Here is a 72,089-nt window from a genome sequence, read left to right on the forward strand (position 1 = left end):
TTGTTTATTTTCAACTTCCCTTGCTTTGGCAATATTAACATATGTTTCCCATGCCAATAAAGCCCCTTAAATTGAGGGGGGTTGACATACATGTTCTTGCCAAGGCTTATCATATTAACAATATCAATGACATGCTCTGATATTCTTGATGGGGGCAGTCTGGCCTATTATTAATGTGTTTGTAACATTCCACTTCCAGGGGAAGGGACTGTGGGCTCAGGCTGTTGATGAAAGTACGCGTCAAACTTTGCTATGTGATCATACTGCGAAGATCTGAGGCTTACAGTTTCACCGCATGAAGAATGTCCTCATTCAGTAGCCAGCGGGGTTTTAATGCAGCCACATTCAGCTCACATCTGAATCATAGTACACATGTCTTCAAAATAGACCCAACTATACCAAGGTAGCTATGCCCAACCGGTTCTGTCTCGTCTCAAAACCTCAGCAGCACATTTTAACATTGATTGGACAGAATGATTTTTTATTTAACTGGGCAAGTCAGTTAAGAACAAGTTCAATTTACAATGGTGGCCTACGACAGACAAACCCAAACGACGCTGCACCGCCCTATGCAACTCCCAATCATGACATAGCCTGGAATCGAACCAGAGTCTGTAGTGACGCCTCTGGCACTCAGATGCAGTGCCTTAGACCACTACGCCACTCGGGAGCCAGAATGCCTTGTGGCCAGAAAAGCTCTTGAGTTTTAGTGGGAGTGTTTATATGAGGACCTCTAAGTGCTCCCCATTCCACCCTGAGGTGTTAAATGAATCAGCAGGTCAACCACGGGTAACTCCACAATGACTCACTCACCTTCATTAATATAGCATTTCCACTGGGAGGCTGATAGGCATTAGCCACATTAGCTAACACACAGTGCTCTCTTTATAGTATCTGACCTATACACATACATTATATAAATATGTATCTACAGCATAAATCAACACAGCCACTGGGGGTAACCCCTCTAGGCAAGCATAAAGCAATGCAAGACTGTTTATTTGTAGTTGTGCACGGCCTGTATACTAAAAATTATGATAATTGTGTTAACATTTTTCTTTTTATTATTGTTTTTAAACTCTGCATCGTTAGGAAGGGCTTGTAAGCATGTGATAAATATAATCAAATTTGATTTAATCCTAGCCATAGTAGGTCAGTCAATGGTTAAATATAAATGGGGACTATTATGTGGAAGCTAGGGCTGTACTAAAAGAGTAGTTGCCCAGCTCTATAGCCCCCGCCCTATCCCAAGCACCAGACACAGCTCCCCCCTCACTACCACTCAGGCGCTGAGCATGCATTGCTGTTCTGGCTCGGTGGGATTGTCAGAGTGGGGATGAGATATGGCTACGGCATTGTGGAAATGAGGAATCTGCCCATTATTAGGCCGTTATGGTTTACAGCACATTGGATGTCTGTCCCATGGGTCTCCTCTCCTCTCCTCCCCTTCCCTCCCCTGCCCTCTCCTCCCCTCCCCCCACCTGCCTGGTGAGAATATAACTGCGCTGCCTTACTGACTGATCAATACAGACAGAGGAGGAATGGAACTCTACGCTGCACACCGAGACACAAAAAGACAAACCCAACATGGGTGGACTTTATGGGATGTACACATACATTTACACGTGCATGCACTTTGCACAAACATACACCAAATTAATAGAATATTCATATATGCTGTACATGTATGTGAATACGTAAGCACATCCGGTCTGGTTTTACTGCCTATAACACCTGCATACTGACCCGTTTGAATTATTTAGGTGATTGATTTTGTGAGAGTCTTACATTTGATGGGCATCCATGCAATATAAAGAATGTGATGATCCTGTAGTATTGGGCAGTCAGTCTGATGGGCAGTCAGAGAACTGAACAAATAGCAGTACAAATCCAGAGGTTTGGATTTAATTGCAAAAATGACTGCTTATTTCCTTTAACAATGTACTTCCATAACACATTTCCTACATGGACACCCTCCACCCTGGAAGATCAGTCTGCAGAAAGACTGGAAAATAGGACACATGTGCATGCCTACGCATACACACATATGTGCACACACACAATGCCAAGCCAAGGCTCCAGCTGTGGTGCATAGGGGCAACTCATTAATCAGACACACAACAATAGACAACAGATGTCGGATCTTAATTTGATCAGTCTTTTGTTGCTGAGAATCTTCCTGACCGCAGGAAATGCAGATAAGCTTTATGATTTATATAAATTCACTGAAAATGCACAATAACACACGGTTATATTAACAGTATTGCACTTTTCATGTAGCCTACTTTTGGCCAGCTAATAGCCTAACCACCAATCAAGCAACATTATGGACTAAACGTTCAAATCCTGTTGCTGCATGATTATTTTTTCTGTGTCAATATAGGTCAAATGAAAATCCTACATCTGTACATTCCTCTGCTTGGTCTGCTGTCTAAACAGCCTCATACTGTTGGCCTTGGTCTGCTGTCTAAACATTCTCATACTGTTGGCCTTGGTCTGGTGTCTAAACAGCCTCATACTGTTGGCCTTGGTCTGCTGTCTAAGCAGCCTCATACTGTTGGCCTTGGTCTGGTGTCTAAACAGCCTCATACTGTTGGCCTTGGTCTGCTGTCTAAACATTCTCATACTGTTGGCCTTGGTCTGGTGTCTAAACAGCCTCATACTGTTGGCCTTGGTCTGCTGTCTAAGCAGCCTCATACTGTTGGCCTTGGTCTGGTGTCTAAGCAGCCTCATACTGTTGGCCTTGGTCTGCTGTCTAAACAGCCTCATACTGTTGGCCTTGGTCTGCTGTCTAAACATTCTCATACTGTTGGCCTTGGTCTGGTGTCTAAACAGCCTCATACTGTTGGCCTTGGTCTGCTGTCTAAACAGCCTCATACTGTTGGCCTTGGTCTGCTGTCTAAACAGCCTCATACTGTTGGCCTTGGTCTGCCTTGTTCGGGTCACTGGGAAACAAAACAATGATCAGTTAGCGTTAACCCTAACCCTAACCAAATGATCAGTTCGAGTTAACCCTAACCCTAACCAAATGATCAGTTAGAGTTAACCCTAACCCTAACCAAATGATCAGTTAGAGTTAACCCTAACCCTAACCCAATGATCAGTTAGAGTTAACCCTAACCCTAACCAAATGATCAGTTAGAGTTAGCCCTAACCCTAACCAAATGATCAGTTAGAGTTAACACTAACCCTAACCAAATGATCAGTTAGAGTTAACCCTAACCCTAACTAAATGATCAGTTAGAGTTAACCCTAACCCAATGATCAGTTAGAGTTAACCCTAACCCTAACCAAATGATCAGTTAGAGTTAACCCTAACCCTAACCCAATGATCAGTTAGAGTTAACCCTAACCCTAACCAAATGATCAGTTAGAGTTAACCCTAACCCTAACCTAATGATCAGTTAGAGTTAACCCTAACCCTAACCAAATGATTAGTTAGAGTTAACCCTAACCCTAACCCAATGATCAGTTAGAGTTAACCCTAACCCTAACCAAATGATCAGTTAGAGTTAACCCTAACCCTAACCCAATGATCAGTTAGAGTTAACCCTAACCCTAACCCAATGATCAGTTAAGAGTTAACCCTAACCCTAACCCAATGATCAGTTAAGAGTTAACCCTAACCCTAACCAAATGAGCCGTTAGGTAACACAGATGTGAGAGCAGAGGGTGCTCAAAGCGACACAAGGTGTGACACAAATGCCTGACTGACCTTTCTAACCGTATGTAAATGTCTGCTAGAGTGGTCTCCATGCTTGCGCTCCCGCAGTGCTGGAGCTGTACTGTAGTCTATGCTTTGTGTTGGGCTACTGCGGGTTGGTGTCATAAATATGGACTGAATGGATACAGTGAGTGTGCTGGCCATGCGAGCGACAGGGAATAGGTGATTAGATGCTGATTAGAAAATGAAATAATGTGTTTTGTTTTACGCGCTTCCGTTATTTTTACAGGTTCTGAAGGAGCATCTTGTTCATGTAAGAGAGACTGCAGAAAAGCCTTCAGGCATGGGAGAAATGATGCATGGGATTGTGAACACACCAGATGGGGTCCCGAGGCAGAGTACACTGAGGTTTAGGGTGTTAATGAGCTGGAAATGTAGGTAGCAATGTAGGTAGCACAGGGCTCATTTTAATGGATGACGCTGCAAGGTTACTCAGGTTGGAGCAGGCTGGCATCCCACATGACAGGTAGAAAACCTGCATGCAGAAAATATCCCATTTGTCAAATTTGGCTGGGGACACAAGCTCATTATAATGACAAGAAGTGCACCTCCTACAGAGCTGATTATTAATCACTGTCTCATGTGTACACTATCAAAGGAGCACTCCCATAATGACTCCACTCTGCCTTGGTGATAGACCATGCAGTCAGCCAAGCAGACACTATTAGTGGATTAAATGGTTTCCTTCTCCTGAATTATCAAGTAATAATCCATGGGTTTTCAATGGTGTAAATATAAAAAAGATATATAGGTATGCTTATACATATTGAGGCCTTTTCCAGACATGTGACAATGACGTTTACAATCGAGTGCATACCATGGAAGGGTCCCTATCTACTGTGTGGTATATGGCCCATACTGTATCTGGTATCTGGCCATAGGCTTCACCTAGTTATCTTAACTTAACCGACCCCTAAGAAAACCGAGATAACCAAGGAGCAGCCGAACTCAAGTTAACGTTTCACTTTCTTTCTTTTTTCGCTACCTATCCTGGCAGCAAGACATATTCTAAAACTGTTTTTAGAAAGTAAAACGCCAAGACTATTGCGGTAGTTACCGGTCTCGATCATTCTTCTGGAGCATGCTATTCTTCTTCCCTGGTACCTTCCCTGAACGAGAGGCGCGCCGAAGTGTTCATTATGGACTGGGCTACTCTAGCCTCCTATTACGTCTCGCTGAACTTTGTGGTCACTCCCACAAACGAATTCGTGTTTTCTTACTAACTTCCCAGCAGTTTTCATACCAAACGTTACACATCGTAGAAGTGGAAAATACAGTCAAATCTGATTGAAGAGTTCATAACTTTTTCAACCTGAGTCCTTGAACCATATCTTTCTGTGCGCTTGTCCTACATTCCAACTGCGAGTGAAAGTTACGCAAGGTAAGGCTATTTACCTATTTGTTCAAATGCTTTACACGTCATTTCAGTTGTATGTCAACTATTGTGGTTCATCATCTCTTTTAAAAGTCCACTCTGCGGGTCAACTTCGTATTACCATATCCAATGAAGCTGTACCATGTGGATCCCACATGTTTTGTTTTGCAACATTGCTTATTATAATGTTATAACTGGGCTGGTTCAATATAATTACACATTTTTATGAATATCATGTGAAATTAATCTGTTCAGCTTTCATTGTATTCCTGTTCAAAGTGTAAAAACCAAGTACCTGGCCTCATTTCACAATAGACTGCCTGATGTTAAATAGTAAATGGTCCTCTTTGGGCATTCATGAACTGAAGAACTTTGTCACCTCACTCTATTGACAAAGTTTAAGACACAAATCCCTGATTTTGGTATAGGAGAGATGACTGTGACTTGGTGCATTTAAAATAGCTGCTTTTGTGGACCACTCAATACTGATAAACAACCTGTCAGTCACAGACGACTGACACATCTCTAACAGTGAGCGCTTCATTAACTAACCTACCCCATGGCAACATCCCCTAAAATGGCTTCAATGCTTAAGGAGACAAATTGCTTAGAGATTCTCAGCCAGGACACAATAATGAAATTTAGTCTAATTGGAATGAAGTGCTACTATATTCCAGCCACACCGCAGCCTCCCAACACCACCACTCCAGCTCTGGCCTCTATGCTGCAGTACAGAGACAGTCCCTCATTCCTCTTGTGACGTCTTCTGCAACAGAGCTTAAACACATATCAGCATCAGGCTGAGGATCTTCATAGGAGATAACTAGTCTAGAATTGACACAGGCTCCACCTACCAAATATAGAGCTTGTTGTCAGGCAAAGTATCACCCATTACCATAATGATAGTCATGTGAATAAGGATATTCATGTGAATATGAATATCAAAGCAAAGTCTTGTAATGAACGAGTAAATGGGTAACGATCATAAAGAACATTAGCAGTGATTAGGGCTCTAATGTTCATATTGATTTCACATCATCAGAGGTAGTGTTGGTGCTAGGGTGGACGGAGTCTGAAGCCATCGCTCTGCACTCTGTAAGGGAGGGAAATATGCAGCGAATAGAGTATCTGCCAGTGTTATGAGCATCCAGATTGGGCCTGAGGCGGGTGAGACTCACTTAAAGACACCCACATGCTCCAGCAAAGTGCTTCATTAGGTAGAACACAGAGGGAGGAACACCGGGGGAGGGGGGAGGAGGGAGATGAAGGGATGGTTCTCGTGGCTCCATCTGGTCAGAATCTTGAACAACATTACGCTCCTGTGGAGTCAAGCCTTTACAGCCGGTTCGCCGCCTGACTTCTTGTCGATGTGTAAAATCTCAAGCACTAAGGTCAAAACAGCCAACTAAAATTCCCGTTGAAGAGATTATGAGAAACCATAAGATAGTGCCAAAAGGTTGTGCCCCCTTAAACATTCAGAGTATTGGTTGTTTGGTTGGAACTAATCTTTCGTGGACAGACTACATAAACATAACCAAATTCTGTGAGATTTTAGTTCTGGGTTAACCGAGATTAGGTTGGAACTAGGGCTTTGCACCTGTCCAGAGCCAACCATTTTCAGTGGTGGGGTGCGCTTGCGTTTGGAAAGGCAGGTGAATTTTGCTCTCTTGAATATTTGATGTTTCCCATCACGTCAGGTAAGAGACTTACTTCAGAAGCTCTTGGTACATGGCTAACTTATTGTCAATCATCTCAAAGAGAAGCAGTGCTGTTTCCTGAAAATATGGCTGAGTGGTTCAGGTTCTTCCGAGCCATTACAGTTAAATGTCAGAGCTTCAGTCACAGGGAGGAAAATGGATTCCAGAGAGAGGAACATTAACCATGCAGTTTGATACTGAATATCTGCTGCTCCGTAACCTCAGGCAGTTCTGGTCTTGATCAGAACTGAGAAATTAGCTTACTGTGCAAAATACTTTTGTACTGTGGTTTGTATGATTGTTACTGTAGATTGAATGGATGTGGAAATGTACAGTACTGTTCCTTAGATGAGGCCAAACTAAAATCCTGCCTGTGGATTTGGAAATCGAGTGTCAACTCAATTAATACATTTGAGCACTGCTCTCCGTGATATCTCCTTGGTGATATCAGCAGCACAGTCTCTCACACAATTAGATTGATGGAGAGCTTTGAGCTGTTTGCATTCAGCCATGCCCGCTCTTCTTCTCCCCACAAAATCTCCATCCTGTCATCAGCTTAATGTAGCCCGTGGATACACAAACTGACAGCTTGAGAAAACCCTGAGGATTCTGGGTTCCGGGAGGAGACAATGGGCTGTCATTCCAGAGTCGTGAATCAGCCTTACACCTTGATGAAAAGACACCATTAGACACAAAACCTCAACGGATTTGCCTGACAAAGCTGGGCCTACAAATGTGATTACAGACAAAGGATTATGGCCGCTGCGGCTAACACCGCCTTGCTTTCCCTTCTCTATTATTTATGGGGTTGCTCTGTCCTGTTCCACAGCCCCCATTACTTTCACATGTGACCCACTTTTAAAGAGGATGGATGCCACTGCAGGGGAAATGACTGGTAGGGGACCATAAATCAACATTTATTGGAACATTTACCATCCAACTCTGACATGACGTGGGCTGTCCTATGTTGGGTGGTTATCTGTTGAAAGGAACTTCCACGAAGCAATACTTCAGATTTTGAATACGTCTTTATACTGTACACAAATTCATTCAGTAGTACGCCCAAGGGATATGAGGTCAGATGTGTAGGATTTGGATTGACATTTGGAGGCTCATCAGACAATGGCTGTTCATTCTGCCTCAATCGAATCTATTTTTAGTTTTTATTTAACCTTTATTTAACTAGGCAAGTCAAATAAGAACAAATTGTTATTTACAATGGCAGCCTAACAAAAGGCAAAAGGCCTCCTGCGGGGACGGAGGCTGGGATATACTTTTTTTTAGGACAACACACACATCATGACAAGAGAAACAACACTACATAAAGAGAGGCCTAAGACAACAAAGGCATAGTAGCACGGCATGGTAGCAACACAACAACAACAAGGTAACAACATGGCAGCAGCACAACATGGTAGCAGCACAAAACATGGTACAAACATTGTTAGGCACAGACAACAGCACAAAGGGCAAGAAGGTAGAGACAACAATACATCACGCAAAGCAGCCACAAGTGTCAGTAACAGTGTCCATGATTGAATCTTTGAATGTAGAGAGGGAGATAACATGGATCTAATTACCCTTCAATAAGACTATAGTTGGGCCCATTTCCCTCTAGTGCTGCCTCATAAATAACTTACTATTCCAACAATGCGGTTAAAATATAAGCCTGGCAAGTGAGGCAAAGTGCTTGATGAATGCTCTTTCCCGTTATGGAGCCATGAACTCATTAGACTTGCACTGTACATTGACAAGGCCCATTTTATTTGTTAAAGTGCTTAAATTGTAACCTCTACCAAGAGACATTGAGCTATTTCAGGAAGCTGCATTTAGAATGCTCTGGAAACATCTAAAATTGGTTTGAAATGCTTTTGCTCCATTGCCGTTTTTATGCTGAATTTGAATCAGTGAAAGTACTTGTCAAGTGAGGTGTAGAAGAAAAATATATGAATTGTGCATTGAATACCCTTTTCCAAAGAGTAAATTGAGTGTAATGTACTTGTGACAGGCTGAATGCACTCTTTTCCAAAGCGTTTACACATTTGAATGGACAATCTGTCTTTCATAATCCAAGCTGAAGGAACCACGGTTGACATCACATGACAAAGCCATGCATACCTTAACGCTGAAGTCAACAACATGACCTCATCTGTAATCTGACTTGAAAAGACATCACCATACATATATTTCGCATATTCCACCCAAATGATGTAACCGTCCCTCCCTAACGTTACTGCAGAGGAGAGAGAGGCTGCAGGGTCGATGGCTAAAAACAATGTAGCTAGGGGACAACAACAGCTTATGTCTTCTGTTTGTTTTTCCAACTGGATCAGGGTGCTGTGGAGGAGCACACGGTGTGATGAACTGGACGCCATGATTTATCAGATGTGCGTGAGCCTTAGCCTACACAGAATAAACAAGGATTAAGTGGAATATGATGTGCATAGATAGCATGAGATACGATTTACAGACTGTTGGGGAGGACAGAATGAGGACATACTAGTGGTGCATAATGTATGTGTATATGTGGATCCTCATATGTGTATAGTTCTGCATTTGAGTTCTGGACTATGTGCATGACAGCAGGCCATGTCCTTATGTAGTTGTGTGCATGGTTGAGCGCATTTCTGCTATCATGTACAGGATGTCTGGGTTCGGGTCAGGTTCACATGTGTAAATGATTGCATGCATTTGTTTACATGTAGTGTTTAGGCTGGTCTATGTTCAGTTCATACACTATGTGCACAAAAGTATGTGGACACCCCTTCAAATTAGTGCATTCGGCTATTTCAGCCATGGCCGTTTACTGACAGGTGTATAATATTGAGCACATAGCTATGCAATCTCCATAGACAAACATTGGCAGAACTGGAGAGCTCAGTGACTTTCATTGTGGAACCGTCATAGGATGCCACTTTTCCAACAATTCGTCAATTTTCTGCCCTGCTAGAGTTGCCCCGGTCAACTATAAGTGCTGTTATTGTGAAGTGGAAACGTCTAGGAGCAGCAACGGCTCAGCCGCGAAGTGGTAGGCCACACAAGCTCACCGAATGGGACTGCTGAAGCGTGTAGCATGGAAAAATAATATATCCTATGTTGCAACACTCACTAACGAATTCCAAACTGCCAGGAGAACGCTACCTGCCCGAATGCTTAGTGTCAACTGTAAAGTTTGGTGGAGGATGAATAATGGTCTGGGGCTGTTTTTCATGGTTCGGGCTGTATGCTACAGCATACAATGACTTTCAAGACGATTTTGTGCTTCCAACTTTGTGGCAACAATTTGGGTAAGGCCCTTTCCTGTTTCAGCATGACAATGCCCCCATGCACAAAAGCAGGTCCATACAGAAATGGTTTGTCGAGATCGGTGTGGAAGAACTTGCCTGGCCTGCACAGAACCCTGACCTCAACTCCGTCGAACACCTTTGAGGTTAATTGGAATGCAGACTGCAAGCCAAGCCTAATCGCCCAACATCAGTGCCCGACCTCACTAATGTTCTTGTGGCTGAATGGAAGCAAGTCCCCGCAGCAATGTTCCAACATCTAGTGGAAAGCCTTCCCAGAATAGTGGAGGCTGTTATAGCAGCAAAGTGGGTACCAACTCCATATTAATGCCCATGATTTTGGAATGTTCAACGAGCAGCCTGTTTCTATGAAGGAGGTGGAAATCCTACAGAGAATGACAGCAAGACATCATGTGACTTTACTAGACTAGGAGATTACAGGACATTGCATTGTGTACACTGCTCTCTGCAGCCTTCTTACTGTCTCTGTGTGTACAGTAAATGTGATCTCATTGCCTGGAATGTGTGAAGACGAGACGTGAGCAGGCTTTTCAATGACCTTCGTCTTGAAAGTGTCAGAGTTCAGCGCTGCTTTCAGCTGAACGAAACTACCAGTCAGAACAGTGAACTATTAACTAGTGTTCGCGTACATAGGTGATCTGAGTGTCTATGGGACTGAATATCAACTTGTCTGCAAAAAGGCTCATATTTAGGATGATAATTATTTATCAAAAAATGTTTTAGATGAAATATCCTTGGAAAGGGCCTCCCAAGTGGTGCAGCAGTCTAAGGCACTGCAGTGCTAGAGGCATCACTACAGCCTGCTAGGCCTGCTAGCTACCTAGAGCTACTTGGAACCCTACTAACTCCATGACTGGTCTATCGACGTCACCGCACGAAGAGGCAAAAACAGACTTACCCATATCGCGACGCCCCCCAAAGGCTAACTTGCTAGCCCCGGTCTACTAACTGCTAGCTTGCCTGCCACGGTCTGCTAACTGCTAACTCCAGCTAACTGCTTGCTTGCTAACCCGGTCTGCTAACTGCTGGCTTATTTAGCCCCGGCCTACTAACTGTTAGCGTGTTAGCATCGGCCTGCTAACTGTCTGAATCGCCGTGTTCCCAGTCAGCCCAACCACTCACTGGACCCATATGTTCACATGGCTACGCATGCCTCTCTCTAATATCAATATGCCTCGTCCATCACTGTCCTGGTTAGTGATTACTGTCTTATTTCACTGTAGAGCCTCTAGCCCTGCTCAATATGCCTTAACCAACCATGTTGTTCCACCTCCTACATAGGCGATGACATCACCTGGTTTAAACGTCTCTAGAGACTATATCTCTCTCATCATTACTCAATGCCTAGGTTTACCTCCAATGTACTCACATCCTACCTTACCTTTGTCTGTACACTATGCCTTGAATCTATGCTATCGTGCCCAGAAACCTGCTCCTTTTACTCTCTGTTCCGAACATGCTTGACGGCCAGTTCGTATAGCATTTAGCCGTACCCTTATCCTAGTTCTCCTCTGTTCCTCTGGTGATGTAGAGGTTAATCCAGGTCCTGCAGTGCCTAGCTCCACTCCCCAGGTGCTCTCATTTGTTGACTTCTGTAACCATAAAAGCCTTGGTTTCATGCATGTTAACATTAGAAGCCTACTCCCTAAATTTGTTTTACTCACTGTTTTAGCACACTCTGCCAACCTCAGTCTTAGTCGTGTCTGAATCCTGGCTTAGGAAAACCACCAAAAACCTTGAAATCTCCATCACTAACTATAACATTTTCCGCCAAGATAGAACTGCCAAAGGGGGCGGTGTTGCAATCTACTGCAAAGATAGCCTGCAGAGTTCTGTATTGCTATCCAAGTCTGTACCCAAACAATTCTAAAAATTCACCTTTCCAGAAACAAGTCTCTCACTGTTGCCGCTTGCTATAGACCTCCCTCTGCCCCCAGCTGTGTCCTCGATACCATATGTGAATTGATTGCCCCCCATATATCTTCTGAGCTCGTGCTACTAGATGACCTAAACTGGGACATGCTTAACACCCCGGCCATCCTACAATCCAAGCTTGATGCCCTCAATCTCACACAAATTATCAATGAACCTACCAGGTACAACTCCAAATCTGTAAACATGGGCACCCTCATAGATGTCATCCTAACTAACTCACCCTTCAAATACACCTCTGCTGTTTTCAAACAAGATCTCAGCGATCACTGCCATATTGCTTGCATCCGTAATGGGTCTGCGACCAAACGACCACCCCTCATCACTGTCAAACACTCCCTAAAACACTTCTGTGAGCATTCCTTTCTTATTGACCGGTGTATCCTGGAATGACCTCATCCCGTCAGTAGATGATGCCTGGCTATTCTTTAAAAGTGCCTTCCTCACCACCTTAAACAAGCATGCACCATTCAATTTTTTTTTAACTAGGAATAGATACACTCGTTGGTTCACTCCAGACCTGTCTGCCCTTGACCAGTACAAAAACATCCTGTGGCGTTCTGCATTAGCATTGAATAGCCCCCGTGATATGCACATTTTCAGGGAAGTTAGGAACAAATATACACAGGCAGTTAGGAAAGCTAAGGCTAGCTTTTTCAAACAGAAATTTGCATCATGTAGTACTAACTCAAAAATGTATTTGACACTGTAAAGTCCATGGAGAATAAGAGTACCTCCTCCCAGCTGCCCACTGCTCTGAGGCTAGGAAACACGTTCACCACCAATAAATCCACTATAATTGAGAATTTCAATAAGCATTTCTCTACTGCTGGCCATGCTTTCCACTTGGCTACCCCTACCCCGGTCAACTGCCCGGCACCCTCCACAGCAATCCGCCAAAGCCCCCACAATTTCTCCTTTACCCAAATCCAGTCAGCTGATGTTCTGAAAGATCTGCAAAATCTGGACCCCTACAAATAAGCCGGGCTAGACAATCTGGACCCTCTCTTTCTAAAATGATCTACCGAAATTGTTGCAACCCCTATTACTAGCCTGTTCAACCTCTCTTTCGTATCGTCTGAGATTCCCAAAGATTGGAAAGCTGCCGCGGTCATCCCCCTCTTCAAAGGGGGTGACACTCTAGACCCAAACTGCTACGGACCTATATATATCCTACCCTGTCTTTCTAAGGTCTTCGAAAGCCAAGTTAACAAACAGATTACCAACCATTTAGAATCCCATCGTACCTTCTCTGCTATGCAATCTGGTTTCAGAGCTGGTCATGGGTGCACCTCAGCCACGCTCAAGGTCCTTAATTACATCTTAATCGCCATTCATAAGAGACATTACTGTGCAGCCGTATTCATCAACCTGGCCAATGATGTTGCTCTTGCTGCTGGTGATTCTCTGGTACACCTTTACGCAGACCACACCATTCTGTATACTTCTGGCCCCTCTTTGGACACTGTGTTAACTAACCTCCAGACGAGCTTCAATGCCATACAACTCTCCTTCCGTGGCCTCCAACTGCTCTTAAATGCAAGTAAAACTAAATGCATGCTATTCAACCGATCACTGCCCGCACCTGCTCGCCCGTCCAGCATCACTACTCTGGACGGCTCTGACTTAGAATACATGGACAAATAAAATTCCTAGGTGTCTGGTTAGACTGTAGACTCTCCTTCCAGACTCACATCAAGCATCTCCAATCCAAAATTACATCTAGAATTGGCTTCCTATATTGCAACAAAGCATCCTTCACTCATGCTGCCAAATATACCCTTGTAAAACTGACCATCCTACCGATCCTCGACTTCGGTGATGTCATCTTTAAAATAGCCTCCAACTCTACTCAACAAACTGGATGCAGTCTATCACAGTACCATCCGTTTTGTCACCAAAGCCCCATACACTACCCACCATTGCGACCTGTACGCTCTCGTTGGTTGGCCCTCGCTTCATACTCGTCGCCAAACCCACTGGCTACAGGTTATCTACAACCTATCTCTGCTAGGTAAAGCCCTGCCTTATCTCAGCTCATTGGTCACTATAGCAGCACCCACTCGTAGCAAACGCTCCAGCAGGTATATCTCACTGGTCACCCTCAAAGCCAATTCCTCCTTTGGTCGTCTTTCCTTCCAGTTCTCTGCTGCCAATGACTGGAACGAACTGCAAAAATCTCTGAAGCTGGAGACTCATATCTCCCTCACTAGCTTTAAGCACCAGCTGTCAGAGCAGCTCACAGATCACTGCACCTGTACATAGCCCATCTGTAAACAGCCAATTTATCTACCTACCTCATCCCCATACAGTATTTATTTATTTATCTTGCTCCTTTACACCCCAGTATCTCTACTTGCACATTCATCTTCTGCACATCTACCATTCCAGTGTTTAATTGCTATATTGTAATTACTTCGCCACCATGGCCTATTTATTGCCTTAACTCCCTTATCTTCCATAATTTGCACTCCCTGCATATAGACTTTTTTTTTTTTTTGTTCTACTGTTATTGACTGTATGTTTGTTTATTCCATGTGTAACTCTGTGTTGTTGTATGTGTCGAATTGCTATGCTTTTTCTTGGCCAGGTCGCAGTTGCAAATGATAACTTGTTCTCTACTAGCCTACCTGGTTAAATAAAGGTGAAATAAACAAAAATTAAAATGTAAAAAAGTGTTAAGAAGTGCGGTTTGGATTTTTCGGAGGAATCATGGCTCGACCAATGAGTCTGCAGCAATGAGTCTGTTTTTATGATGTTCGTTAACGTCAATGGAATAGTCTACCGACATCATAGAAACTGTCTTATTTAATTCTTATAACATTAAGGGAATGTCCTGTGCAACCTAACTTAAAAATGGTATGAATTTCATCACAACCATGCATATTTTGTGTTTTGGGAACCTATCTCTTGTAATGCACCCACACTGTTCCCAAAACCTAATTACATTTTCTGGGAACCTTTAAAGAACTTAGAAAGGCTGTTCTGTCAACATTCTTGCAACATTAAAGGAATGTTTTGTGCACCCGGATACAAACATTATCTGAATGTCAGCACAAATGGACAGTTTTTGTCTTTTAGGAACCTATTTCTTGTCATATCCCTACAATGTTCCCACAACCTAAAGAAATGTTTTAGGAACTTTTAAAGAAACAAAATAATTGTCCTGGGAATAATTATCACAAGTGGACAGTTTTTGTGTTTTGGGAACTCTTATAATCTCTTATAGTGTCCACACAATGTTCCCACAACATCATGAAACAGATTAAATGTGTACTAGGAACATCAGGTAAGTGTTTTATACAAACATTCTATAATCATCACAACTAGACAGTTTTTGTGTTAAGAGAAAATCTGCCACAACCTAACAAATGTGCTGGAAACCTTTACAGAACCAATTTTGGTTTGCTCCACACAAACCTAAACCTGAACCCACAACGCTGGCATTGCAAATGGCATGCTCTACCAACTGATCCACACAGGACCCCAGCCTCAGCTCAAAAGTGTGACTTAGCTGTCATTTCAGTGTGACCTAGCAGTAAATGAAAGGTCAGTAGTTATATTGCTCATTACTTATATTGCTAGAGTGTTTATTACTGAATGAGGATTAGGCCTTTTAAATTTGATGTTGCCGGCCAGACAGTAATTGCTGTAATGCCGTAATGTTGATTGGTCATTGTGGGTAGTTTCATTCTGATCATGGACGAAAACGTCTGAATCACTGAAAGTAACGTAAGGTTCACCAGCTTTAACTCATTGTGCTATGGCTTTTCTCTCCATAGTGATAACAACTCTGCTGTTAATGGAACTGTATAACGTGATGATAATGGTCAACAGTGTAAAGGATGAGGTGTTGTGTGTGTTGGGTAGAGGTAGAGAGAAGTCTATGTGAGCAGAGCAGGTTCTCAAAGTTAACCAGGCATGCTTATAGGCCACATTCTACAGACCAGAGCCATAGCTATTGAGTGCTAGGCAGCCCAGAAAAGCACGTTTCCACCTCCCTGAATGCATATTTTGTAGACCGCCGAACAAGTTGACCAATTCTTTTAAAAGCCCAGCTTTTTAACTATTTATGAGATTAGATTTTCCTGGGTCAACACTGTGTATTCTCGGCCCTCATTGTGCAGAATATTCCATTCACACAATGTGCTGTTGCAGACTACAGTAACACTTCATGCAATCTAGAGCACATTGTTTCTGCCTGCTTGTTTATGCAGCCAAGTGTCCATGTGTATCCATGTGTATGGACAGTATGTCAGTGGTGGATTGGGGTGGGGTGGAAGCGTTGGCTGCATCTGATCATTTTGTACACTGGTCTGTTCCCATTAACTATAGCTAGGCTCAGTCACCTCCTCGTGGCATTGCTTTGATTTGGCACAGTAGGTACCGCAGGGAAGAGGATGCAGCCTGACATACTGTACATACACAGCAGTTGGGACAGCGTTTCCTAAACTAGGGGTCGCCTGGTCTGAAAATGAGTTCGGGAGAGAAAGTTGGTTCATGGAACTGGGGTTATGCCAGTACCCTCCAGTAGCCACTAGATACAGTTGTAATTAACAGAGCGGTTTCAGTTTTCTTCCTACAAATGTGGCTCCATCGTTTGAACGGTTTAAGCTACAAAATATTATGACCCCATCACTGAAAGGTAACACTCTAAGAAACATGTATGTGTCTTCTGTTTCCTTCTACCATGCCCACAAGCCACGCAGGACTCATTAAAACAGAGTAGACAAGACCAGGCCCTGATCTTCTGAACTTCCCAATACCTTTCTGATGCATTTCATTTACAGACTGATTTGTAATAAACTGTCATAGCCCCAATAATAAAAAAGTATACAATGGCTGTTGATTGCATTACTTTTTTTACATGGTGGGGTCACAAAACATTTTTTACATCAAAATGGGGTCACGGGCCAAAAAGTTTTGGGAACACCTGAGTTTGGATCACGTATTAACTGAATACTTGAACAGTTTATGCTCAACACAACCACACTTTCACGTCTCATGGTCCCACCCTATTTTATCCATTGACAATAGGACAGGCATTTATACTGAACAAAAACATAAAAACAACATGCAACAATTTCAAAGATTTTATCGACTTACAGTTCATATAAGGAAATCAGTCAATTGAAATAAAATCATTAGGCCCTCATCTATGAATTTCACCTGACAGGGAATACAGATATGCATCTGTTGGTCACAAATACTTTTTAAAAAATTGGGTTGTGGATCAGAAAAAGTCAGTATTGGGTGTGATCACCATTTGCCTCATGCAGGGTGACACAGAGTTGATAGAGTTGATCAGGCTGTTGATTGTGGCTTGTGGAATGTTGTCCCACAACTCTAAAATGGCTGTGTGAAGTTACAAAATATTGACGGGAACTGGAACACGCTGTCGTACACGTCGATCCAGAGCATCCCACACATGCTCAATGGGTGACATGTCTGGTATGCAGGCCATGAAAGAACTGGGAAATGTTCAGCTTCCAGGAATTGTGTACAGATCCTTGCAACATGGGGCTGTGCATTACGCATTATCATGGTGAAACATGAGTTGATGGTGGAGGATGAATGGCATGACAATGGGCCTCGGGATCTTGTCACGGTATCTCTGTGCATTCAAATTGCCATCGATAAAATGCAATTGTGTTCGTTGTCAGTAGCTTATACCTGCCCATACCATAACCCCACCGCCAATGGAGCACTCTGTTCGCAAAGTCGACATCAGCAAATCACTCGCCCACACGAAGCCATACACATGGTCTGCGGTTATATATACTGCCAAATTCTCTGAAATAACTTTGGACTTGGCTTGTGGTAGAGAAACGAACATTCAATTATCTGGCAACTGCTCTGGTGGACATTTCTGCAGTCAGCATGCCAATTGCACACTCCCTCAAACCTTGAGACATCTGTGGAAGGTTCACCTGTGTAATGATTATGCTGTTTAATCAGCTTTTTGATATGCCACACCTGTCAGGTGGATAGATTATCATGGCAAGGGATATAAACAAATTTGTGCACACAATTTGAGAGAAATAAGCTTTTTGTGCGTATGGAAAATATTTTATTTCAGCTCATGAAACATGGGACCAACACTTTACAAGTTGCGTTTATATTTTTCTTCAGTATAAACGGCACACAGTTCAGTACTCTTTCTAGGAAAACTGTTAACCTCTGCGCACTGTCATATTAAACATTCATGAAAATACAAGTGTCTCACATGTTTCGAAAGCCTAGAATCTTGCTAATCCAACTGCGTTGTCAGATTTAAAAAAGGATTTACTGCGAAAGAATACCTTTAGCGATCTTCCTCTGTTTGCAATCCCAATGCTTATTGTTACACAATGAATGGTCTTTTGTTTGATAAAATACATTTTTATAGCCTAACACGAAACATTTTGTGAACCGCTTGTGTCGTGAATTCCGTCTAATTCTATTTTTGACGACACATTCGATGTAAAAACACAGTAAACGTAACTTTTCCAGTTATGTTTGGTTTCATTGCAATCAACTGGTTTGTTTGTAACACAACCAAACCTGATGGGTCATTTCGCGGGACGTATTGACTGAAAGAAACCGATTTGAAGACAACAAGTAATGACATCATTGTGCACCAATGACCGCTGTTTCGTTGATTGACTGTATTTGAACCCAATGACCACTGATCGTCTTGAACTCTAGCTGAGTAGTAAGCCAATGAGCTGAGGTAAATGGCAATATGTCATGTTTATGTGTTGGAAGACCAACCCATGTAGTAAACTCCGGAGTAAAGAGGGTCATTCGCCATTGAAGTTTCATACCGGAAGGAGCAACGCATGTTACGCACAGCGTTGTTTTGGTAAAGCGCATCTTCAGCTGTTTATATATCAATCAGTATGGCGACTAAGTCAGGGAAATCTAAATCTAAGTCTAGATATACAGATGTACACAAAATTTGAGAAGAAATTGATCGGGAAAGTGAGACAGAGATTTTTGGAGGACGATTCATTTAGCGATTCCCAAATGGAGGAATATTTTTGGAACGGAGAGGACATCGGTTTGGACTGGTAAGTTCTTCTCATGCTAATGCTGTTGTTTGAAATTAATAATCTAAAATATTATTTGTGATTTTTAAACATTTTAGTAGCAATATATAAAAATGTAATGTAATGAAATGGGAGATGCGTGTGTCTGCCGCCCCACCCCACCCCCACATGAAATAGCCTATTTGAGGCTGTTGAGGGGAGGGCAGGCCCACAACAATGGCCAAAGTGAAATGGAGACAGTAGATACAGCTGGTCTGTTTTAATATAATAAAGACAGTAGATCTAGCTGGTCTGTCATAATATAATAGAGACAGTAGATCTAGCAGAAATGTCATAATATAAAATAGACAGTAGATCTAGCTGGTCTGTCATAATATAAATGAGACAGTAGATCTAGCAGGTCTATAATAATATATTCAACCTTATGTTCCCTGTACTCTATATATATCTGTTTATTATACCTGTTGATACAGGGCTCATATGTGAAACTATTCTAACTGAACATTTTCTTTCACAGTGACACTGACTCCGAATGGGAGCCCCCAGTGGCAAGGTGTCCATCCCCCACTGAAGCTGGTTCATCCAGCTCCTGCCACAAGTGGTGTTCATCTGCCCAACTGTATTTCTGCAGGCATAGATGTGCCTCAGGGCCAAAAGGGCACAGCATGGAGGCGTCGCTGTGTTTTTTGCAAAATGAAGTCCCCCATCACCTGCACCACATGCTTGGTGACCCTCTCCTTTACATCAGAAAGAGACTGCTATGGCACCTGGCATCAGCAGGACAAGACTGAGGGTCTTCCAAATATTGAAAGTGTTATTTTGTAAATGTATATATATTTTTTCATGTTTTTTCATGTTTTTTCTCCATTTTTTTTTTTTTGGGGGGGGGTGTGTGTTAGAATACCATTTTGGTAATTTGTATATAGTTATTCCATTCAAAATGTATAACTATAACACCAATTTGGCCACTTGGGTACATTTGGGCTACTTGTGTGGGACACCTGGGTGACTTCATGATAAATGTCATGTAGCACACTCATTTTCGAAGTTATCATTTTGAAGCCTTGCACAAGTACTGTTGCCCTCTTATGTTTTTCACTGAAATGTCCCCATCATCCTATCTGAATGTTTGTTTTGTCTTGTTCATTTTAAAGATGATGATACAACAATAAAAATGCTTTTTTATTTACGTTTTTTTCATTGTATTATCTAAACCAGATCTATTGTGTTATATTTTCCTACATTAAATTCACATTTACTCAAACATCAGAGTGTTTTCTTTCAAATGAAATCAAGAATATGCATATCCTTGGTTCTGAGCCTGAGCTACAGGCAGTCAGATTTGGGTATGTCTTCAGGCGGAAATTGAAAAAAGTAGGGGGGTAGCTCTAAGAGGCTAAGAAGTGAGAGAGCATTTCCATCCAAGTGTGTTTGCCAGGGAAAGTTGGTGAAGTGTGTGTGTTAGTAAGTGTGGGTGTGTGTTCGTGCGCATGCGCGTTTGAACGTGTTTGAACACATGCACGTGATAGGCGGAGCTCCTGTGTGAGCTCTTGTGAAGTTAAATGGAGTGTATTGCTACATCTTACTTCCTGTTGGGAAGCAGCATACTGTTTCTCCTTATTCTAATTAGAGACGTTGACAGAGAGGCTCAGACAAACAAACAGAGCACACATGAGCCATCTGTGCCACCAAGCACAGCTCTGATGGTAATTGAACCCAATGATGAAGTAATCCACATTGACAATGCAAATGCTTGGTAGGCAACAGACACATGTCCTGCAATCTGGGCCTCAACATGGCAGGAGCTTCATTGTGGTGTGTGTGTGTGTGTGTGTGTGTGTGTGTGTGTGTGTGTGTGTGTGTGTGTGTGTGTGTGTGTGTGTGTGTGTGTGTGTGTGTGTGTGTGTGTGTGACGTGTGTGTGTGTGCGTGCGTGCGTGCGTGCGTGCGTGTGTGATGTGTGTGTGTGTGTGTGTGTGCGCGCGGCCCAGGTGGAAGTCCCTGACAGAGAGTCCATTAATGTGAGTCAGTCTCCCCTGCTAAGCTGTGTGCTATCAGCTGAGTACCGGCATGGAAGTCCTGGCTCCTAGCAGCCCATCCTGTGCCAGGCTGAGGAGTGTTGGGGCTCTCCTGTCCTGAGCCTAGTACAGTTCCACAGTCTACAGTATGTCTGGACAACAGTGATTCCGATGGAATGTGCTGTATTCTCTAGTTGACTTCATTGTACTGGAATGTTAGCTGCACCTCTGTCCCTGGAAATGGTGGTGTTGGTTACAGAGTTCAAGACATCCCATAGTTACTGGTGTATGAATATTGTCGCTGGGTGAACACCTCTGCTAAGGCCAATTATCTCCCTGATCCCTGCCTTACATCCCATTTAGAGATGTTTTGGACATGAATAAAATATTTAGCTAGTATAACTACAGCTGTGTACTGGCTTACCAGGAGAGATGTGTGGCTTCCTGATAACCTCCAGAATCTCACTGGGAGCTTATACCGTTGTCACATCTCCAGAGTTCCCACCGTCACATCAGTCACAGAGCTGTGAGCTTCCTCCTCCAGACCTGCTTTTGATTTTGGGGAAGAATGTTCTGTGAGTCATACTTCTGTGGCATTCAAATCAAATATTTCTGATTCCACTCATATTCTGTCACTTTTACGGCTCCCTATACTTTCAGCACTCAATCTACCAAACACACGTACACAGATTCACACAAACAAACAAATGCATGCAGACATGCACACCCACAACGACTTAAAGCACTTGCACTTTATTAAAAACCAAAAGTATAAACAATTGAATCCATGCCTTCAGCAACGGGAAGTAGAGGAGGACTTGGAAAACAACACAGAAAGTAACTTTAAAAACCGAGTCGATTCCGAGGGACATATAGAATGCCTTCCTAGTGCTGAATTATACATTAGAGAGCGGAGCAGTGCAACTTTTGTACATGACTGGTTTCTGGGACAGAGAATCGCTTTCTCTCTGGACTGGCTGACTCTCACCCCCATGTAGAATATGGCTAAGTGGCAGGGTCTGAGTTTGTCTCACTCTGTGGACTGGATGTGCCATGAAGACCAGTGGCCAGACCAGATTGGCCATTTCTTGTTTTTACACTAACGATTGCGATTACGATGCATTTAGGGCCAGGAGTTTTTCCCAGATCATGGGACCTGGCCAGAAAAAAATCTGAGCCCTAGTTATAGTCACAACTAAGGCCAAGTCTTTTCCTGGGTAGATCACACAGTCAGGAAAAACTCCTGGCACTCAACTTAATGTATACCAGAAATCCTGGAGACCAATTGACCCCCATCCCGGGGCTGGTCTGGTCTCCCCCACAGTGAGTCCATGGGGAGCTCCAGGGAGATCCATTCCAGCCCCGTCCACATAGTTAGGATTCCAGGGTGAGGTTATCCTGATCCTCCACACAGTGATAAACTGGGTTCCCTATGGAGGAGTAACATTTGCATGTTACACTTTCCCCTATGTTTCCACCCACCATTCCAAACATATGGGCAGTGCTCTTCTTGAGTATTGTTCGTACAGCATAGTGATTACAGTAATACTGAATGTGTAAAGCCTTTAAACTATTTCTGTATGCATCAGTAATGCATACTGTACTGTATGGTGTCAGGCTACAGAATGTGCCTCCTGCTGTGCTACTGGTGTAAATATCTCCCAGTGTTCCTCCCCCCTCCAGTCTCACAGTCACATTCAGTGAGCCGTGCCTTAAGCGGAAAACACAGGGGAGATTTCCAACCCCCTTGGAGAACATAAGGCGCTGACTGTCAGACGTCTTGCAGTTGTTTGTGGCTGAGAAACACGGGTCAGATCTATCTATCTCTCTCCTACACACACATCACCCACCCATTTACATCCCCCACCTTTCTGTACATACTATCTGTGTTCCCATGTGAGACACTCAATGTGGCACACACAACACACTCACTCTGTCCCTGGATCTCACCCACAGCTGGAGAGAAATCAGTTCAGCCTGAGTGGGCACTCCATGTTCCGTGAGCACTCCTCTCTCTGCTGACGAGAGAGAGAGAGACAGAGAGCTCAGTGACAGAGAGCTCAGTGACAGAGAGCTCAGTGACAGAGTGGGGACAGGTGAGGGACACCCACACACCAGCCTCAGTGTCTGTTCTCAGTGTCTGTGATGGCTGGCGGTTGGCAGTGTGTAAGGCGTCCATCATCTGGACAAAGAGAGTCCCCTGGGTTGGCAGCGCCCTCGTGCTTCTTCTAATGAACCTCTGCCTGTGGCACTCCATCGCCGTGACAGTGCCCACTAATGACCCCCGTGTTGGGTGTGAGACGTCACAGCCCCTCCCTCTCCATCACAGCCCTGCCGTCAATACAACACCCCCTCTACCAACACCCCCTCTAGAGCCGTCCGTCACCCTCACTACAATGCCCACCTGGGACTAACAATAGCCCTGTGTGGCTGATTATGGCTATATCACACTGTAGCTGTGCAGCCCTCAGACACCAAACAACCATCCTCAATCTCTTACCACTTATGCTATATAGTATCAATCTGAGTTGGACAGAACAGTACTTAAAATATAGTCACCCGTGCCTCTTGAGTACCATTCTCCATGGAAGGCTAGTTATACCAATCATGTACAGTGCCTTGCGAAAGTATTCGGCCCCCTTGAACTTTGCGACCTTTTGCCACATTTCAGGCTTCAAACATAAAGATATAAAACTGTATTTTTTTGTGAAGAATCAACAACAAGTGGGACATAATCATGAAGTGGAACGACATTTATTGGATATTTCAAACTTTTTTAACAAATCAAAAACTGAAAAATTGTGCGTGCAAAATTATTCAGCCCCCTTAAGTTAATACTTTGTAGCGTCACCAGACCGTCCCAGTCTCAGGTCTTTTGCAGACTCCATCAGGTTTTCTTCCAGAATGGTCCTGTATTTGGCTCCATCCATCTTCCCATCAATTTTAACCATCTTCCGTGTCCCTGCTGAAGAAAAGCAGGCCCAAACCATGATGCTGCCACCACCATGTTTGACAGTGGGTATGGTGTGTTCAGGGTGATGAGCTGTGTTGCTTTTACGCCAAACATAACGTTTTGCATTGTTGCCAAAAAGTTCAATTTTGGTTTCATCTGACCAGAGCACCTACTTCCACATGTTTGGTGTGTCTCCCAGGTGGCTTGTGGCAAACTTTAAACAACACTTTTTATGGATATCTTTAAGAAATGGCTTTCTTCTTGCCACTCTTCCATAAAGGCCAGATTTGTGCAATATACGACTGATTGTTGTCCTATAGACAGAGTCTCCCACCTCAGCTGTAGATCTCTGCAGTTCATCCAGAGTGATCATGGGCCTCTTGGCTGCATCTCTGATCAGTCTTCTCCTTGTATGAGCTGAAATTTTAGTGGGACGGCCAGGTCTTGGTAGATTTGCAGTGGTCTGATACTCCTTCCATTTCAATATTATCGCTTGCACAGTGCTCCTTGGGATGTTTAAAGCTTGGGAAATCTTTTTGTATCCAAATCCGGCTTTAAACTTCTTCGCAACAGTATCTCGGACCTGCCTGGTGTGTTCCTTGTTCTTCATGATGCTCTCTGCGCTTTTAACGGACCTCTGAGCCTATCACAGTGCAGGTGCATTTATACGGAGACTTGATTACACACAGGTGGATTTTATTTATCATCATTAGTCATTTAGGTCAACATTGGATCATTCAGAGATCCTCACTGAACTTCTGGAGAGAGTTTGCTGCACTGAAAGTAAAGGGGCTGAATAATTTTGCACGCCCAATTTTTCAGTTTTTGATTTGTTAAAAAAGTTTAAAATATCCAATAAATGTCGTTCCACTTCATGATTGTGTCCCACTTGTTGTTGATTCTTCACAAAAAAATACAGTTTTATATCTTTATGTTTGAAGCCTGAAATGTGGCAAAAGGTCGCAAAGTTCAAGGGGGCCGAATACTTTCGCAAGGCACTGTATCTCATGTGTATAGAATATTTGTTCATTGACAGATATAAGGTAAATATCTGAGGTTGAATTATAACCTGTATAATACAATATATACAATACAATAATAATATATATAATACAATACAATAATGTGTGTGTGTGTGTGTGTGTGTGTGTGTGTGTGTGTGTGTGTGTGTGTGTGTGTGTGTCTGTGTGTGTGTGTGTGTAGCCATTCTGACAGTTGTTGGAGTTTGACTCAAGGGGCTCTTCCAGCTCTTCTTATTATACTGTAGTACACTCTGTGGTAATACTCTCAAGTGTAGTACACTCTGTAGTAATACTCTGTAGTGTAGTACACCCTGTAGTACACTCTGTAGTAATACGCTGTAGTGCAGTACACTCTGTTGTAATACTCTGTAGTGTAGTACACTCTGTAGTAATATTCTGTAGTGTAGTACACTCTGTAGTGTAGTACACTCTGTAGTAATACTATGTAGTGTAGAACACTCTGTAGTAATACGCTGTAGTGCAGTACACTCTGTAGTAATACTCTGTAGTGTAGTACACTCTGTAGTAATATTCTGTAGTGTAGTATACTCCCTAGTACACTCTTTAGTAATTCTCTATAGTGTAGAACACTCTGTAGTAATACTCTGTAGTGTAGTACACTCTGTAGTAATACTCTGTAGTGTAGTACACTCTGTAGTAATACTCTGTAGTGTAGTACACTCTGTAGTGTAGTACACTCTGTAGTGTAGTACACTCTGTAGTAATACTCTGTAGTGTAGTACGCTCTGTAGTACACTCTGTAGTAATACTCTGTAGTGTAGTACACTCTGTAATACACTATGTAGTGTAGTACACTCTGTAGTAATACTCTGTAGTAATACTCTGTACTGTAGTGCACTCTGTAGTACACTATGTACTGTGGTACACTCTGTAGTAATACTCTGTAGTGTAGTACACTATGTGGTATACTCTGTACTGTAGTACACTATTGTGTAGTACACGCTGTACTGTAGTACACAGTGTACTGTAGTACACAGTGTACTGTAGACTAGTGCACTATGTAATACACTCTGTAGAGTAGTACACTCTGTAGTACACTCTGTACTGGAGCACACTCTGTAGTACACTTTTTTAGTTGTCATGTCAGTGATGATCAAAGCTGTGACAGGTTGGTGTACAGCGTTTTATTTACAGTTGATGATAACGTATGACTGGAGTGAAAACAGAGGGGGAAAGGCAGTGTGAACCGAATACATCTTCTGAGAGCAGCTCTCCCCTCCCACTCTTACTGTAAGTCAAACTGATCCATAGTCCTCTCCTCAGCTTCTGTGTTTCTCCCTCTTCTCATACACTTTATGTGTGTGTGAGGTTGCTGCTCCAGGAATCAATCGTTCCTTTCATTTCAATCAGCCTTATTACTGTTGGGAGCTCAGCAACTCAGCATCAAAGGCTGCTATGTGCTCTCCCTTCTCCCAGTTCCTCTCTGCTCTCTCACTTAGGGTTTTAGAAAATAATTATATAAGAATTATGTAGTAATCATCTCAAGTGCAGATTTGCTAACAGGCAGTTTTCCAGTCACCTCTGTGGAAAGTGTATAATAATATGAGCATGTAGTTGGTGGTTTGAAGGATGACAGGACAACACCCAAAGGACCCAGTACATGACAGAATACAGTAGTGTAGCAGTCTCTCCATGATAAGCCTCTGCACTGCTTTGATATATGACTGATCTAGGATCAGGCGTCACATCATCACACTCTCTCATCCACTGTCCCACAGCGAGGGGAATTGAAAATCAGTTCTGCGCTTTCGCTAAATATGTGTGGAACAACTTTAAATAATTGAGTTTCATTTAAATGATGAACAATTTTCTGGACTGCTACAGTAGGATAAAGTAACTATAACTCTCCTCTGTGTTCTTGTGTTGTAGACCCAACATGGACGAGGCAGAGAAGTACCAGCAGAGAGTGCAGGCTATAGAGGTGAGTCTCAGGGTTTTAGTTCCACCTTACAAATGTATTTGAACTTGTGCATTGATAAAGACGCACAACAACGGTCAGGGCTGAGAGGCTTTTACTCTGCATCAAAGCAGTGATCTGTAAATAGTTACCCTTTTTAACCTCACATTCTGCAGAAGTCAACACAATTAAAGACATTCTAACATTAGGCACACAACCCACACAGAGCACATTGACATGTACTATACATTATGCTTATATGATGGATATTTCCACCAGCAATGTACGTCTACATCACATACCTGCTCTCCCCCAGCCATGTACATCTACATCACATACCTGCTCTCCCTCAGCCATGTACATCCACATCACATACCTGCTCTCCCTCAGCCATGTACATCTACATCACATACCTGCTCTCCCTCAGCCATGTACATCCACATCACATACCTGCTCTCCCTCAGCCATGTACATCTACATCACATACCTGCTCTCCCTCAGCCATGTACATCCACATCACATACCTGCTCTCCCTCAGCCATGTACATCTACATCACATACCTGCTCTCCCTCAGCCATGTACATCCACATCACATACCTGCTCTCCCTCAGCCATGTACGTCTACATCACATACCTGCTCTCCCCCAGCCATGTACATCTACATCACATACCTGCTCTCCCTCAGCCATGTACATCCACATCACATGTCTGCTCTCCCTCAGCCATGTACAGCCACATCACATACCTGCTCTCCCTCAGCCATGTACATCTACATCACATACCTGCTCTCCCTCAGCCATGTACATCTACATCACATACCTGCTCTCCCTCAGCCATGTACATCCACATCACATACCTGCTCTCCCTCAGCCATGTACATCTACATCACATACCTGCTCTCCCTCAGCCATGTACATCTACATCACATACCTGCTCTCCCTCAGCCATGTACAGCCACATCACATACCTGCTCTCCCCCAGCCATGTACATCTACATCACATATCTGCTCTCCCTCAGCCATGTACAGCCACATCACATACCTGCTCTCCCTCAGCCATGTACAGCCACATCACATACCTGCTCTCCCTCAGCCATGTACATCCACATCACATGTCTGCTCTCCCTCAGCCATGTACAGCCACATCACATACCTGCTCTCCCTCAGCCATGTACATCTACATCACATGTCTGCTCTCCCTCAGCCATGTACATCTACATCACATACCTGCTCTCCCTCAGCCATGTACATCCACATCACATACCTGCTCTCCCTCAGCCATGTACATCTACATCACATACCTGCTCTCCCTCAGCCATGTACAGCCACATCACATACATGCTCTTCCTCAGCCATGTACATCTACATCACATACCTGCTCTCCCTCAGCCATGTACAGCCACATCACATACCTGCTCTCCCCCAGTTCTGTCCATGTTTGAATAATTCAATTGGGTTGCATGGGGTTTGCTTCAGGGCCACTACTGACCTCATCAGCAGGGTTAAACACTACAGGGACCTTGAGCATTAAGATACAGTAGAAATACACACACACACACACACACACACACACACACACACACACACACACACAATGCTCATGCCTTCCCTCCATGCTTTATCCTGTCTTTCTTTGATGCAGTGGGGTCTAGCCAACTCCCACATGTTATGCCACAACACAGTTGTTATTGAATTAGGTTAGACCAAAATCATTCATTAAAGTCTGATCTAAATTAGCCCTTCTGTTTAGTGTAATCTAACTGCAGTTGCTTTTGAAAGGAGGGATGTTGGGGAAACTATGAGAAAACCGAAGGGATAGCAGTGGTGGTTTCCTGTCTCAGGCCTGGATTGGTGCTAATGTATGGGAGTGAACCGCTCCTCCTGACAGAACATGAATGTGCAGTATGTGTGATATGTGTGTTACTGTCAGACTAGCTGATGATGATGGAGTGCTGGCATGCCCACGTACTCCTAGCCTTGCCTCTTCATCTCCGTTTCTCTGCACTTTGACCTTAAAGAACCAGCTGTTCCACCGGTCAACAGCATATATGCCTATGGGGCTTGTCACTCTAATCTACTTTCACAGCCTTTCACTTATACTGTAGTATGATATACAGTACTGTAGTTGTGCTGTTATCTTCTCCTTCACTAGCATCATTCAAATGACAACTATGACTATCTCAGTAGAGCTTGAAAGCAGTGTGAGCTGTGGGACTCTGTCTCTGTGGTGACACACGTCTGAGCTGCTTAATTACAGGAAGTGCTCCTCATTAGGTTCAGAAACATAATTATATATCTAAATCCACTCAACCCTAAATCTCTCTTTTTTTGTTGTTCTCTTTCTATTCTTCTCCCATCACCAGGACAAGCGACGTAAGCAGCAGGACGACGAGAATGCAAGGAGAGAGATGGAGGAGGAGTGGCTGACGCAGGCCCAGCGCAAGGTCTGTCTGTCTGTCCTTCCCTGTTGTCCTGTTGCAGGGAGCCACATGGCTGGCAGCTGGTTCACATGCCCAGGGTGGAGCCCTCCTGTGTGATGATAAACTCAATTAGCTCCATAACACCAGACAACATCCCCAACACCATGAGGTGTCCTGAGGCATTCTCTATTCCTCTGTATAAGAGTATTTTTCTTCCTCCTTCCTGTTCACCTCTCTTCTGCTCATCATCTTACCATGACCTCTGCTACCATGACCTCTGTAACGGAGAGAGAAATCACATGAAAGAGAGGAACTGAAAGGATGAGGTGGTTGTAGAGAAAGAGGGAGGGAGTGAGTCAGAGTGAGAGTGAGAGAGAGAGCTGTGCATTGTGTTGATCTTTGTCAGTAACTCTCTCCTCCACTGGGACCACCAGCACTGATCCCTGTTGGACCCCATTAACTCCTTCACGTCAGATCAGTGGTGGAGTGGCTAGAACCGCTCCATCAACACATATCACTCAGGCAGCCGCCCACACAAATAGTCTACTCTACATTACTGGGTTTGCCTGAGGATGTGTGCTGTGCTGGCGTCACCAGCTTTACACATGGCAGAGGAAAGAGAGTTGTCTGAAGCCACAGGGCTTCCTTCTTGCTCAGTGTGAAGTGTGAGAACAGTCTCTTGTTCCCAGTCAGCCCAGAAGTTAGAGCATCTCTGTAAGCACAGCTCACTTCCCCTCCTGTCTTACATTTCTTTTCTGACTCTGAGCACAGTAAGAGACTGGTCCACATGGAGTGGTCACATACTTTCCATCCAAAATGTTGTCTTGGCAAATAGTTGTGAACTAGGCCAACTTAGTGTCACCACCACTCCAATATAATGTTGTGTCATTGTCACCACTGTCTGTCTGTTGTTGTGGCTTGGCTTCCTCTCATACTCCCCAAATCGTCGTATGACTAATTGATGAGGCTTGGAGCCAGGTAGGACTATGTTCCCCCCTCGGCTTGGTGTTGTCATACCTGAGTTAGAATGAAAGGAGGACCCCTCCTTTACTGTACCTCTGGGCTCTGGAAGGTTTCTGCTTCAAAAGTTGAAAGGGAACTAACTGAGTCGCAGCCAATGCAGGTTGGTCCATTTACAAACACTCTCAAAATTAACATGGTCAGGTTTATTATTGTCAGTCTCAATCAAACCCCTTGTGATCAAGCCTACACCCGGGTTTGGGGACAGTTTGGGGGCATTCTCCCTCACAGACAGATAAAACCAGGCTCTTGGCCTCACTCATCCTGCTGGAGATCCAAAATGGCAGCCAGAGCTCTGTGTCTAGGGGCTGTTTGTTTTGGTTACTGCATACTGGATAACCGTTTCAGTATTCATAGAGACAGAAGGCTTTTGTTTTTGTTAGCTTCTTTTGCTATGGGGAATTTGAGAGAATAGGCTTGTTTTGGAAGGATGAGCTGGCAGTTGGGGGAGCTGCATGCTGAGAGAGAAGGCTCAGAGCATAGGCCGTTTCATGTATATGCTAACTACACAGGACATAGCAGACCCTAGTCATAGTCACCAACCCTCTTTCTCTCTCCATCCCTCTCTCCCTCTCTCTCTCTCTCCATCCCTCTCTCTCTCTCTCCAAATCTCTCCTCACAGCGGAAGTCCTTGAGGGACCAGTGGCTGAGCGAGAACCCCCAGCCTGTCCCTGGGCGCAGCGCTGAGAATTACACAGAGGAGTGAGACACCCACGGCACACACACACACAATCTATCACTCCCCATGCCTGTTGGCTGAGGGAGTTGATATGCTCAGATGTTTTTATATCTCTTACATAAAGCACTTGATACTGACCCTCCCCTGAACTGTATTGATGCCTCTGCATGTATGTATTGTATGTGTGAATGGGTTTGTATGTTAATGTGTTGGTTTCACATGTTATGTGGTGTTACGGTCATCATCGTGTGAATGTATGTGTATTAGGTTGCCAACTGAAGAGGATATAGTGGAGGTCATTGAATCCACAAGCTACACAGTCACCAATGCTCAGAACCACAGCCAGGCAAGTGGAGAAAGCAGAGACATTCCGAGAACCTGAGTTTCAATATGATTTATAATATACTTAATCAATTAGAATACCTCTGTGCCATATTAAATATCTTATCAGATTTTCCCCATTATATACTGAACAAAAATATAAATGCAACATGGAAAGTGAGCATTTCTCCTTTGCCAAGATAATCCATCCACCTGACAGGTGTGGCATATCAAAAAGCTGATTAAACTACATGATCACTACACAGGTGCACCTTGTGCTTGGGACAAGAAAAGGCCACTAAAATGTGCAGTTTTGTCACACAACACAATGCCACAGATGTCTCAACTTTTGAGAAAGCATGTAATTGGCATGCTGACTGCAGGAATGGCCACCAGAGATGTTACCTTAAGCCGCCTTCAAAGTCGTTTTAGAGAATTTGGCAGTACATCCAACAGGCCTCACAACCGCAGACCACACGTAACCATGCCAGTCCAGGACCTCCACATCGCCTTCTTGACCTGCGGGATCGTCTGAGGAGTATTTAGGTCTGTAATAAAGCCCTTTTGTGAGGAAAACCTCATTCTGATTGGCTGGACCTGGCTCCCCAGTGGGTGGACCTGGCTCCGAAGTGGGTGGGCCTATGCCCTCGCAGGCCCATGCATGGTTGAACCCCAGCCCAGTCATGTGAAATCCATAGATTAGAGCCTAATGAATTTATTTCAATTGACGGATTTCCTTCTATGAACTGTAACTCAGTAAAAACGTTGAAATTGTTGCATGTTGCGTTTATATTTTTGTTCCGTATACTTTTTTTTACCCCAATGGTCTGTTTTACTCAATATTCTCAATGTTTTTACATCAATAACAGCTGATTCAGTTTGGAACTGTGTAATATAAATAGCTACGATATTTCACAACTACAGCAGTTGAAGATCTTTTCCCTCACTAAGCCTGTGATCCTACAGATTGATGTTCAGCAGAAACCACTCCTCTCTATAGTAAAGTTTCCCGTTGTTCATGCAGTTATGACCTTTTCAACAGATTGGTTTTTGCCTCCCTTTGTAAATCAAACCACAGTACATTGCAAAGTGCCGATCCCCTGTTCTAAAGTAGGAGTGTATGTATGCTACCCTATGGAAAACTGACTCTGACATTTTGTGACGTTATAGCCCTACACATTGGGGGAGCCCTAAAGGGTGTCTGGCTATTGACTGACAGGACTTTGACCCCGTACCAATTGTGAACTCTACAGGGGAACATATACTGAGTGTGTAAAACATTAGGAACACCTTCCTAATATTGAGTTGCACCCCCTTTTCCCCTCAGAACAGTCTCAATTCGTCGGGGCATGGACAAGGTGTCGAAAGCATTCCACCAGTAGTGGTGCGTGGGTAAAATCACCGGGGAAGCCAAGCCAGAAAAAAAGTGATAATTGTTGTTGTTTGCTCTATAATCTGTTAGTTCATATGCCTTGCCACTGTGATATATAGGCCTAAGGCAGAGACAATAATAAGACACAGTGGCAGAAAAATCAAACACACCTTTGTTTCATCACAAAACCAGAGAGCAACATCTGTCCGGTAAAGTCCACAAAACATATTGAATGTAACAAAAAGCTACATGACCTGCAGCATGGTCAAGCAAGTTAATGTTTTCAACATTTTCAGACTACTAAACGACTATTGATTTAGAACCACGTAGAGTTCCCGCAAGTCACAAAGAAAAACAGGAGCTGCCTCCACTATTCCAGCACCATTTCAACTTCAACATTTCAACACCATGAAATCACCTCTACTTAGTCTAATACAGTGACAACTAAAAGATACAAAAACATTTTTTTGTCCAATCAACATACGCCAAACATGATGGTGGCTGTCCATGGTACTCATGTGTGTGTGTGTGTGTGTGTGTGTGTGTGTGTGTGTGTGTGTGTGTGTGTGTGTGTGTGTGTGTGTGTGTGTGTGTGTGTGTGTGTGTGTGTGTGTGTGTGTGTGTGTGTGTGTGTGTGCGCGCGCACACACACACAGTTTATAGTTTTTGTTGCCCTGCGCTACCTGGCTAAAATTCTTGCTCGCTAGCCCAACTTCCTTTCATGGGCAACGTTAGCTAGTTAACAGCCTACTACGTCTAGCTACATATTGAACTTCCATCCTCTCAGTTCAGGGGCACAACAATGTATGAATTTATGGTTGGATCAGAATCGCCGTTTTATCATTGTCTAGTATGGAGAATTAAGTAGAACCAGTCCAAATCCTTATCTCCATCCATGGCTAATATAGGAAAGGTGACATCAATAAGGGATCATAACTTTTACCTGGATTCACCTAGTCAGTCTATGTCATGGAAAAAGCAGGTGTGTTTTGCACACTCAGTGTATATAATATACTGGCCATTACTTGAACTTTTACATTCCGGTTTGTGTCTGGTCCATCTTTAGCTCACACTAACACTTGGTAAGGAAGTTCAGTGTGTATTCATCTCTAACACTCTAACACGAAGCTGAGCCCAGCGCCACACTGCTCTAATGGTTACTGTGACATATTTATGGCAGTGCGTAGGGCCTGGGAGAGATAAGGGAAGAAGAGGAAAGTGTTTGGGGGAGACAGTGACTGTAGGACTGTTAGGACCAGGGGTTCCACTTAAAATTGTCTCCTCTGTTTCCCCATAGGCTGACATTGAAGAGGGTGGGATACAAGGTAAGCTTCACCTGCATGGTCCTTTAGCTCTAGTTCTGGACATCTTGTTCATTCTCACTTTCTCTTAGACCATCCTGCATGTGACTGTTCTTTCATCTCTTTCTGACTGACACTAATGTAATCAGGGTGACAGAATGAAGCCACAGCTGTGATTGTTTTATAGTTGATATGATATAACTCAAATGCATGATTGTCACGCAGCACATTAGAATTTGTATATGGAAAGTACAATGGTTTTGTATTAGCTGTATCTTTATCTTTTAGACATCATCAGAGCTGCTGGGGGTCAGCTCCCTGGGCCAGTAATGGAGAGGGTTCTCCATGAGAATGGACTGGAAGGTCGATCAGGTATTGTCTGGGGAGGATTCCTACCACAGAAATGTGATAGTGCTCATCATCATCCACACCATTGATTTGGGACGGGCCCAGCCACAGTGAAAATCTAAACATACCTTCACTATGAGGGAAACCGTATTTCTCTCCATATTTTTCTCAATATCTGTTCCTGTGGCTGGGTTTTGCCTCCAGGGTACGGCTTAACGATGTGGCTGGCTGGGTTGAAGGGCTGGAGCAGAATGCAGGCGATAGTTATATTTAGGCCACTTTGTTTCTCTTGGTACATTTCTTATGCATGCTGGGGGCTATGGAGAGTGGAAAGGGTACTGGGTTGTGCACTGTGAGCCTGCACATTGACCTTGTGCTGTTTACTCATGTTGTGCAGGCTGACATTAGCAAAGAGGGCTCTGACATATGCCACAAAAATGTGCCCTCTCGTCCTGCACCTACTGGTAATGTAGGCCTTGCTTTTAGGGGAAAGGCTATATTGATAGTATTTGAGTAGTGGTATGGGTAGAATATAACATTCATATTTTATGTTTCTACTGTATATCCCAGGTAATCCATGCTCTGACCATGATTCCAAATATAGTGACTTGACTGTTATATTGCCCAGTATAATTTCTCCCTCTGTGTTGCAGTGCTGGGGATGGTTACAGTGCAGGTGGAGAGGGATTCAAAGACAGGGGTCACCAAGATCAGGTCTGTGGTGCCCGTGTCTGGAGCACCCAGGTCCTTGGGGGAGACGGTGTTCAATGACAGCAGGAAGAGCGTCCACCACGTCGGCGGGGCAGAGGGGCAGCCTTCTGCTGAGGAGCTGGGACAGCTCCTTAGTGTCATCAACGATGTCGGGATGCAAGTGCTGCTGGATGAGATCCCAGTTGTACCCCAACAGAAGGCAGAGGAGAAGATAGAGGTTGGTGGTGGGATGGAAGAGGAGGTGGACAATGTGGAGGACCCTGCCGCACCTACAACCCTGGGCTACACTGAGGAAGAGGTTGAGGTTGTGGGGCATGAGGATGATGAGATGGACGAGGAGATAGAAATAGGAGTGGTGGAAATTGTGGAGGGCCCTATCCGACCAACCGACCTGGGCTACACTGAGGAAAAGGTTGAGGATCTGGGCTATGAGGATGATGAGATTGACAAGGAGACAGGAGTAGGTCAGGTAGACCTTGTGGAGGGCACTGTCACACTGACCTTCCTGGGCTACACTGAGGTAAAGTCAGAGAGCGAGGGTCTGGGCCATGAGGATGATAGAGAGTTGGTGGAGGTGGAGAGGGTGATCATTTCTGACGCAGGTGAGGAGGAGATTGTTCTTCAGTCTCCGGTTCTTGGGTCTGAGACTGAACCCTTCCTGGGCTACACTGAGCAAGAGGTTGAGGCTGTGGTGCTTGAGGATGATGAGGAGGACGTGAGTGGATTGGTTGTCTTCGTGGAGGGCCCTGTCCCACCTGTCATCCTGGGCTACACTCAGGAAGAGGTTGAGGATCTGGGACATGAGGATGATCCCCCCAGACCAACCCCACGCTATAGAGCCGAGGAAACAGGAAAGAGGTCATCCAAACACAATACCAAGTGCTGCTCTATCATGTGATTCTGCACATGATGGAGCATGACCCCCCCCCCCCCCCCCCCCATTCCTCTAAGCTGTGCCACTCATGATGAATGGTCTGTATGTGTGGCCTAAATCTACAACATTGCCTAAATTGCACAGGATGTGCTCCAGAGAAGCGTGTCTTTGCTCCTCATCTAAAATGTCACTGGTATCCTCTGAGACTACAGTCCCACATGGCTTGTGTCAAGGAGTGTTTACTGTTATCCTCCTCTCTTCAAACAGCTCTGTGAACAGACTCCAGTGTGACTGTTACAAAGCCCTTCTGCCTCCTGCTGGACACAGTTCAGTAATGCGACTAGGTTTTACTGCCAGAATCCCAGCAGCACTCATCTCACACTGCTCTGGATTGGTTGTATCAGCCCAAAAAACGCACTCAGCACTATGTCCTCTAGGAATGAAGACTATGAAGAATAGATGAAGAATACAACAACCACTGATCTGTTTCTTTTTGGAAATAGACTTTTAAATATTAATCTCAGAAATGCCCGATGTGCCTTTTTCAATGGCACCTCTTTTGTTCTGTACTTTTAGAGTGCCCGCATCAGTAATACAAATGTTATGGTTATGAATATGATATTGTATTCCGTCAGTGACCAAAACAGTCTGTTAAAGAAGGGTTGGTTGCCATTACATCTATTCAGTGCGATTTGTATGTGTAAGTGTGTTTGGTAGTTGAATTTTGATTTAACCATGTCTGTTAATAAATTAAGGTGGATTAAAAAAAAACTGGAATGTGTGTGATTATCAAAACACAATATATTTCATATTCTTGAAATGTTTGTTTGTCTCGTTCTTTCCTTTTGATCAGCAGTAGCAACGTTCCTGTCAGGACGTTCATGTATAGGACTCTTTATTGCAAATGAGCTTTGACATACCATTAAAGACACGCTATGGAACTTTGGCGACTATTAAGTTGTTTTTTTACCTCTCGCTTTGGGCTGGATATGCCAATGTGTAGTTCATACATACTTAATATATGAGCAGAATTACTGTTTTACCACAATTAGCCATGAAATCCCTAGTATAAAAGAGATACTATTTTTCTGGAAGATGTGCTATGCCATTTTCCCTAAAATGTTCCCCACGTGGGCCAGCCCTGTAGCAATTCGAGTTGTAGTCAATGAGCTTCAGCCCCTTCGTTGTTTGAGTGACAGGCAGTCTCACCTCTCACGTGTCTCAGCAGCAGCCTAGCAGCATCATTCAGACAGAAGCCTGGACACAGCCACGACACTGCAAACAGGTGGGTCTCTTTCTTATTATTCATTTTACAGTACCTTGCCGTATTCTGATATTATACTGTTAGTTACCAACGTTTTGTCATTAATAGCACTCACAGATGCACATGATTCATTTACATTTCATTTCCATAACCCATTTAGTTTTCATAAACAAATAATATGTATGGCTGTTATTATTGATCACAAAGTAACAACTCTTGAAAGAAGCGTCTAGCTTTACTTTCATATAGATATATACAGCCTACAGTTTATTGCCACAAAAAGGCTTTAAATATTCCAGATTTCAGGATATTTGATATGTCATGAGGTGATATGTATAATTAATTGTGGTTTTCAAGGAAGAGCTTGTATTTGTATCACTGAGAAATGTTTGGTTGACTTCCCCTTAATGGAGGAGATAAGCTCATTAAATATCATTAATATTTTGCGTTGCGATGCAATCACTTCATACATAGTGTGGCTGGCTTTTTGATAATCCAGGGCAGGAGTATGGCTATAAGCCTGAGGGTAAATATAGACATATAAATCTCACCTGCCCCTGAGGTGACTACAGATGTAGGAATTTAATTTAATCATTCTTTTGTTGCTAAGAATGTTCCTGCACAGCAGAAAACACAAACTTGTAGTGTTTTTAAAAGGCTTCTAAAGTTTGTAATTTCCACTTTGAAATTTCAGACTTGATTTACGAAAATGGCTATTCCACACAATAATTCACATGTCCTGATGCTGCAGGATTATTTTCTTGCTGTAGCAAACTGTCTTAAAATTAAGATCCTGCATCTGTAGATGACATGGGAGCATTTGTAATTAGACACGATGACAAACAGAACTGCACAACCTCATTGGCAATGACCGTTCTGATCAGTTTGCCATTGTGCATAGTAAAAAATCTGGTGTCATCTTAACAGGTGTGGTGTCTGGAGACATTCATGCAAATGACATACCGTAAACATGAATTTTCATTATGTGGTTTACTGGTTCTCACAGAGAGAGCTCTCTAATGTGGCTGGAGTTTAAATTAGTATGTTGTCATGAAATCAATGTTTTGAGCTTAAGGCTGAAAGTGATATGGCTCTGGAGGAGAAATCTGTGAAGGAGGCTCCTGTAGCAGATGCATAGTGGATGTGCCAGACAGTGAAAAGCTGATTACTCATCCCCCTAGTAAGCAGAACTCTGCTCAGGTCATTTGCATCACCATTGTAGTGTCAGCTAGTAAATATGTCAGGTGAGAGAGAACAGAATGCACTACAACTTTCAGATCATGTCCTTCATTTTAAAGCTTAAAAGGTGAAGTTGCAATTTGTGAGTATATATTTACAAAATCCAAGTTCCATGTTTTAGTGATGTGAAACTCTCATACGGTAATCAATTCCCATAAAGTCACATTATGCCAGGCCAAAGCTGGCATAATGACAGTCAACCTTTCTTTCAACTGATCTGACAGCAGTCCTCAAAAGAAACTTGGGCAACAGCAGATTCACAAACGTTTACTCTATTGTCCTATTTCTGCTGGTAATACCTGACATCTACAACATTGCTATAAAAATAGACATTTTTAGTACACACTTGAAAGACCAACACATTTCGTAACTATTTGGTTTACTGAATGGTAGAACATCTAAGCCTTGTGGTGTATGTTTTTTGAAGGGGCTCAAATAACATGCCTCTAATTGCAAAGTCATTAACATATATTTCAGATTGTGACACTGAAACCAAAGACAGTGAAAGGAGAAAAATAAAATATTAACAGGTGTGAAGTTATACCCCATCACTATGGAAACAGAGCCCATGGTCAGCCCCCGATCTCCTAAGAGTCCAGTCTCCCAGGAGGATTGTGGTCTCTGGATGGAGGTTGGCTGTAAACCGGCAGAGGACACAGATATGGCCAAAGACAACTCCTCCCTGACTTCTGGGGAAAAGCCCTGTGAGGCCTGGCAGGCTGTCATACCACCTCCCCCTTTGGTCAGCACAGGTCACCCCGATAGGATGGAGGAGGATGAGTACGTCTTCATCCTTCCCCCACCATGCAAAGACCCTTCTTGTCCAGAAGAGGGCAGCACTATGGAGCCCAATGTTGGGGCCATAAGCGTCACAGAGGCTAAAGAAAATCCCAGGAGCTTAGATGGAGTTCAATCTGAGCAGCCTAGCAGCACTCCAGTCATGGACAAGGCTACAGTAACAGTGGAAGAGGAGCAGCAGACTGAACTGAAGAAGGGAGGATCTGAGGATATCCCAGTGCTGACTGAAAGACCTGGCTCTGCCACGCCACCACCAACAGACGGATATAAAGCAGTGGGTGCCAGTAGCCCTGAGCAGCCACATCCGAACATGGAAGCCAGCATTCTGAAAGAGACAGATTCTGTCCCATCATCACAGACAAGGGAGTCTGAGCCAGAGCACAGCCTTGACAACAATAGTCATCCAACCCATGAAGGGACCATCATAGAGCCAGAACATTCAGACAAGAGTAACAATGATGTTGAGGACATGGTCGATGGTAGATCACTAGACTACGACATGACCAAAGATGAGTGGGTCAGGAGAGACAGTGCTAGCAGTGACGTCCAGTGCCTCCAGCCTCACCTATCTATTTCAAGACGCTTATCCAGAGAACAGGTATCAGTGCCCTCGCCTCAGTCACCTCCTGCTGAGCAGCAGGAGCAGCAGGAGGCTGGCAGCCTGACAGTAGCTGAAGACATCCAGCAGGGGGAGCAGCTGCTGCATCGCCTGCATCTGGTGCAACAGAGACAGGACGGACAACACGTGCCACAGGAGCCTCCGCCCTCTCACCAGGTAGCCATGAAGACAACCAATCAGGATACAGGCTACCAGGAGGGAGAGAGAATCGAGTGTAGGAAGGAAGAGGAAGAAGAAGAGGAAGGAGGGAGTGAGGGAAGCGGTGAAGAGAGAGAGCAGGGAGAGAGAGTACAGACTGTTGAGGTGGAAGAGAGAGAGCAGGGAGAGAGAGTACAGACTGTCGAGGTGGAAGAGAGAGAGCAGGGAGAGAGAGTACAGACTGTCGAGGTGGAAGAGAGAGAGAAGGGAGAGAGAGTACAGACTGTCGAGGTGGAAGAGAGAGAGCAGGGAGAGAGAGTACAGACTGTCGAGGTGGAAGAGAGAGAGCAGGGAGAGAGAGTACAGACTGTCGAGGTGGAAGAGAGAGAGCAGGGAGAGAGAGTACAGACTGTCGAGGTGGAAGAGAGAGAGCAGGGAGAGAGAGTACAGACTGTCGAGGTGGAAGAGAGAGAGCAGAGAGAGAGAGTACAGACTGTCGAGGTGGAAGAGAGAGAGCAGGGAGAGAGAGTACAGACTGTCGAGGTGGAAGAGAGAGAGCAGGGAGAGGGAGTACAGACTGTCGAGGTGGAAGAGAGGGAGCAGGGAGAGAGAGTACAGACTGTCGAGGTGGAAGAGAGAGAGCAGGGAGAGAGAGTACAGACTGTCGAGGTGGAAGAGAGGGCAGCGGTAAGTGAGGAAGACACAGAGATTCCAGAGAAAGAACATATTGAAACAGTGGCAGGAGAGAAAGCGGAGGAGGTCCAGTCTCGTCCTTCTGCCCAGCTCAGTGTCCAACCTATGGTCAGGATTGAGATGGAATGCAGTGACGATGACCAGAGTGACAGTGGGGTGTCCACTGACTTCTCCCCTGTCGGCACACACGAGATCCACACGACCACAGCCCCCATCATAGACAACAAGGCTCCCCCACCCCAGAAAGAGACTCCCATCGAGAGGGAGACCCGGCGATCTGCTGAAAGGGAGCAGAGCCTGCCGCGGTCCAGGTGCATGTCAAACACCCAGGAAGGTCAGGAGGTGGTAGACATCCCCCTGATGAAGACTCCCCTACTGGCTAAGACACTGTCCTCTAAGGCAGGGCCGGGGCAGGGCGCTGACTGGCAGTTCTCAGAGAAGAAGATGCAGAAGGAGATCAGCCAGGAGATCCAGAGGGAGCTTGTCCTGGTGAACATGGGGAAGATCCCTGGAGTCTACAGCAAGGGAACAGTACACCAGATGAGGGAGAGGAAGCTGCTGTTTGAAGCCTTCCAACAAGGCAATGCAGAAGGACCCACCAGGCACAGGAGACCCCTCACCACAGCAGGCCTGGGGATGAGAGGTCATGTCTACCCCTCTGTGCTGGAGAGGACGCGTAGCATGGAGCTTGTCTCTTTTAAAGGCTGCCCTCTCTCAAGAGCCCACTCCCACCAGCTGTTTGACTTAAAGGACCAAAAGGAGGCTAGCTCAGGCCAAAACCCAAGTGCAGAGAACCAACCTGCCGGTAAAGGAGCAGCAAGGAAGGTGGTTATTTTGGAAAGTGACGACACAATCATAGCCCACTATCCAAACCGAGACATAGGAGCCCAGCGCCTCTACAGAAGCCTAGACTGCCTAAGTATAGGGGGCACTGTCTCTACAGAGGAGGAGCACACGGATGAGGTGAGGGGAGAACAGCCAGGGAATGAGGATGAGGGCTCTGACATCCTTAGGGAGAACCCCTTCTTTAAGCTGCGTCCCTCACTGGCCATGAAGCCGGAGGTGGAGAAGGACATCCGGGAAGCCAGGGAGAGGGAGGAGGAGCTGCGCAGGCAGAGGTGTAGTCTGTACGGAGAGGCAGGAGTCAGTGAGGCCAGCCCAGACTCACCTACCACAGTCATTCCCTCATTCACCTCCTCTTTCACAGCATCAGGTCAGTGGACATGTCCTTTATTACATGTAGAATTCCTTTGTGTTTGAATTGGGGCAAAGTGAGGGGGAGTCACATGTTCAAATTTTTGAAAAAAGTATTTGTTTGTACCATCGTGATATGGTGTTGCGTATGATAAACACACCTAGCTGAGGAAAAGTGGATAAGGCAGTTATAGCCTCATTCATTCCACAGCACACATTCATCTCAGTGCAAGCACTGTAATGTCTGCCTATTTGCATTAGCATCAGATAATGTTATTATGGGCACAGTATTGTCGTCAACTTATCAAGGGCAAGATCACTCTGGCTGAACAGTTATCTGAATCAGCAGCACATGCCACAGGGGGACTTTGTAGGATGTAACCAAAGTTACCACAGCAGTACAATGGCCAGGAAGTTCAGATCAAGGGTGTTCTGGGCATCTGCATGTTTGAGATGGCAGATATGTCTTAGGGGGCAGCAAGGGGTTCTGTGAGCACAGTGCAGTCACAGCTTATTCCTGAATCATATGAGTATGTATATTCTAGATTGATAAACTTGTGGACATTGGGATGTATATATATATATATATATATATATATATATATATATATATATATATATATATATATATATATGGCTTTGACCTGTGACCATTGATATTAGGGGTCTGGGGGGACAGACGGGAGAAGATCATTTCCTTGACTTCTAGCATGATTCAAATAAAATGAACTAGTTCCAAAGATAGCCATCGGAGGAATTACAATATGAATTATAGTAACTGCAATGGATACATTTTCAAATGGTACGGAGTCTAGAAGGAGTTTGTATTTTTACTTAGCAGTGTTTTGGAGCCTGCTAGATCAGTCTGTAAATCCTTTCCTTATCCTATTTTCTTATTCCTTATCCTGCCTCTCTGCAGTTGATGGCCGACAATCCAAGGGGAAGTTGGATCGGACATGGCCTCCTCCCAATCCTAAGAGTGCTAGGGAGAACCCTGGACAAACACAGGTACAGCTCTACTTTCCAAGAAGTATCCTCCCTGTGACAGGAACACAACATGTCATTCACTCACAAGCTTTGATTGCAATTATACTGTAAGTCTGTCTCTGCTAGCAATGTAACAGTAGTTCCAGTAGTAGTTGAGAAGTGGTGTATTTACACTGGCAAATCTGACCTCAACATTTATTTTCAGAAGTAACTGGCCTATAATGTTTGACATCTGACAAGGGATGTGTTTATATTCAAGTTCTGTGTGTGGCTAAATGGAGATTGACTGACATGTAAGAAAGCCTAACCTGCTAATCAGACTAGCTAAATCCATTTCCTGTGTCCTGCATTATCTCTCCAGGAGCCCAAGGTTTACAAGGCAGGCGGCCAGAAAACTCCTCTGTGGCAGCGTTGGGAGGCAGGTATGGTGAACGGGCCACTGCCACGGGAACAGGACTGATACTGGAGGTCACCAATACCAGGACTTCTATAACATTAACATGTCAAATGTATCACCAAGGAACTGGGATGGTAGAACTGCATAATTCACTACGATGGCAGAAACTTGAATTAGTATTAGCTTGAACATTCCATGCTTTGTAAGACTAGCATCTGTTTTGTACATAACATTGCAATTTCATTACAAATATTCACAATGTACAAAAGACGTCCTCTCTCATTTAACTGCTCTGCTTGTAAAGGTTTAACTCCTGTTCAGTGTTCGATCGAAATGACAAATGTCATCCACAATACAGAGAAATGTCATTATCAAGAATTGCATAAATGTGAAGGTAAACAAAACTACTATAAATGTTTCAGTAAACGCACAAATGCCGCAATCATATCTCAGTTTTGTCCCATCAGGCTTTGCTTATCAGTATTGTACAGTTTGTTAATACAATCCAGTAAGGAGGAAGGAAGTGCATACATTAAATATCCTTTTCAAATCAACTCTGTCTAATTTATCTTGCTACAGGAAGGTTCCTGTCCTTCATGTTATAGTCACGACTGACAGTGAACAAACAACAACCTAAAGTAATTGGCATTTACATTTTTTTTTGTTATATGCTTGGACCCAGATGCATTTTGAACACCAGATGACTGTTATCCTGGGTGCAACCATGTTTGACTCAGCAAGCATAGTTAGCTGACCATAACCCACCCAGTCTACTTCAACATGAGCTCGGGCCTCTGTGGCTAAAGCTAAGGTTTCACTGTGGGTCTCTCTATCTGCCATAAGTCACAAGTTAGAGGTGAGACAGACAGCTTTCTGGCCTCTCAATGATTGGATGGAGTATGACATAATGACATGGAGTAACCAAAGTTCAGTCCATCAACATATAAAACACTGTCATGATATGACTCAGATGAATAGTGGAAACAGGGTTCTGTTTTAACACCAGAAATGTTTGAGTCAAACACTCAAACACCAGAAATGTTTGAGGCATAGGCAGGATGCAGTAGATGGTATAGAGTACAGTATATATATATATTTTTTTCACCTTTATCTAACCAGGTAGGCAAGTTGAGAATAAGTTCTCATTTACAATTGCGACCTGGCCAAGATAAAGCAAAGCAGTTCGACACATACAACAACGCAGAGTTACACATGGAATAAACAAACATACAGTCAATTATACAGTAGAAAAATATGTCTATATACAATGTGAGCAAATGAGGTGAGATAAGGGAGGTAAAAGCAAAAAAGGCAATGGTGGCAAAGTAAATACAATATAACAATATAGTAAAACACTGGAATGGTAGATTTGCAGTGGAAGAATGTGTAAAGTAGAAATATAAATAATGGGGTGCAAAGGAACTAAATAAATAAATACAGTAGGGGAAGGGGTAGTTGTTTGGGCTAAATTATAGATGGGCTATGTGCAGGTGCAGTAATCTGTGAGCTGCTCTGACAGCTGGTACTTAAAGCTAGTGAGGGAGATAAGTGTTTCCAGTTTCAGAGATTTTTGTAGTTAATTCCAGTCATTGGCAGCAGAGAACTGGAAGGAGAGGTGGCCAAAGGAGGAATTGGCTTTGGGGGTGACCAGAGAGATATACCTGCTGGAGCGTGTGCTACAGGTGGGTGCTGCTATGGTGACCAGCGAGCTGAGATAAGGGGGGACTTTACCTAGCAGGGCCTGTAGATGACCTGGAGCCAGTGGGTTTGGCGACGAGTATGAAGCGAGGGCCAGCCAACGAGAGCGTACAGGTCACAGTGGTGGGTAGTATATGGGGCTTTGGTGAGAAAACGGATGGCACTGTGATAGACTGCATCTAATTTGTTGAGTAGGGTATTGGAGGCTATTTTGTAAATGACATCGCCGAAGTCGAGGATCGGTAGGATGGTCAGTTTTACGAGGGTATGTTTGGCAGTATGAGTGAAGGATGCTTTGTTGCGAAATAGGAAGCCAATTCTAGATTTAACTTTGGATTGGAGATGTTTGATGTGAGTCTGGAAGGAGAGTTTACAGTCTAACCAGACACCTAGGTATTTGTAGTTGTCCACATATTCTAAGTCAGAACCGGAGGAGTGATGCTGGACGGGCGGGCAGGTGGAGGCAGCGATCGGTTGAAGAGCATGCATTTAGTTTTACTTGTATTTAAGAGCAGTTGGAGGCCATGGAAGGAGAGTTGTATGGCATTGAAGCTCGTCTGGAGGTTAGTTAACACAGTGTCCAAAGAAGGGCCAGAAGTATACAGAATGGTGTCGTCTGCGTCGAGGTGTATCAGAGACTCACCAGCAGCAAGAGCGACATAATTGATGTATACAGAGAAGAGAATCGGCCCAAGAATTGAACCCTGTGGCACCCCTATAGAGACTGCCAGAGGCCCGGACAACAGGCTCTCCGATTGGACACACATGAACTCTATCAGAGAAGTAATTTGTGAACCAGGCGAGGCAATCATTTGAGAAACCAAGGCTATTGAGTCTGCCGATGAGGATGTGGTGATTGACAGAGTCGAAAGCCTTGGCCAGGTCAATGAATACGGCTGCACAGTATTGCTTCTTATCGATGGCGGTTAAGATGTCGTTTAGGACCTTGAGCGTGGCTGAGGTGCACCCATGACCAGCTCTGAAACCAGATTGCATTGCGGAGAAGGTGCGGTGGGATTCAAAATGGTCAGTAATCTGTTAGTTGACTTGGCTTTCGAAGAACTTAGAAAGGCAGGGTAGGATACATATACAGTAGGTCTGTAGCAGTTTGGGTCAAGAGTGTCCCCCCCTTTGAAGAGGGGGATGACCGCAGCTGCTTTCCAATCTTTGGGAATCTCAGACGACACGAAAGTAATAGGGGTTGCAACAATTTCGGCAGATGATTTTAGAAAGAAAGGGTCCAGATTGTCTAGCCCAGCTGATTTGTAGGGGTCCAGATTTTGCCGCTTTTTCAGAACATCAGCTGACTGGATTTGGGAGAATGAGAAATGGGGAAGGGTTGGGCGAGTTGCTGTGGGGGGTGCAGTGCTGTTGACCGGGGTAGGGGTAGCCAGGTGGAAAGCATGGCCAGCCGTAGAAAAATGCTTATTGAAATTCTCAATTATAGTGGATTTATCGATGCTGACAGAGTTTCCTATCATCAGTGCAGTGGGCACCTGGGAGGAGATGCTCTTATTCTTCATGGACTTTACAGTGTCCCAGAACTTTTTTGAGTTTGTGTTGCAGGAAGCAAATTTCTATAGATAGCCTTGGCTTTTCTAACTGCCTGTGTATATTGGTTTCTAACTTCCCTGAAAAGTTGCATATCACGGGGGCTGTTCGATGCTAATGCAGAATGCCACAGGATGTTTTTGTGTTGGTTAAGGGCAGTCAGGACTGGAGAGAACCAAGGGCTATATCTGTTCCTGGTTCAAAATTTCTTGAATGGGGCATGCTTATTTAAGATGGTGAGGAAGGCATTTAAATAAAAAAAACAGACATTCTCTACTGACGGGATGAGGTCAATATCCTTCCAGGATACCCGGGCCAGGTCGATTAGAAAGGCCTGCTCGCTGAAGTGTTTCAGGGAGCGTTTGACAGTGATGAGTGTAGGTCGTTTGACCGCTGACCCATTACGGATGCAGGCAATGAGGCAGTGATCACTGAGATCTTGGTTGAAAACAGCAGAGGTGTATTTAGAGGGCAAGTTGGTTAGGAAGATATCTATGAGGGTGCCCGTGTTTACGGCTTTGGGGTGGTACCTGATGGGTTCATTGATCATTTGTGTGAGATTGAGGGCATCAAGCTTAGATTGTAGGATGGCTGTAGGACTATATATGACTATATACAAATGAGATGAGTAATGTAGGGTATGTAATCATTTTATAAAGTGGCATTGTTTAAAGTGCCAAGTGATACATTTATTGCATCCCATTTTTAATTACTAAAATGGCTAGAGATTTGAGTCAGTATGTTGGCAGCAGTCACTCAATGTTAGTGATGGCTGTTTAACAGTCTGATGGCCTTGAGATAGAAGCTGTTTTTCAGTCTCTCGGTCCCAGCTTTGATGCAGCTGTACTGACCTTGCCTTCTGGATGATAGCGGGGTGAACAGGCAGTGGCTAAGGTGGTTGTTGTCCTTGATGATCTTTTTGGCCTTCCTGTGACATCGGGTGCTGTAGGTGTCCTGGAGGGCAGGTAGTTTGCCCCCGGTGATGCGTTGTGCAGCACCTCTGGAGAGCCTTATGGTTGTGGGCGGAGCCGTTTAGGCCAAAGTCTGGAACTACAATAACTTTCACATTACATTATTTTTAAGTTATATCTTATTAAAATGTAGAAGAAAGAACCCAGGAGACTACCTGCTATGTCTGAGTTGCAATTTAGAAAGCAATAGCAATGTTTGAAGGATCAAAGGCTAGCAGCACCCTCTTATGGCACTGGAAGGCCTGGGTGTAAGTCCATAAACACTGTAAAATGTAATCTAGTAATGTGCAGTGTCTTTATTAATGCAGATACATATTTGATACATACTGTAGCTCGGTCATGTGTTTACCAAAGATATATCAGTCTCAAAAAGCTGATCATTAAAACAGGACTTTCTCCTACTAGGACTTTCTCCGGTCTGTGATCAGTGGAGAGTGTCTCATCTGTGAGGTCACAGACATGACCACTGAGTTTAGCCTTGCTTAGCACCATCTGTCAGTCCCACTGCCAGGGCGGAAGGACTCCAGTCACAGTGTTAATTGTCTGACTGTTATCACCATTCAACGTAGGCCAAAAGCCTGGGCATAGCCTACAGTAGATGGGACAACAGTTAAGAATGACCCTCTAAAGATCCCAGATATAGATGTGTGAGCTTGATTTGTTTGAGAAAGCTTTCTGTACTCTAATGCCAAAGTTGATAGACTCTGTAAAATAAAAATGATACCCCTACACACACGCACAAACAGCACACCTACAGTATGTCACTCCTCACTCCTCACTTTATTTGCAGGACACAATGATCCTCCCACAAAGCCTAAAGCTGAGTGGCTGCTGCATCTCTACAGTATGTGAGAGTGCTGCTGTTGATGGTGCTGGTGGCGATGGAGCCTGTGGAGGTGGGGTTGGCGAGTCTCAGGCCGCTCTGCCTTTCTGCCAACAAACCAGGCCAGGTGGAGGAGCAGGAAGGTGACCGCCCCTCTCAGGCTCAGCAGCGACAGCTGCAGCAGGAGGAAGGCTCTGAGCATTTCCCACCCAGTATAACTCAGGAAGAGAAGCCTGAACTCCAGAGAGGACCACAGCAGGAGGGAGTTGAGCAGGACAGCCAGGGCCTCAAAGCCACAGAAGACCCGCTGCCACAAAACGTTACCCCCAGGGGATGTTCTGGGGAAGGGGCGGCGTGCGCCTGAACACAGGTGCCACAAGTCCATGCAGGATTTAGCTATGATGGTCAACAGGCACCAGAGGGCACACTGGGGGTAGATGCCTGAGAAGAACATGACGTGGCAGTAGGAGATGAGGAGCTCCAGGTAGCTCCAGGTCTGGGTGTCACACGGTGGTCTGTTGCTCTGCTCTGTGATCTGTCTAAGAACGTGAGACTGATGTTCCTGGTGGGCGCGGCCAGGGGGCATCCTCATCCTCCTCAGGCGGCGCAATAGCGTGGCGGACAGCAGCTTAATGCCCAGGTGGGTGGCCAGCTGCACAGATAGGTGAAAGCGCACCATGGTGAGGTCATTCAGGACCAGAGCCCTGTAGAGGTGGATAGAAAAGTGGTTGAAGAGGCAGGAGAGGATAACCTCAGGGAGCAGGGGCTGTTGCCTTGGTGACTGATGCCCTGGCGGCTCGGGATCAAGGCTGAGGCCTTGGGACAGTTGGAATGCAACACAGTCCATCCCTGCCATGGCAACCGTGAGGGCGATTTTGGGGAGGTAGACAAGGATGTTGTGAAAGAGGAAACTGAGCTCTTCTCTCAGGAGGAAGTCCCCCACTAGTCCATCTAGGTGTAAATACATCAGGATTGGGATGGAGGAGAGGCAGAGGGTGCAGGTTAGGAAGGCAAAGGAGTGTTGCAGTCTCCTCAAGCTCATCTTTCCAAAAGGGTGGGCATCGATCTGGGACTGTGGTGGTGCTGTGCCCTGTGCCACCCTGGGCACCGCTGCTGCTGTTGATGAGTGACTGTGTGACGGATGAGTGACCACAGTCCCCCAGTCCCTCTGCAGGGCTTTGCTCTTCTCCCTCCAGCCCTGCAGGAACAGCTCTGACCACACCACACTGGAAAGGGTGAAAAAGACCAGGTTGTTCCCCAGCCTGAGGGGGTAGAAGGAGAGAAACATGGACAATGTGGATTTCAGGAGGAGAGCATTGACCAGCGAACCCTCAAACCCAAAGTAGAGGGCCACCGCCTCCCCGAAATAAGCCCTGATATCTTCCAGCAGCTGCCAATGCTCTCTCTGGCTGAAGGGTTTGAGGCCACACCAGCCAGCCCACCACCTCCCCTGGAGGCTCTGAAGCAGCGGGGCTTCATGTAGGGGGTAGATGCTAGTTAGGACTCTTAAGCGGGACAGACTGGCCATCACTGGTTCTCCTGGAAGGAGGGGAATCCGCTGGAGCACCTGAATTTCCTCCCCCTCCCCCACTCTCAGCCTGTCTAGGATCCTCTGCACCAGGGTCACACACTCAGCCGATGACAGCATCCCATACACCCCCTCTGTGGGGCGCGTCCCCCCCAGGTCCCCCACCTCCCGTGCCTGACCTCCTATAGGGCAGCAGGGCTTGTGTCTGAACAGAAGGTCCTCGTCAGCCTCCAGGAGCAGCCGCTCTGGCGTGGCCCCCACCACCATGATGGCACCCCCGGCCCTGGTCTGGCTGATCACTCTGGCCAAGAGGTCTAGTCCCCCCAGGGGCTCGGGTGTAAGGATCTTCCCCAGGAGCCAGTCCACAGTGTCAGCCTCCACCTCAGGGTGGAACTCCAGCAGAATCAGAGAGGTGATCTCATTGAGGTGCTGCACGGGGAGCATGAAGGCTGCCATGGTGATGTTGGTGAGTTCTTTCCTCCGTGTGTTCCCTCCTCCTAATAACATGCTGTCCCGAAGAGCGGTCATGGTTCCTTCTTACTGGTGTTGACAGGGGGTTCTGCGTAGGTTTCGCCAGCCCCCTGCTTCCTCTCTTCTCTTCACAGGGTACAAGGACAGGGCTTCGATGGACAAGATCGTCTCAGCACACAGTGCCACAGGGATGTATGATGACACTAGCTGTAGCTGTGAGAATGTCTGACAGTGGGGCAGCACAGTGCAGTTACATTGTGACATCAGCACAATGTCATAGAATATTTTTTTGTCACTAGTTAGCACAGCCACAAAGTCAAAATTAGCTTTTTGGTTTTAATTTAGGGTTAGGGTTAGGCATAAGGTTAGCAATGTGGTTAGGGATAAGGTTAGGTACAAAAAAAATATTTTAAGAAGATAAATTGTAGAAATAGGTGGGGTTTAGCCATAATTTCGACTTTGTGGCTGTGGTAACTAGTGACAACCTAGAAGAATGTCCTGTTTTCTCATACACTGAGCTGTAAAGAAATTAGCATTCGTCTCATTCTGGGCACTGAGGTGGTGGCATTGAGACTGCTGGAAAACATTTTGCAGACCTTTTTATAAAACTTTTTTAAAAAGTCTACACCCTTGGGTTTCTTCACATTTTATTGTGTTACAAAGTGGAATTAAAATGGATTTTATTGTCTTTTTTCCCCAACAATCTACACAAAATACTCTGTTATGTCATAATGGAAGAAAATGTAAAAAAATACAAAATAAAACATTAATATACCTTGATTAGATTCAACCCTCTGATTCAATACATGTTAGAAAACCTTTGGCAGTTATTGCAAATGTGAGTCTTCTTGGGTAAGTCTCTAAGAGTTTTGCACACCTGTATTGTGCAATATTGGCTCATTATTCTTATCAAAATTCTTCAAGCTCTGTCAAGGTGTAGGGAATCATGGCTCGAGAGCCATTTTCAAATCTTAGATTTTCAAGCAGATTTAAGTCAAAACTGTAACCTGACTGTCTTCTTAGTAAGCAACTCCAGTGTAGATTTGGGTTTTTGTTGAAGGTTATTGTCCTGCTGAAAGATCAATTGCTGTGGTTTTCCTCTATGAATTTGGCTGTGAATCTTTGCCATTGTCAAGCATTTTTCATTTATTTTATTTAACTAGGCAAGTCAGTTAAGAGCAAATTATTATTTACAATGACAGCCTAAAGGGGAAGAGTGGGTTAACTGCCTTGTTCAGGGGAAGAACAACAGATTTTGACCTTGTCAGCTCAGGGATTCAATCCAGCAACCTTTTGGTTACTGGCCCGACGCTCTAATCACTAGGCTACCCACATACCATGATGCAGCAGCCACCATGCTTGAAAATAAGAAGGCAGCTATTCAGTGATGTGTTGTGTTAGACATTCCCTAAACATAAGGCTTTGCATTCAGGCCAAAAAGAGTATTCCTTTGCCATGTTTTTTTTTTTTCACTATTACTTTGCATACACATGCATGTTAAAACAAAACAAAAAAAACATTTTCATATTTTTATTTTTATTATCACTCTGTCATGTAAGTAATTATTGTGGAGTCACTACAATGTTGCTGATCCCTCCTCAGTTTTCTCGCGTCACAGCCATTGAACTGTGTCGCCCAATGGCCTCATGGTGACATCCCTAAGCAGTTTCCTTCCTTTCCTGCAGCTCAGTTCAGAAGGACGACTGCATCTTTGATGTGTCTGGGTGGTTTAGTACATCATCCACAGCATAATTATTAACTTGACCATGCTTAAAGATATATACAATTCCTGATGTGTTATTGTTAACCATCTACCAATTACTGCCCTTCTTTAAGAGGCTTTCGAAAAACTCCCTGGTCTTTGTAGTTGAATCTGTGCTTGAAATTCAACACTTGCCTGAGGGAACTTACAGATGTTGTATGTACCGTATGGGGGTCATAGGAAAGGTCGGTCCTTTAAAAATCATGTCAACCCCTATTATTTCACACAGAGTCCATATAACTTATTATGTGATTTGTTAAGCAAACATTTTACTTCAGAAATAATGTAGTCTTGCCTAAACAAAGGGGGTGAATACTTATGCCTTCGACTATATTTTAGTTATAGATGTTTCATTAAGTTGTAAAAATGTGTCAAATTTTCTTTTCACTTTGACATTATGGAGTATTTTGCGTCTAATTAATGGCAAAAAAAACGTACAATCTATTTCAATCCCACTTCGTAACACAACAAAATGTGAAAAAAGGTTCAAGGGGGTGTAAGCTTTCTATAGGCAATGTAGCGTTCATACTCTCATAATCAAAACATACAATATCATTCATTTACTAACCTGAAAATGATTTCATTTCCTCTTCAAAATGTAAAAAATAGTTGATCCAATTAACAGTAATATGTAGGTCTATTAAATTAGCACAGCAAGGAGACTGTGGGTGGATTCAGACATGTGACACCATCTTTTACCAGAAGATGGTGATATCACCCTTACAAATAGGAGAAAGCATTTCCTATGCAGTACGGTAGCTCCAAAGTCACCACAAGGGTAATATGAATCAGGGTGTTGCTGACGACTGAAAATAATTTATGCAACTTGTGTGACTAATCCAGCTATGAGTCACTAATATCCTACTTAGTGATAGAACACTGCTACCTGTGATGTGCACCAGTTAACACCAAGCAAAAATAACACCTCAACAACACCTCCTGCTAAACTGATTCGTTTTTCTATTTCTGAAATACCATTGAAATATGAGTCTCTGACTCATAGGCTTGTATACAAAGCCTGCAGTGTAGTGTTTATTATGCAATTGATACAGTTGAGTCTAACAAAAGCCATTGGAGCGATGCCAAGCCTCACACAGCGTTCCAGCATTTCTTGGAAACCAATTGGCTGACTTTCGTAATTTCTTCTGGGAAAATGAATATGCATGCCTCCAGCCAGAAAACAGCAGAGAAAACAGGGAGTGGGGAAGGAAGAGGGTGAGAGAGAGGAGGGTAAGATGCAGGAGTGAACGAGAGAGACAGTACGGCCCATTCATTCCAGTCTCACTCTCGTCAATATTCGTCAATAAGAAGAGCAGTCTGTGTGGCCTCAGGCAGAGTGTAGCTGTGACATCACCACTCCTTCAAATACCCTGAGATGAGATGGGGCCCAACAAACTGCCAGCAGAGACAAGCCTAGAGGATGACTCACGCACCTCACCCCCATCATACAGAGTCCATCAGAAAGCTCACAAGTGGCTCTGCCCGTCTGCCAGATAGATGTGTACACGTTTTCTTCCACGGAACAGATATACATCAATGAATACTTCATGACCACTAAAAGCCTGTTTTCTTCTTTCAATCTAATGTAACTGACATCTATGAGGTCCTTTGAGGTGGATAAAAAGAAGAAAGGTTGATGAGGGAATAAATCACTTTTTGCGTAGGTAATGAATGAGTGCAAGGTTTATGTTTGGGAAACAGTTTGAGTGCATTTGCATCTCAAAGAAGAAAATATTCTGTAAAACTTTAAATGTAAATTAATGGAAGCACAAATATTTGACCTTACTTCCAGGAGGGCAGACTGTTTTGGTTCTACACATAAGATATATATAACATCCGTTTTACAGGAGATTCTGACTTGCCTGTTCTGCCATCCGAATAAATTAATTGAAATTAATAAACCAACATTGGAAGAGGGTCCATGGTGTAATAACAACCAACAGTCCTCAAATGGCCCAACTATGGTATGCCATTGTCCTCACTATACCCTGCTCTCTCCCTTTCTCCTTCTTTACCCCCCCCCCCCCCCCCCCCCTTCAAAAAATTGTTTTTGTCTAATTCAATAAGACAACATTACAAGGGCCAACAACAAAGACAAGGTTGTCACAATTAGATGATGAATAGTTGGACTCTAGCCTTGCTGTCACAACTCCTACCAAAGGTGGCTCCCCTTCCTGTTTGGGTGGTGCTCGGCGGTCTCGTCACCGGCCTACTAGCTGCCACCGATCATTTTTTCCCTTTTCTGTTGGTTTGGTCTGATTTGTTTCACCTGTTTCTTGTTTAGACTTTTAATTTGACTATTTAAGTCGGTAGGCCCGCCTGCTCTTCGTGCGGGCTTGTTTATTCCGACTTTGTATGTGTGGTAGTGCGATCTTGGTTCGGTTCGGTTCCTGTTTTGGGCATTTGTTTTATGACGCTCAGTTTCGTTGTATATACTATTTTGCCCGGTGCTGAATAAAGCACTATTCAGAACTTTCTGCCTCCTGCACCTGACTCCTCACCCACTACGCCTAAGATTGTCACACTTGCGAGCCGCCTGATCCCACAAGCTTGCATGAGGGTAGTTCCACCTCAAAAGGGCAAGAAAGAGGAATTCGACACCCACCATCTCAGATTGTTCTGAAATTGTTTCTGTTGTTAGAAACAGATAATGTTACAGCATTCCTGCAACATTATTTTGTTGAAATATAATTTAATCTCTAAAAAATGTACCTAATTAATTGCACCCAAATTTGCCATTTTAATTTATAGGATTCATATAATATAGAATAAATATAGTAGCTAAAATCCGATTCTAACAATGAGTTAGACTTGAGTAATTAAAGAAATGGTCAAAAACAATCCACGGACCCCCCACATCCCACGGACCCCCCACATCCCATGGACCCCCCACATCCCACAACCCCCCACATCCCACGGACCCCCCACATCGTGAGCATTCCAAACTTGCTCAATTGGTGACATGTCTAGTAAGTATGCAGGCCATGGAAGAACTGGGACATTTTCAGCTTCCAGGAGTTGTGTACAGATCCTTGCGACATGGGGCCGTGAATTATCATGCTGAAACATGAGGTGATGGTGGTGGATGAATGGCACAACAATGGGCCTCAGGATCCCGTCACGATATCTCTGTGCATTCAAATTGCCATCAATAAAATGCAGTTGTGTTCGTTGTCCGTAGCTTATGCCTGCCAATACCATAACCCCAACATGGATCACTCTGTTCACAATGTTGACCTCAGCAAACCGCTCACCCACACAACACCATAAGGTGGTCAGCTGTTGTGAGGCCGGTTGAATGTACTGCCAAATTCTCTAAAATTACGTAGGAGGCGGCTTATGGTAGAGATATGAACATTACATTTTCTAGCAACAGCTTTGGTGGACAACCCTGCAACCAGCATGCCAATTGCACACTCCCTCAAAACTTGAGACATCTGTGGCATTGTGTTGTGTGACAAAACTGCACATTTTAGAGTGGCCTTTTATTGTCCCCAGCACAAGATGCACCTGTGTAATGATCATGCTGTTTAATCAGCTTCTTGATATGCCACACCTGTCAGGTTGATGGATTATCTTGGCAAATGAGAAATGCAGGGATGTAACCAAATTTGTGCACAACATTTGAGAGAAATAAGCTTTTTGTGCGTATGGACATTTCTGGGATCTTTTATTTCAGCTCATGAAACCAACACTGTAGATGTTGAGTTTATATTTTTGTTCAGTGTAGTATGTTCAGAGAAATTTGTCATTGAATTTGTTGGGTGTATGTCTAATTCTGACCACTAGATCATGGGGAAAAGAGGGGGGTACACACCAAATTTACTGAGAATACATTACATAGGATGAAGATTCAAAACTCTGAGCCACAGCTCCATACTACTTGTCAATCATAGAGAACTGACACTATATACTTGTTGTTGGGGTGGGATTGGCGTGGGGTTTGACTAATTATTTGGATTCCTCATGTCTTACTCATTGTTAGAAAAAAGTTTGGTCCAAAGTGCAATCAATCAGCTTAATTCCTCAGAGATCAAATTATATTTTAACACAATAATGCTTATGGAATGCTTATCTTATCTGCTTCTTCCTACAGAAATTATTTCAGAACAATCTGAGATGGTGGTTGTCATGGCTTGCTGAAATGACATGGAACGACCCATGACTGGTTCGCTACAGCGGTAAATCAGTCTGGTATATACCAGGCTAGTTAGACTCCACCAGCTGGGAATCTTTTCTCTGTGGTGATTCAACACCAGTATGCATTATTGTACACTTCCACAATAAATCCTTTATCAATTGTCAAAGTAGCAGCATGGAGCAATTGAAAAACCCCAGGGTTTCTCAATCCAGGAAAGGAATGATAGCAAGTGAGGCTCAGCCCAACCTATTGTCCCCATGTCACAATTACATAGCCTATATTTGATGACAGTAGATGACAGTTCCCATCACTGGCCAATCATAATGTGTTATTAGCCTTGGCGGCTAGCTCTGGCATGGGGTTTATTCAGAGGATCAGGGGCTGAAGTAACTTTGGGTTAAGCTCTTACAGCCAACTGTTCAAAGCCTTTTTTCACTGTTCTTCCTCTGTACTGCCATTACTCTATTTATGGAGTTAGTGGAAAGACCGTACTTGCAGTACCTTTACTTGAGAAAGCCTTTGGATCTTTTTCTGGAACACCAATAGACATGACATAAACCTCAACATCACGGGCAAAACATTAGTCCAACAAGGAGTACCCATCACTGAAGCTGTGAATACTAATTCTGCTAACTAACTCTGAAAATGAATGGGTGTAATTACAGTGATGGAAAGACCCCTGTCTATCTGAGCATGTGCCTGGCAGTGTTGGTCCAACATGTTACATTAGAGGGTGTTATGAAGTGTACTTAGTTGTCTCTGGCAACAGAATAAGTGAGTATGATGGAGGAAGTCCTCTCTGATAACAACACTAACCTAGTTCCTTTGTTTGAGTGGATTCACTCTGACACTACAGCACTAATCTGGATAGTACAACATGTTTCAACTTCAAATTAATGAGAGGGAGGCGGTTATCTGAGGATGATGCAACAACTATTTTGAACATAGGCCAACTGATATTGATTGACAGGTCATTTAACGGTTTCGCAATACACAGAGTTACACTGAGCCAGGCTGTGCTGATATGGTCATGTTAGCAGTGGGAAAAAAAGGGAGTTTTGATTTAGCTTTGGTAGTGTGGTGGAATCAGTATTGGAACTGGTCATTAGCTCAGCAATGTTGGTGGAAGAGCAGAGGTGACACGAGTAGAGGGACATTCCAAAATGTCTGGAGCATGGCATACTGGAAGAGTCTGTAGCTGTGAAAGTATAAATAGAGTAATGGCAGGGTGGCTCTTGCATGCACACTTGGAAAATAATCTGTTTGACATGGCTCAGGGCCTTGCGGTGTGTTAGGCCTTCATGTGTCATGTCATGTCTAAAGGTTCTCAACTACAGGAGGGATTAGCAAACCAAAAAAGTATGTCTATCAGCCTCACACCAAAACATCTGTGGCCATATTTGTCTCAACATTTTTATTGCAAATGCATTTTTTGTCTTCCTTAGACACATATCACTATATCTGAAATAAAAAATCTGAAAAACTATACATATGCTGAACAATCCCAAGCCTTTTCCCTCTGCAGCCAGCAGTGAAATTAATGTTCAGGACACTGTGCCACTGGTATGCTGGCAGGCACAAGGTGGAAACTAGGCCATATATATCTGTCCTTGAGGCTGATTATGAATGTATTATGTAAGTGCACAGCATGGGTTACATAACCCTAGTCATGCACTCACTCTCTACCCCCACCCCTCTGTGCTATAGATTGTTCAACAACACCAACCCACCAGTAAGAATAATACAACTAAAACCCCCCTCCCACACACAACTCCCTCCGTCACAAGCTCTGAGGAATGATATCTTATTTCATGACAACTTAACAATGCGTTTGACTTCATGACAGATGTCATAGTAGAGTAGTTGCACAACAAATATACAGTGGGGCAAAAAAGTATTTAGTCAGCCACCAATTGTGAAAGTTCTCCCACTTAAAAAGATGAGAGAGGCCTGTAATTTTCATCATAGGTACACTTCAATTATGACAGACAAAATGAGGGAAAAAAAATCCAGAAAATCACATTGTAGAATTTTTAATGAATTCATTTGCAAATTATGGTGGAAAATAAGTATTTGGTCAATAACAAAAGTTTCTCAATACTTTGTTATATACCCTTTGTTGGCAGTGACAGAGGTCAAACGTTTGTCTTCACAAGGTTTTCACACACTGTTGCTGGTATTTTGGCCCATTCCTCCATGCAGATCTCCTCTAGAGCAGTGATGTTTTGGGGCTGTTGCTGGGCAACACGGACTTTCAACTCCCTCCAAAGATTTTCTATGGGGTTGAGATCTGGAGACTGGTTTGGCCACTCGAGGACCTTGAAATGCTTCTTACGAAGCCACTCCTTCGTTGCCCGAGCGGTGTGTTTGGGATCATTGTCATGCTGAAAGAACCAGCCACGTTTCATCTTCAATGCCCTTGCTGATGGAAGGAGGTTTTCACTCAAAATCTCACGATACATGGCCCCATTCATTCTTTCCTTTACACGGATCAGTCGTCCTGGTCCCTTTGCAGAAAAACAGCCCCAAAGCATGATGTTTCCACTCCCATGCTTCACAGTAGGTATGGTGTTCTTTGGATGCAACTCAGCATTCTTTGTCCTCCAAACATGACAAAAAAGTTATATTTTGGTTTCATCTGACTATATGACATTCTCCCAATCTTCTTCTGGATCATCCAAATGCTCTCTAGCAAACTTCAGACGGGTCTGGACATGTACTGGCTTAAGCAGGGGGACACGTCTGGCCCTGCAGGATTTGAGTCCCTGGCGGCGTAGTGTGTTACTGATGGTAGGCTTTGTTACTTTGGTCCCAGCTCTCTGCAGGTCACTCACTAGGTCCCCCTGTGTGGTTCTGGGATTTTTGCTCACCGTTCTTGTGATCATTTTGACCCCACGGGGTGAGATCTTGCGTGGAGCCCCAGATCGAGGGAGATTATCAGTGGTCTTGTATGTCTTCCATTTCCTAATAATTGCTCCCACAGTTGATTTCTTCAAACCAAGCTGCTTACCTATTGCAGATTCAGTCTTCCCAGCCTGGTGCAGGTCTACAATTTTGTTTCTGGTGTCCTTTGACATCTCTTTGGTCTTGGCCATAGTGGATTTTGGAGTGTGACTGTTTGAGGTTGTGGACAGGTGTCTTTTATACTGATAACAAGTTCAAACAGGTGCCATTAATACAGGTAACGAGTGGAGGACAGAGGAGCCTCTTAAAGAAGAAGTTACAGGTCTGTGAGAGCCAGAAATCTTGCTTGTTTGTAGGTGACCAAATACTTATTTTCCACCATAATTTGCAAATAAATTCATTAAAAATCCTACAATGTGATTTTCTGGATTTTTTCCCTCATTTTGTCTGTCATAGTTGAAGTGTACCTATGATGAAAATTACAGGCCTCTCTCATCTTTAAGTGGGAGAACTTGCACAATTGGTAGCTGACAAAATACTTTTTTTGCCCCACTGTAAATACATTCAGTTCCTTGTTAATTTGTATTTCAATAGAGTGTAAGAAGGCAATATCATCTTGTATTGCATAATAGGCTATATTCCATATGCTTTAATGCTATTTGAAACCAATACAAGTGTTTATCAGAGGCTATGTTCAAAGAAAAAAGGACTACTTTCAATGAGCACTGCCTCTTACAATTACACACTAGACGGCTGTCACATCCGCTCTGCAGCTAGCCAGGATTGTAGGTCAAAGTGTGCCCATTGAACAACACATGGATTGGTGACACATTGAGTCACATAATGGCATTAGGTGACAAGGTCATTACCTCCCAGTTACAGGAAATAATGCAGATTGGGCTCCTTCCTGGAGCCAACCTGGCACTGAGCTAGAGAACTGCTTACAGAGCTCAACCTAAAATAAGAACGGCTAGACATGGCTTTCATACTCTGTCTGCACATGCATCATTAACATTTGTGCTTTTCAACATATTGTGAAGAAAATAACTTTAGGCTGAAAGTATTTTTCTGGTTTATTGATCTGATCTGGATGTGAAAACATGATTTTCTATTTGTTACCTGCCCATTTTATGATTATTTCATCACATCCCCTCCTCTCTGCAACCAGCAGTGGTTGCTGTGGCAACTGTGTGACGTATTTTAGAATCCAGGAATAGAAGCATGTGGAAGGAAGGGCTCTGAGGTCTTGTGTTCCTCGTCACAATGCTCTGTTATTCTCATGTTTTTCTCATGTGTGTGTCAGAGGTTAATACTGAAACGCATGTGGTTTTGCCCCAAGGCAAAATGTTAACACAGAGTAAGTTCCGTGTGTTCATTGAGTGTTCATTGTGAGTTAGTGCATGTGCTTTGGATTTAGTAGATGGAGAGTGATAGACACAGTGTAGAGTTAAAGGGGCAATCTGCGGTTCAAACTATAACAACGCTGCTGCTGTTCTGGTAAACAGCTGAGGGATGGGGCTGGGGAAATGTAACTCACTCTAAAATTCATAGACAGAGCTATGGATGCAAGGACTGACCATCCATGATGTCAAAATTATAGTTTTAACCATGTTTTGAGGCTATACAGTGTTAGTTTACAATTGCAGTGTTTACAAACAATGGAGTAAAATAAGCTTATATTTATGGTTCTGATGGGGCATGGCAGTTAAAATATGCTCATAAGGCATTTATAAGAATCCATGGGTATATATAATTAATTTGTAAAAAAAAATTATGTAGCAATAGCATATTGCCCATTTAAGAAGGGGGGGGGGGATAAGTCCCCCTGTTATGAAACAGACCCCCAAGTTACACAAAATGAGTCATGTTCTATTTTTAGGAGCCGCAATACAACTCATATGATTATGATTAAGAAGCAGTGGTGTGGCTGTGTGTATAGATGATTCGATGGGAGTTACATGAATGTGTTTCTGTGTGGAACTCTCAGAGGAGCATTGATTCAGAGCTTGAAGTTAATTCTAAATCCAGGAAAACTAAATGTTGCAAGATTGTGGAAATATTCTATATAGAATTAAACTTGCATTTTACAGCACAGTGCACGTGTGACTCTGTATGGAGGGGATAGTGGAGGGATAGATGGTGCTGAGCCTATAAAGGAGGGTCAAATGTGGACATGACAGTTTTATTTCAGGTTGGGGTGTCTTCAACGGCAATAACTGATATGCTGTAGTTTTACTAGACACTACAGCGTGTCAATGAGTGCAGGGCAGATAAGTGATGCAACGTGTCAACGTGTTGCAGCCCATTATCTAAACTGAGACACAATAAACAGCTTCTGGAATGAGGCTGTGATATGATCCAAGACAGGCCAACAGGGTTGAAAGAGTTTGACGAGAGATAGAGACTGTGAGGGGGGGGGGCACAACGAAGAGAGACAAAGAAAGAAAGAAAGAAAGAAAGAAAGAAAGAAAGAAAGAAAGAAAGAAAGAAAGAAAGAAAGAAAGAAAGAAAGAAAGAAAGAAAGAAAGAAAGAAAGAAACTTGGACAAGGTGTGGTCCAGGTGAGCAGGAAGTGTTGTGAAATCTTTTCCTGCAGTAATCCAGCCTGGTCTCATAGACTAGACATAGCATAGTAAATTTAAATCTGGTATTAGTATGAAATGTTATGTTTTGTATGGTTACATAAGATAGATGGTTACTAAGGCTAAGGTGGTTGGTTGTAGTGGATGAGTGGGCGTACAACGCGAACATCTAGGTTTCGAGTTTGAATCTCATCACGGACAACTATAGCTATATTTAAGCTAATTAGCAACTTTTCAACTACTTAACGTAACCTAGGTAATATTAGCCAGCTAGCTAACGTTAGCCACCTAACTAGAATTCCTAACATATTGTAAGTTTTGCAAATTCGTAACATATTGTACGATTTGCAAATTCATAACATACAATACAAATTGTAATTTGTAATATATCATACGAAATGGGTGATGGACATCCACAAATGAATACATACCATACGAAACGTAGAATATCATACTAAATGGAGTGTCCCGGATTTACATACAGAATCATATGAAATGCTCTGAGACCAGGTTACAGCAATCATTCATGTGTGTCAATAGAACAGAATGTACAGTACAGTATAGTATAGAGATCATGGCCTTTGTTCTCCTCAGTGGACTCCTCATGTTGGTATTTTAGGCACGATCCCAGTGTGTCCCAGAGGACGTTATACAACATCACTGTACCACCATCTTTCACTAAAACCTCCCTGTCCTTTCCTAGTGGTCAATTCTGTCGATCAGTCTTGCTGGGATTAACAGCCTGAACTGTGAGTCCCTCTGTGCCACTGTGTACCACCCACTTGGCAGGTAGGACAGAGATATTTTTATTTATAGAGATCACTATATGATGCGAGTGTATAATTCCACGAGTGAATGTGTATTTCAGGCAAATAAGGCAAAAAAAGCAGGCTGTGTTACAGTGTAGTTACAGTTACATCAAAGTGTTCCTTTAACTCAATTGAAGACACTGATATTGAGTACCATTATATGAATTGGAGTATGACCTGTTCAATTACGTCTGTGAATACATGCATGCATCCCAGCTATCTCCCACCTACCCCACCCCAGCTTGCAGTAATATAGATAGATATACTAGTGCCTGGCCCCATGATGTTTGATCTCCTTTGGCCTGTGATAGCCATGGCAAACACAGTGAGGAGGACAGTGACCTCACCATGTACATTGAGTTCTGTACAGAAGAACACCGGAGAAAATGGGTTATCCAACTAATCCCTGACCCCATACGGGTTGGGAAGGTTACTTTCTAAATGTAATCCGTTAAGTTACTAGTTACCTGTCCAAAGTAACATACATTTTGGATTACCCAAACTCAGTAATGTAATCTAATTACATTCAGTTACTTTTAGATTACTTTACCATTAAGAGACATTAGAAGAAGACAAAAATGTATGTTACCAATTGAACAACTTCTATTGCAGGATAAATCAATGTTAAAGTTTACATAGCTGGCCGCATATGGATATTACATTTTACTTCATCTAACCTGTTTCTGTCTACTACATATACAATTAAATTATATCCTTATATTACTATAAATAATTTATAAGTCCAAAATGGATGTAGCAACTACAAACTGCCCATTTAAGTCTATCAAAAGGGTGTGAGTTTGAACATGTGTCCATTAGGCCTATGGATTTTTTTATCTGCATGAATTAGATAAATGCCCCACTTTTATTCCATATCCTGTTGCAAGAGCGCATTTTTCACTGACTGTCCACTGATTTCAAGAACAATGATTGATTTACAACTTAAACTTCTTGAATTCAACCATTATTGGGTTCAAATACTCATTTCAATTTGTGGACAGCCATCCACAACAACCACAATCCGCACGGCGCAAATAGCTAAATGAGAGAGCAGCAGTGTGACACATCAATGCGCTATGTAGATATCAATAATAAGTGGATGTATATATCGCCATAGACTACACCACTGCTGTCATCCTGACCTCCAAGCGTTTATTCAAGTTGTATAATCTTTATATGCCGACAGCAGTTGTACCATTGAAAGACATACAGTAGCTGGGACTATAGCCTACAAAACACTATTCCTGCTCTTTTCCCGCGATCCATCGAACACATTTGATGTGTCATCATAGTGGTGGTCTCTGATTTGTGGTCAGACTCGCTCAGATTAAACAATCTTCAACTCGTGCGTTTTTTGAAATTCGGATTTGAAAGTCATTGAGAAAAGAGAGAAGTGTCAAAAAAATGTTTTTCGCAAATATTCTTTCTGAATTTAAAAGTAACCCTCGAAGTAATCAGTTTTTGAAAAGTATCTCTAATCTGAATACAATATTTTTGCCGGTAATGTAACGGATTACAGTTACATGTTTGTAATCCCGTACATGTAACGGATTACATGTAATCCATTACTCCTCAACCCTGCCCCCATAGAATTAGAACCTTCACAGCACAGTGTAGTACAGTTTAAAGGAGCAAAATCCTGATGTAACTTTGTAATGTGTTAGTTAATGAGAGCCCTGCATTTTGTAACTATTACAACCTAATAGAAAATACATTGAGAAGAGACTAGTTTGTACTGCATCCCAAACAGAGGCTACTGCATGCACACCAGTAGTATTACTGATTGTGCTCTCCCTGCAAAAAACAGGACTTTGTGCCATTTGCTGGACCAGATGGGCTGGAATTCATCCTGACCCAGAACAACCACCTCATTAGCTACTAATGACACACTGGCGGTTTAGTAACGTCAGAGGAGAGGGCCTCAGACCACCTCCACTAAAGAAGGATTCACGTGATCTTTTGTTTGTTTATATCTTTGCTTTGCATCAAACACAAATGATCAATTCTGCAACCAAGACCCACGCAAACAGCAAGCACTCACGCAGGCTTTGTTGAAGGGATTGTTGAGTGGGAGAGGACCAGCTGTGGTGGGTGCGTAGTGGTTGCATAGTTAGTGGAGAGGGCCGGAGGAATGCCTGTGGTCATACCAAATGGACAGAGAGGGTGATAATTGGGAAATGACATCACTAGCACCTTGCAGCGCCTGGCTATTGTAGGCCGAGTGGTCAATGGACATCACACTGTATAAACAGATGAACATCAAAAGTACATGATGAGTTAATATTAATTGAATCATTGTAATTAATTTCATCTTGTTTTGCCTAAGAACAGATATGACCAGATCCATGTGGCAGGGTAGCCTGGTGGTTAGAGCGTTGGACTAGTAACCGTTTTGTCAAGAACTGCAACGCTGCTGGATTTTTCATGCTCAACAGTTTTCTGTGTGTATCAAGAATGGTCCACCACCCAAAGGACATCTGGACAATTTGACACAACTATGGGAAGCATTGGAGTCAACATGGGCCAGCATCCCTGTGGAACACTTTCCACACCTTCTATACTCCTTGCCCGATGAATTGAGGTTGTTCTGAGGGCAAAAGGGAGGGGTGCAACTAAATACTAAGAAGATTTTCCTAATGTTTGGTATACTCCGTGTATGTGTGCAGTTTAACCAATTTAGATTTGAAAAATGTGTCTATCTATTTCCAGATAAAATTCCATAGATGGAAGAAAATGGTTTAAAAATCTATTAATCCTATAGGAACACGACTGACAGCGGGGGAAAGAATATCCTAAAGTCTCAAGCTGTTGCTTATGGTCTGGATTTGAAACTAATTCAAGAGAGTCTTTTTTAAACCCAGGATTTATTTTCATAAGATGCTTGGTGGTCATTCGACTGATGCATACAGTATGTTCCACTCTAAAAGCTCATGTGACTGCTGAATTCTGCTGTTTTCATGGAACCCCTATGGTTGCAACCTGGTCTCAGAGCATTTTGTATTATTCTGTAAGTAAATCCAAAACACTTCTTTAGTATGTTCCATTATGTTATGTAATAGGCCTATACTGTGTTTTTCTGAGATTCTGAGAATATTTCACAAGTCTGGGTCAATCTCTTGGCTTATGTTAAGGAGTTCATTTACACTGTGAAAGATGGATCATTGCATAAGAAGCAATATGGAAAACAGAAAGTATTTCCCTGAACTATATCCCTCCAGACACATACAGGTTTTATTTAGGGATATCCCCTTTATAATGAGAATGGATTCAGTGGAGATCACCATATGCTAGAAAACTGTGAAGTGCTTACATAATGACTGCTGGCATTTTCTTTCTCAATTCTATTCCAACAACTCTGATCTGTCACTCACATTGACGTGATACCGCGTTTGCCGTCCTTTAAAGCTGATTTTTGGTTGAAGAGCATAGGTCTATTGGAAATCTGCAGGGAGAGTGAGAGGGAGCCAGGGATGGCAATATTACTTCATTGTTACGAAAGGATGGGCTAGCGAGTTCAGTTGATGATGCATGAGCAGGATAACGTTATGTGAGCTGTCCCTTGCGGGGTGGGTCTTGGCAGGGAGAGAGGCGGTCTCAGTGAGCGCACCACACATATGCGGCCCATTGGTTCAAGTGAGGATAGGAAACGTCCTCGGCTGAACTTCACCGGGAAATAAACAAATAGGAGCTGCAGCATTCCAAGTGGAGCAGAAACGCGAGACGCAGGGTGTCAGGGAGACTAGTAACCTAATATTGAGTAGGCTAACAGTAGCCTACTCCGCGCAGGAAACAAAGTATCCTGTGTATTCGATGACCCAGTGCTGAATCGAAGCTGCTGAATTATTACGATCGCTCTGTTAAATTGTGACACGTTTCTGAAATTGAAAGATCGGTGTTTTTCTGAGACAACGAGAATCCAACTCAAGGTAATTTCACAATTTTCACTCATGAGATGTATTTCAACAGTGCCTTCTTTATACTACAGAGAATAGAAATGTAACATTGTTGCCTACAACAGAAGCCTATCAATTATGTAGGTTACGATGATTCGAGGTTAAATAATATCAAATATACCAAGTAAAGAAAACTATAGCCAACTTTCGATTCAGCTTTAGAAGTAAAATAAATGTTATATACATACATACATACATATATACATACATACATACATACATACATACACACACACACAACTACTCCACAAATGTCATTATTAGGCATCGCCAGTGATCTATTCAGTAGATCACTTTACAGTCAAAATTATGATGAATTGAGATGATCTGAATAGATTTAGTGGAACAGGTATGCAATTATGCTTAAAAGGACCTTCATTGCAATAGTTTGTTGTAACTTCCATTGCTGTTTCAATACGTTATTTCGTTCCCTTTGTATATCTGACTGGAATTTAGAATGACATCCACTAAACGGTTTAGAGAAGAACCAGTTCAGTCTTCGTTTAGGGATGTACTGTAGCTAGGTTAACAGTTCGATCTATACAGCGAACCAATTGTAAATGAACGGAGGGAATAGCAGTTGGGCGCGGAGTATTATCAACTTGCAAACTAGGCTAGTGCTCTAATGTCCTTGATGCAATTCGATTCCTGAAAGATATAACGTCTGATCGTGAACTCAAACTGTTAATTAAGCCATTTTGTTTTGGTGAAATAAAAAATAGACAAGGCAATCAATGCAGGTCATTGCACAGATTGTTCTAGAGATTGATACGGTGTGTTATATTACACTATGTTACATGTACCTACATGTAGGTTAACACTGATTTAGTCTGATGAAGCGACTTCAGTTCCAGTCATTGCGTCAGAACAGGGATAATAAATAAAAGCTTTCTTTAGAATTGGGAGGGGAAAAAACAAACCTTTTAGCCTCTTATTTATTAAAGGAATACGAATATAGATCTTATAATTAACCCTTTAACCTTTAGACTGGCAGGAGCCCACTTTGATTATTATATTGTAAACATTTTCAAAAGAGATCGACATGTCTGTTTTGCACTTAGTACATCATGGTTCTTATTCAAGAGTCATGTGGGGTTGTTGTGCAAGTAGCTCCAGTTTAACTGGAAAGATGTAATGGGGTTACATAACATTGTGTTGTAACTGGTCTTGCATAACAACTAAATTTCCCTCTCCATTTATTCTTCCTCTTTTGAACACTAGGTGGGATTATTGCAACAATTTACCACCATAACATTCCACGACACTGGATTTTGAGACACTATCTGAAGAACATAAAATCTCAACACAGAAAAATCATGAGTGTGACCAGTGAGATGTTTGAAGAAGATTCTCAAGACATGAGGGAGCAGAGTGGTGGGGAGTCCAGTGCTGCACCTGGTGAGACCCTGTCCTTCACAGACGAGGCCGTGTCCATCCTGACCTCTAGCAGTCTGCTGGCCCGCTCTCTGCTTGGACGCACCTCTGCTCTGAAGCGCACCAATGACCCGCCCACCTCTGGAAACGCCCTCAGACGGAAGCGTGAGTTCATTCCCAGCGAGAAGAAGGATGATGGCTATTGGGACAAGCGCAAGAAGAACAACGAGGCGGCCAAGCGCTCCAGAGAGAAGCGCCGCGTCAACGACATGGTGGTGGAGAATCGCGTGCTGGCGCTGCTGGAAGAGAACGCACGTCTCAGGGCCGAGCTGCTGGCTCTCAAGTTCCGCTTCGGCCTCGTCAAAGATCCCTCCAACACACCCATCCTGCCCCTCCCCACAGCCCCCTGTGCTCCACAGACCTTGGCTCCACACTACTATCTGCACAGTGGACCAGGGAGCCACCCTGCTGCCCACGGGGGCCAGTTCAGCGTGCAAGGCTCCAGGGACGCTGGCAGCATGTCAGAGGACTCTGGGTTCTCCACCCCTGGCAGCTCCAGTTTAGGGAGCCCCCTCTCCTTTGAGGACCGACTGAGTGATCATGGCAAACTGTCCCCACACAGAGCAGAGGAGCTGGGCTACGAGCTCCACCACTCCCCTGCAGAGGCGCAGGTGCACCACAGTGTACACTTCCCTGGGGAGCTCTCCAGAGTGATGATGGGGAAAGTGGAGTCTGGGGAGGGCATAAAGAACTTTCCTCACAAAATGCGCTTCAAGATCCTCAGCAGTGGAGAGGACAACAGGCACAGCCCCATGCAGTCAATGGGAGCAAGAGACGGTCCCCGGGAGGCAGTCAACGGACACATCATGTTGGGTGGAGCTGAGGGGGCTGGAGTCTGGCCACATAAGCAGGAGGGAGAGGAGACCAGGAGGGGGCGACAACAGCAAGAGTCCACTCAGTATGGCCAACCTACACCCCTACAGGGCCAGACAGAGTCTCATTACCATACAGAGAACAATGTCCTCAAGTCCCACCTCAGCTCCCTCAGTGAAGAGGTGGCCCAGCTCAAGAAGCTTTTCTCAGAGCAGCTGCTGGCTAAAGTGAACTGAGCCCAGGACTGGGTCAGTGGATGCTCAGTGAACTGTCCCATCCCAGAAGAGGAAGCTCAATCTGAGCTAGCATACTAACATAAGCCCACACACATGGTGAAAATGAGATAGAGGGGAACAGAGACTCTAAACACCACAGTACCATGGCACACTGAGCTGCTACGGTGACAAACCAATGCCCTGGGACAACTGGACTATGATCCACCCCAACTACTCAATTCCAACTATTTACCTTTATGTTTAGGAGTGTGTGTATTTTTACCCTCTAATTTTGAATTGTCCTGATTTTCTACTCTTAAATCCTAAATGCTTATCTGCGTCTCAATTGAGAACAGTTTCTGTAACAGGGACAAAGTCCCATCATCACCTTATTAAAGCACAACGCTATATGTGTTGGTTCACTTGTGGCCATCTGCCCCATACACTGTGAGACCCTCAAAAACACTCTGACACAAGAGAACACTGCCTCACCTCTCCAGAGGATGCTGTATTATTGACTGTCATCTCCACTCTGCATGTACAACAATGCTGCTTCTCAAGGTCTCACAGCCACAGAAAAGCAATGTCAGTGATTGAGACATTGAGGTGAACTGGTGCTGAACTAATGTACACTGTAATTCAACTGGAGCTTCAACAAACTCATTATTAGTGCTGTGGCATTGGCACTAATTGGTTTTGAATATGCATGAGGAAAGAACACCACATTCTTTTAAACTGTAAACACAACCATAGAAAGGGCACTGAGGACAGATAACCTGAAAGGTGACGGTCTCCCTTCCCTGAATGAGGACTTTCAACTATTGGCATCTCTTTAATGTATTGCAACACAATGGACTTTGGATGATGACAATTGGAAATCAACTAATACTCTATCATTCCATTGCGCGGTCAACAGCATAGCTGTGAGGACAGACACACACCATGTCAATCGTTGAAATGTGATATGCTTCATGTAGGACAACACACTGTGTCTGGCAACTAGTGAAAGTGTTTTCATGTCTCAGTCGAATACTGTTTGTTAGCCTTGTCCAAAGAGTACATGGTCTGTGTAATTACTCGACATGCACTGTAAACTGTATCTAAGTGATGAAAATATTTGTTGTTCTGTGAATATCTGTATGAAAATACAAATTTTGTACTTGTGAATAAATCTTTGAAATGAAATATTTGTGTCTCATTTTGATTATACACTTTCTAATACTCTAAAAGTCAAGCAGCCACTTGGTCAGGGATGGCAACATACAGTATCAGGGATGGCAACATACAGTATCAGGGATGGCAACATACAGTATCAGGGATGGCAACATACAGTATCAGGGATGGCAACATACAGTATCAGGGATGGCAACATACAGTATCAGGGATGGTAACATACAGTATCAGGGATGGCAACATACAGTATCAGGGATGGTAACATACAGTATCAGGGATGGCAACATACAGTATCAGGGATGGCAACATACAGTATCAGGGATGGGCAACATACAGTATCAGGGATGGGCAACATACAGTATCAGGGATGGCAACATACAGTATCAGGGATGGCAACATACAGTATCAGGGATGGCAACATACAGTATCAGGGATGGCAACATACAGTATCAGGGATGGCAACATACAGTATCAGGGATGGCAACATACAGTATCAGGGATGGGCAACATACAGTATCAGGGATGGCAACATACAGTATCAGGGATGGCAACATACAGTATCAGGGATGGCAACATACAGTATCAGGGATGGGCAACATACAGTATCAGGGATGGCAACATACAGTATCAGGGATGGCAACATACAGTATCAGGGATGGCAACATACAGTATCAGGGATGGCAACATACAGTATCAGGGATGGCAACATACAGTATCAGGGATGGCAACATACAGTATCAGGGATGGGCAACATACAGTATCAGGGATGGCAACATACAGTATCAGGGATGGCAACATACAGTATCAGGGATGGCAACATACAGAATCAGGGATGGCAACATACAGTATCAGGGATGGCAACATACAGTATCAGGGATGGCAACATACAGTATCAGGGATGGGCAATGACATGTGAGCCCATTCAATCTGACCCGCGGGAGGTTTGAGTAAAGAGAAAATGTGTGCGACCGTCTGTTGAATTTTGAAATCCCAATGTGGCCCTCGAGCAAAAATGATTGCCCACCCCTGCACTTGATCCTCCCACTGTTAGGACACCATTATATCCACTAAAGCATGCATTATCATAGATTTCCTCCATCTATTAAGTCACTGAGAAAACAACATGTTGCAGTCTCCACTTAGACTGTGGAAATGTGTATCCTGTTTAAAAAAATTATGTATCTTGCTTTGCCTCACATTATCTAACAGATGAGGAGTGATTGTTCTACATGGACTTGAAGATTTCTTCAGGGATTAAGTAGCAGCCTTTTGAGAACATGTTTCATCAGTGAGCACAAAAGTCAACTATTTAGAATATTCAACCTAAATGAATATCCTCTGTCACATTTTTCTCCTGTCTGAGACCTAACTTACACATAGCTACGTATGTAGGAAGAGCAGTAGTGCAAAACAGATTGGACAAGTAAGACTACAGAGCTTTGTCTATCCAGACAGGAGCAAACGAGTCCTGAGGGGTGGAGTCTGCATGCCAGTCATGAGCTAGTGTGTGTTCGAGACCACAGCTACAGAGGAATTGCAATTATAGTCATTACAGGGGATTTCAGATGTGGGTGGTATGAGCTAGACTGGGCCTGAAGACACATTCACATTCACGAAATAAGATTACATCATAACAAAATGAATTACACTCCCTGCACGGCACCCATAGGTTCACTCATCATGCAGATTTTTTACTAAGAGATTTACCTACTTAGTCTCAGATGTGTCATACCAATGACCTTTTAAACCTATAATTTGTCTGAACAGTATTAATTTCCCATATAAAATTCCTTGACAAACCAAAGCAGATTAGAGCGCAGTTATAAATATAATAGCATAATAACTTTAGAAACCACTAGGTGGCAGCACAGACTACCATTTGTTGAGTAGGCTAGCTGATGGTGCGATTGTTG

The 72,089-nt window shown here is 43.7% G+C and overlaps 4 protein-coding genes across 4 annotated transcripts; 3 read left to right on the forward strand and 1 right to left on the reverse strand.

Moving 5' to 3' along the window:
• The first annotated feature begins 4,565 nt into the window (after window positions 1–4,565).
• Window positions 4,566–36,961, forward strand: LOC110486491 (uncharacterized). The gene is made up of 8 exons (XM_021558120.3): window positions 4,566–5,105; window positions 26,947–26,998; window positions 29,338–29,418; window positions 31,037–31,116; window positions 31,361–31,439; window positions 34,084–34,111; window positions 34,376–34,459; window positions 35,089–36,961. Exons 2-8 carry the CDS (start codon window positions 26,954–26,956, stop codon window positions 36,042–36,044), a joined length of 1,353 nt encoding a protein of 450 aa, XP_021413795.2. The 5' UTR covers window positions 4,566–5,105; window positions 26,947–26,953; the 3' UTR covers window positions 36,045–36,961.
• A 324-nt stretch (window positions 36,962–37,285) lies between these two features.
• On the forward strand, window positions 37,286–43,903 carry LOC110486493 (uncharacterized). The gene is made up of 3 exons (XM_090196688.1): window positions 37,286–41,984; window positions 42,885–42,973; window positions 43,314–43,903. Exons 1-3 carry the CDS (start codon window positions 39,077–39,079, stop codon window positions 43,410–43,412), a joined length of 3,096 nt encoding a protein of 1,031 aa, XP_090052814.1. The 5' UTR covers window positions 37,286–39,076; the 3' UTR covers window positions 43,413–43,903.
• Window positions 43,904–48,408: 4,505 nt separating this feature from the next.
• On the reverse strand, window positions 48,409–50,448 carry LOC110485183 (anoctamin-10-like). Its single transcript, XM_021556249.2, has one exon. It carries the CDS (start codon window positions 50,446–50,448, stop codon window positions 48,409–48,411), a length of 2,040 nt encoding a protein of 679 aa, XP_021411924.2.
• Window positions 50,449–65,950: 15,502 nt separating this feature from the next.
• On the forward strand, window positions 65,951–70,188 carry LOC110486494 (uncharacterized). The gene is made up of 2 exons (XM_021558122.3): window positions 65,951–66,514; window positions 67,763–70,188. Exon 2 carries the CDS (start codon window positions 67,858–67,860, stop codon window positions 69,022–69,024), a length of 1,167 nt encoding a protein of 388 aa, XP_021413797.1. The 5' UTR covers window positions 65,951–66,514; window positions 67,763–67,857; the 3' UTR covers window positions 69,025–70,188.
• The last annotated feature ends 1,901 nt before the right edge of the window (window positions 70,189–72,089 follow it).

This window comes from Oncorhynchus mykiss, chromosome 13, assembly GCF_057628025.1.
Source record: "Oncorhynchus mykiss isolate SJ-2025 chromosome 13, ASM5762802v1, whole genome shotgun sequence".
In the NCBI taxonomy this organism is placed as follows: domain Eukaryota; kingdom Metazoa; phylum Chordata; class Actinopteri; order Salmoniformes; family Salmonidae; genus Oncorhynchus; species Oncorhynchus mykiss.

Bases quoted from the DNA above. Each gene is read 5' to 3' on its own strand.
- LOC110486493 (XM_090196688.1), top strand. From the start codon at position 39,077: ATGGAAACAGAGCCCATGGTCAGCCCCCGATCTCCTAAGAGTCCAGTC. The intron at 41,985-42,884 runs GTCAGTGGACAT...GCCTCTCTGCAG, and splicing joins CTCCTCTTTCACAGCATCAG to TTGATGGCCGACAATCCAAG. The intron at 42,974-43,313 runs GTACAGCTCTAC...TTATCTCTCCAG, and splicing joins AGAACCCTGGACAAACACAG to GAGCCCAAGGTTTACAAGGC.
- LOC110486494 (XM_021558122.3), top strand. From the start codon at position 67,858: ATGAGTGTGACCAGTGAGATGTTTGAAGAAGATTCTCAAGACATGAGG.
- LOC110486491 (XM_021558120.3), top strand. From the start codon at position 26,954: ATGGACGAGGCAGAGAAGTACCAGCAGAGAGTGCAGGCTATAGAG. The intron at 31,440-34,083 runs GCAAGTGGAGAA...GTTTCCCCATAG, and splicing joins ATGCTCAGAACCACAGCCAG to GCTGACATTGAAGAGGGTGG. The intron at 34,460-35,088 runs GTATTGTCTGGG...TCTGTGTTGCAG, and splicing joins TGGACTGGAAGGTCGATCAG to TGCTGGGGATGGTTACAGTG.
- LOC110485183 (XM_021556249.2), bottom strand. From the start codon at position 50,448: ATGACCGCTCTTCGGGACAGCATGTTATTAGGAGGAGGGAACACACGG.